The following is a 72089-nucleotide window of genomic DNA, read 5'->3' as shown; positions in this document are numbered from 1 at the left end:
TTGATAGCAATGACTTTCGTATTTTGGGATTTGTTTTTCTTAATCAAAAGGCACTATTATTACCCCGGTCACTAGATCAGTGTGCACAAAACAATCATTCTCATCTCCCTGGGGAGTATTTAACCCAAGCTGCCTTTTGGGTGCTAGAAGGTTAACAAAACCACATTACCATCTCATCCTATCGGGTACCCATTCACTGCTGGGTGAACAGAGGCACATTTCAAACAAAGTCACATGCCCAAGGAGACATCACGTGTGTTACACGTGTTTCAGTGTGGGGCAGGATGAAACCCTAGAATCTCTCAGGAGGCAGGATGCTGAAATGCGGTCACCCATCCAAGGTTTCTCTACGACCAGTGATGCTTAATTTCACCTGATTGGTTACCTGTGCGCTTTGCACGGTGCACAGGACCACATGTCACCACTTTGCACTTCTATCAGTGCCCATCCAGGAGGTCGGCAGCTGTGCATACACTGTTTGTTTTATTACTCCTGGGCGTGTCTCTGAACATGTCATGGACTGAAGGTGTGTTCTTGTTGTATACTGGATCAACATTTCACACCTGTTTCCTTGTCCAGAAATACCAGTCATTGTTATTCCGTTGCAGTTGTTGAGTGTTTTCATGGTCAGAAAGTGGTAAAGGTATTTGTGAGGACCTTGGTTATACTGTCGCTGTGACCTCTGTGTTGAGGATCGTTAGGGGGCATGTACTGTAGTACACTGCCGGCCTACCCTCCGTAGTCAACTGAGCCATTGCACTGGTGTATTTGTAGCTCTTGCCATGGTGAATTTACAGCTGTTGCCATGGTGTATTTACAGCTCGTGCCATGGTGTATTTGTAGTTCTTGCCATGGTGTATTTGTAGCTGTTGCCATGGTGTATTTACAGCTCTTGCCATGGTGTATTTGTAGCTGTTGCCATGGTGTATTTACAGCTCTTGCCATGGTGTATTTGTAGCTGTTGCCATGGTGTATTTACAGCTCTTGCCATGGTGTATTTGTAGCTGTTGCCATGATGTATTTACAGTTCTTCCCATGGTGTATTTGTAGCTGTTGCCATGGTGTATTTACAGCTCTTGCCATGGTGTATTTGTAGCTGTTGAAATGGTGTATTTACAGCTCTTGCCAAGGTGTATTTGTAGCTGTTGCCTTGAGGTATTTACAGCTCTTCCCATGGTGTATTTACAGCTCTTGTCATGGTGAATTTACAGCTCTTGCCATGGTGTATTTGCAGCTCTTGCCATGGTATATGCATGCAGCACTTACCATGGTGTATTTGCAGCTGTTGCGTTAGTGTATTTGCAACTCTTGCCATGATGTATTTGCAGCTCTTACCATGGCATATTTGCAGCTGTTGCCATGGTATATATGCATCTGTTGCCATGGTATATATGCAGCTATTGCAGTGGTGTATTTACAGCTCTACATAACATGTAGTAGGGGTACATAATTGCATAGTATGAACTATTATCAATTTCTTTTAGTCTTTTTCTCTCCTCCTCAACAGCATATTAAATTCCCAAGCATCCAAGAAGTCCTTTGTCAATTTACTAAGCAACTGGGCACTCGTGGTAAATAGGGTTAATGCAATATTATAATAAAATATGAAAATACCTTTAGAATATCAAAAATGGTTTCCAAATTTGGAATCCTTGCCCCTGTGAAGATTTCGGGTATAGATTGATCTCAGCAACCTGTGCTTGTTGTGAGAGGCGACTAACGGGATTGGGTGGTCAGGCTTGCCGACTTGGTTAATGCATGTCATCGTATCCCATGCTCATGAAGTCAATCACTGGATTGTCTTGTCCAAACATCATACAGTGGATTATTGCTGAGTGCAGCGTTAAACAACAAGCGAACACACAAAAGTTAAATCGTATAGTCCAGCACTCCGTTCACTTGAATGATGGATGGTTGTCTGTTCCAGGTCAGGGGAAGCTGCCCCGGGAGTGGGAGTACACACAGTTTGGGCAGGAGCACCAGAGGTGTCGATATGCAGGGCTGGAGTTCTCCGTCATGTCCTACAACGTCCTGGCACAGAGGCTTCTGGAGGATCATGGGTATTTGTACCAGGGGGCCGAGGCTCAGGCCTTGCAATGGAAATATCGGCGGGAACGTCTTCTGGAGGAAATAACTTCTCACTCTCCAGATGTAGGTAGTTTGTTTTGGTGTGGGTATAGAATAAATATAGAACTGCTTTCACTTGTCAGATACAATAACTATTCACACTTTTTATAAGGTTGGTATTACTGGAGCTCGTTTAGTGTTTTGTTGATTACTTGCCGTTTATAGCTTTTTAATAATTTCACTGTCGTATGTGAAACGGCAGACATCTATGCGATCCACAGTATAATCCAACTGAAGAGCTTACAGCCGTAGAAACTTAACATTTTTAGTCCACTAGTCCATATAATGATAACATATAGCAAAACCCTAAAAAAGTGCAAATTTCTACTCGTCCTTATGATACCTTAACTATTGGGCCGTTTGGCAAGGACTACAGGACTAATGCTGGCTTAGAGCCATAAGGGCCAACGTTGAGTCCGTTTTGACGAAAGGAATGAAAACCAGAACCATATGCATGCCAATGAACATTTTTTCTTCACCGATAAATTCCTAAACTTTAAAACATTCTGACAGCAGAGATATAAATGTTGTTATAAAAAACATTCAAAAAAGGAAATAAACTTACGTTTTTAATTTGTGTAAGGTGGAAAGGGCCAATGTCTGTATTTTGGCCCTTTATACCTCTAGCATTTGCATGGGAATTAACATGTGAGATTGGTAAAACTACTGCCGAAAGAATAAACACATACTATTGAAGCTCTTTAAAATGTTTTTTTAACTTTGTTGAAATAGTTGAAACATAATAATAATGTTTCCAAACATTCAAATTCTCTTGAACAACCAGTCTCAACCACACATGGAAATGAGAGCTGAAATGTCCAAAATCTAGCAAAGTGACTTTGGCCCTTTTGGAACTTGACTTTGGCCCTTTTACAGAAGTTTAAGTAGCAATATTTCAAAAACTTATCAATGAAAACATACAATAATTTTTCTACAACTAGAAAAGAACACATAGATGTTATTTATGCAATGCCATGCCTAGCAACCAGGGTTGCTGAGGTCATTGAGTGTGTGGGAGCACAGGTGGCCAGTCGTCCAAGGCGCTGTGATTCACTGTGCAGAGTTGCGTCCCTTGGGCACAGCAGATTGTGGGTTCAAATCCCAGTTTGCCCGATTATGTTTCTAGGTTTGTCAGCACCATACCCATGCTTATGGGTTTCACCGAAGTGGTAAACACCTGAGACCTGCATCACTTCGGGCTTTCCTCCCACATTAAGCTCACACGCCGTGATATAACTGTTATACTGTTTAAAGCGGCGTTAAACCCAACTCACTCACTCACTCTTTCAGCAATATAACAGCAATGTCACAGCAATATTACAGCATTTTATCTGTTGCAGCTCTATTGGGTATTCTGCAACATCCCTATTCTTGTAGATACAGAAACTGAATGTGTTGTCTTTGTTCCTCTTCTTTATGAACAATTTACAATTCCTCAACCCCTGCCCTGCACACCTACCATTGCACTCATTATACTATATGTCTCACATCGACTCAAATGTTTGAAAATGCACCTTTTTGAATCAGATGACTAAATGACCTTCACCTTGGTGTGTCTTCTGTCCTCAGGTGATGTGTCTGCAGGAGGTTCAGGAGGACCACTACCAGGACTTCTTCAAACCACAGTTGGAAAACCTCGGTAGGTCAAGTTACAACCCATCATAAGGAATGAGTCGTGGGTGCTTATGTAGGTGTAAGAATTTCATAACTTTCATCTGGAAAGCTATCTGAAATTTAACGGGAGGCAGTCCCTGGTTTTCTGAGGGTGTGTTTTCTGGTCAAACTAGCTACTAGGGCTGGGACGGGTAACTCGGGTACCCAGGTCGGGTGGGTACTGAGTAGGACCCGGGTACCAACAGGACTACCCGGACCTGTGGTTAGTCACGTGATATATTGTTTTATAACAGAAATTCACAATATAAGTACATGGTTACACAACAATTTTAAGTCTCTAATGTTTGCATTTCTTCATGACTGAACACATTCCTTCTGACTTAAATATGTTTGAACAAAGTTAAAACTTCAGTCAACTTCAGTGTATGCATGACCATGTCATTTTATACGTGTATCTAAAAACATTGTGCCAGGGCTACTGTCAAACTAATCCCAATCGGACATTTTGTACCTACCTCTTGACCCAAACAGCAGGTACCTGGGTAGGGTCGGGTAATAGGGGTGTGGGTACCCGGGTAATTAATTTGGACTTGTCCCAGCCAAACCAACCAACCAACATTAAGCAGCAAAGCTGTGATCATGATGATATAACTGGAATAATGTTCAAAGTGGTATTAAACCCAACTCACTCACTCTCTCATTAGTGTCATCAAATTGTTGCAAATCAGGTTGTCATCTTCAGATATATATATAGTAGATCCATGCAACACATAAGTATATGGTTTTTATAAAATATAGATAATGTGACAAACTTCAAATTTTCAATAACCAGACAGTCCTGGCATATTAAAAGGCAGCACAAAATTAGCTGAACTAGGTAATTTATGTATGTCAGAGTCTACTGATCCTGGTTTGAATCTGTGTTAAAGTGGGCTTTTTCCTGCCACATTTAGCATAAATGCAGAGATATAGCTGAAAAACTGTTCAGAGTGAAATGTGTTTTCCAGGCTACAGAGGAGTGTATATGAAGAGGACAGGAGACAAGTGTGATGGCTGTGCCACGTTCTACAAGCAGGACAGGTTCTCTCTGGGTAACACAACTCCAGTGGAGTACTGCAGAGGCGGGCTGTTGGACCGGGACAACATTGCCTTGATCCTGGAGCTGGTCCCTCGGACGAATGTCTACCAGGGCAGAGTGGGTAAGCTGTGTGTTGCTAACACACATCTCCTGTTCAACCCACGGCGTGGCGATGTCAAATTGGGTCAGCTCATGGTCCTCATGGCCGAGTTAGACAAATGTGCGTTTAATAGTTCCAGTGACCGGACATCGCGCGTCAGTTACAGCCCTGTGTTGCTGTGTGGTGACTTCAACTCAGAGCCTCATAGTGATCTGTACAAGTTTATTGCCCGCGGCTATCTTCAGTACCAGGGTCTTATAGCTCGGTTCCTTTCAGGACAGAAAGATGGACGTTATGGACGTGATGTTCGTCTCAAACAGGATTTCTTTTGTCCCTCATTTGGAATCACAGACCAGTGCCAGTACCGAAATGTTATTGATACACGTGCATCTGAGATGGCGTCATTAACGGGAAAGAAGGACTCTAGCCCGTCACTTAGTTCCAGTACCGGAGAAAGCGATCCCTCCCATCTCCCAGACAACATCCGCCCAGCTCCGTCCGCCCCAACTGAGGTCCTACAAGACATTCGAGGTCGGCCTAGCGGAGTTCATCTTAGTCCAATGGGGAACTCCTATGGGTTCTCGTCCAGCCCTTCTGACTTTTCGTACTTTTCAATGGGTTCCGGACAGCTGTGGCATAGACTAAACTTTGTGTCCTCTTACCATCATACCATAGCTCGGTTAAATCATCAGTGGAATGAGGTGACGACGCAGCACAGTGCAGGATCATGTACTGTTGACTTCATCTTCTATAATGTACTCCACAAAGAGGTGAAGACTCGAAACAACAAGATATACACACGCCACATCAATGAGGGACCGTTGAAGCTGTTGCGGAGGTATGGACTGATGTCACAACGGGAGATATCTAGTCTAGGGGGGCTGCCTAACCCCTCGTGTCCCTCCGACCATGTCCCCCTCATCTCAACGTTCCTTCTCACAAAGTGATGTGGCTGCAGCTACCATTAAACCACTGGACGATTTTAGCCAGAGATTATGATTGGCATTCGTTTAGCCTCAAGGACTGGTTAAGTGAAAAATACTTCGTACACTCTCATTATTCCATACCTCATCTGATTTTGTTGTGTTTCTATGAAAACTATTTATTTATTAGTGTTGAGTTGAGATAATTTCTTTATCACTGGACATATGCGGAGGCAAGAGTGACATTTAGTGACTACGTATAACTACATCCAACTGCTTCCTAGATCTCAGGCACAGCTAAATTTGAAAAAGCACCCTGTACAACTTTATAAAAAAAATTCACAAAGAATGAAAATTTTATGTTCTGGGTTGCCCCGAGTTTTGGATATGAAGCAAGGGCGTCATCCACACGCACCAAGTTTCAACAACCTTTGTATTGCCTGAGAACCACATGTTTTGTTAAGATTCTGGTGAACCGGACCTTAGGTTCGCCTCTTGTACAAGTAAATGGAATAGTGTTGAGTGCTATATTGAAGAACTGCATGTAGTTTGGTGAATGTCATTATGTCAACCATCTTTGAGAATTCCCATTATCATGAAACAATCACACAGTACAGTGTATTTGCATATAGACAGTTTTACAGAAGCCAAAAATCAGACAATATATTTTACATTGCATGGATATTGATTTCAACTTTTGCTGTCCAATCAGTTTATGATATGCAACATATCTGTTTGATTTATATGTGGAAGTCATTTAATTTTTGTTGATAAACCGTGAAGTTTATGTACCATGTTGTCTTTTGTTTTGTTTTCTTACAAAGATGGCTATTGGTGTGTCTTCATTATGCAGTAAATGTATTATCTGGAATTGAGTAAGGGAAATCACTTTACAAATTTTGCCTTAATCATGTTTAATGTTTCATAATGAAATGCTCTGTGCAGAAAGTATGTGGTTTTCCAATTAACATATGGTTTGTTTTTTTGCATATTTTGTCCTAACTATGACCTTTAACTTTCACATCCCCGATTTTTCAAGTGTTTTTGGCATCACCTCTGAAACTACAAGAAACTTTGCAAGATTGAACATTGCTATTTTGTTTCCTAAAAGAACTGCTCACTTGATTTTGATATGATGTTATACATGGCCACCATAATTAGAAACCCATTGGCTATTAACATGATTAATCTCCCTTCATTTCTCAAAATGTTTTGAACCTTGGCATAGGTATAGTTATCAGTGGGGCCTAACACATGTGGTGCATGTGATATAAGATTTGACCTTGATTCAACCTTTACATTATAATATTTGGTGTTACCAAAGCGAAAATTCTGTTGTAGGCAATAAAATTCAAAGTACATGTAGGTGCAATATTGGGACATCATATCTTAGACTGCACATTAGCCTGCCATCAAATTATCTGCATAAATTTGGATTTTTGTGCATTGTCCTGGTTGTCATGGAAACAAAACTTGATTTTGAAAAGAATTTGCTTAGGCAACATTAGGAGGGGCTGTCTGTAGAAAGGTCCAGGCAAAGTTTCTCTATCCCACATCTTTTAATGTCGGAGAAAACATCAAAAGAAGTTCAAGCAAGTCCAAACTGTTCACGCCGTTTAGGGTACCAGATACGTTTCTGTGTTCTAATTTTGGCTAGGGTACATACCTGTATACAGAAACGTACCTGGGGTATGTTTCTCTAGTACCTGTGCCGACAACTACCCCTTCAGCATCAGTTACCCGTTGGCTGGTCAAAAACACAACGGCCATTGCTTTGCATTCTTTACATAGTGAACAGTCAAATTTCAAACTTATTCAGTTCCTTCGTGAGACCAACAGGTTCAATATCACTGTGTCAGTGTGGGTCTGAAGCCATGGGTGACGTTGTACAAAACAACCTTAGCGCTATGACTGTGGTAATTCTGTGTTAAGGTATGGGAATTACGATCATCTTAGTGCTAAGATCGCTTTTTATAACGGCCCCCTTCAGTCACCCACCCACCCACCTACCTATGCTTTGTTGCTGGCATTGTGCAACTTCATCTGATGGCTGACCTGTGCACTATGCGCAGGACAATGTGCCGCCTCATGCAAACATTTATACAGTAGCAGGGAAATAATATCTAAAACATATTTCCATGCCATTCTTTCTGCAAGTTAGGTTACATGTTCATCTATTTCATGATTTCTTTTGGTTCTTTAACTGGACCAAACTGGACCGGTCTGCGTGAATAACTTTCCTTTTATATCTATCTGTAATTATATAATGCGTCTAATATCCAATCACATCATTTTGCACATTATTAGCCCGGTCAATGGATCAGTGTACACTTAAATTTTAAACTCAGATCCCTAGGGTTTAAACTCAGATCTCTAGGGATTATACAAATCAGGCTGGCTGTGATGTGCTAGAAAATTACCAGTGACATTACCTTTTCATCCTATCGGGTACCCATTCACTGCTGAGTGAACAGAGGCATATTCGAACAAAGTCACTTGGCTGAGGAGACACCATGTAATATGTGCATCAGTGTGGGGTAGGACTGAAGCCCTAGAAAGTCTCAGGAGTCACGCTGCAAAACACAGTCACCTATCAATCTACACATGTTGTACCGCCTCTGTGGTCTAGTGGTGGAGCAGCCGCCTGGATTGCAGAAGGTCAAGGGTCAGATCCCCGGCTGCGTCATACCAAACAACGTTAAAAGTTGGTTCACAGTGAGTCAGTATACTGTGTCTGAGTGAGGTATTCATGTTAAACCGTGGCATGGAATCTCTGCGGGCATAAATCAGCATCAGTCCAGACTAGTACAAGCCCCCCCACCCACACACACACAATATATATATATATATAAGTGACGCGATGTTAAACCCCATTTCACAACATGTTGCATTACTCTACACTGGACAATAGTACACAAAAGATTCAACACTTTCAAGATTGTCAAAAGAAGATTTATGAAACAATAACAACACTATTAGTATTGATATAGTATATCAGTGGGATATGGGTATAGCGCTCTCACTGGTACTTGCATTATATATGTGTTGATCTGACAAAGTTATGGTATTATTAAATTATGTTTTATGGTCAGTAAACTGATATCTCAAGTAAATGTATACCAGAAATCCATGTATATACATTTCAAATACATTTAATTACATTGTATAATCTGGTTCAGATTCCTTGGAGTCTTGCCAAAAGTTCATCAGAACTGAAACAAGTATGTCATGGATCGTGGCAGCTTGAAGCGGAGTGATTCATGTGCTGGAACTGATAATGACAGCACAGCCAAATACTATGCTTTGCTTCAAATGAACGTATAGTTACTTGGTGCCAACCCCAACTCCCCTGAAAACCATCTAATCCTTCACTCAGAGTCTCCTTTCCTCACCCCTGATTCTCGATTACTAATAAAAAACAAATTAAAATGCACGTCAGAATTTACTCTACAAGGGCAGAGTGTCATTTTATAGACAAAAACTTTCCCATAAACACATCCTAAAGGTCATAAAAGATTGTGATTTGAGGTTAAATTACTGAAAAAATACATTTTAAAAATAATATAGTCAAAGGAATTTTTTAAATCCATCATATTTTTAAAATGTTGAATCTGCATTATAAATACATATATATCTGCGTCCGCATATCCCACTGGTGAGTCCCGCGTACCAAAATGGGGCTGGCATCCTCAGTTACACCACGGTCGTATGAAATACATGTATACTGATTGCTGAATTTTCAATGAGATATGAATAAATTAGAGAAAATTTATTAGTCCATGATTGGTATGATAAAGAGAACAAGATCATGTCTACATTTACTGTCATGAAGGAGTAACTATAGGCATTTAAACACAGACCTACCCCAAGGCTAAATTTTAATTGACTTAGTTTTCTCAGCTTCATCAGTTATATGAAAATCTACAAAAGATTATCCCATGATTTCATGTACAAGTGAAAGGATAAAATACGACAAATTGATATGTGTACACATGTAATTTGATGATTATGATCATCAATAAAAATAGTCACAGCCATCAATAAAAATAGTCACAGCCATCAATGAAAATAGTCACAGCCTTGGAATGTGTATCTCCATGATAAAAAGAAGTCAGCAATAGCAATGAATTCCTCAGATCTGCCTTCTGCTTGTGCTACAGTCTGTCTATATCCTGATCTGATAGTCTGCTCCTCGACTGCTGCCAGACTTGACGGACGCCGGTTCTTCACGTGACTTTGTCACAACCGAGTGTCTGCAACATCCATACTTCATCAGCAAATTCGTCAACATATACAGCAGCATTCTGACCATAGCATTGTAAGCAATGTTCTAACATCTTGATATTTACTGACCATCATGTTAGACTTTCTGTTGGAAATGAATGGCAGACAGTCGGTCAACGGCCCAGGATTGTGATATTTTGTGGCATTTAGATGCTATCTAAAGGGAGATAACACCTCACTCATAAATAAAGTTGAATGTTGACAAGTTAATATGAGCGAATGGAATGATTGTAAGTGATTCTTGAAGCAGATATGGTAAATCTTCATGATGTTCATGAAGAAGTTTATGAGTAACGGGTTCTAGTTAGTTTTATTTGTAGTGTAGCCCTTCAATAGAGTAAGAGCTGACATTGTTAGTCAATCAACCAATGCTGTCACAATATGGTCATTTATCAAGTTAATACACATACAAGTGACACTTCACCATTTTGGTAACCTAATCCTTGTTTCGATTTCCAGTTTTAAGACCAATTCTAACATGAAACTGTACATTAGGGTTTCAAAGAGTTGGGGAATCTTACGATCGTGTCATCTTGACTGTTGGAGAGGACTTGCTAGTGCCAGGCATGTCCCGCCCTGCATCTATGAAGGTGGCCATTTTCTTGGGTAGATTGGGTGGGGTGCTCCACGACTTGGCCTGGCAAGACACAACCAACACATTACCAGCTTGCACAAATTACATTTTGAGAATTTTTAAAACAACCTTACTCTTAGACCCACAGCAACTGTGTGTGTTTGTTGTTTATCCCCGCACTCAGCAATATTCCAGCAATATGACGGCGGTCTGTAAATAATGAAGTCTGGACCAGACAATCCAGTTATTCATATTCTCAGCCATGATTCCCATCGTCAGGGTACTGTGACGCGCCATCAACCAAATCACCACCCGATTCATTAAGTCGCCTCTTATGACCAGGAAGCTTGCTAGGCTCCAACTTGGAATGCCAACAGGGACCATCACAACAGACTAGACTGAGGGTTCTGGCTAGTAGTGTGATGTGGAGGTGATCAGACATATGAGGAACATGACAAAGGGAAACATTTTCACCTTTGCTCGTATTAATTTGGAGTGCTGCTCTAACTCTCGGGTCATTTCCTTCCTTGATAGTTTTGACACATTCAGAGTCAGCGTCTGAAAATGAGAATGTAACAATTGAAGGAACTACTGTTACAGACTTAAGGAGCATTTCTTCCAGTTGACAGTTGATGTTTTGGTTTTTTGCTTGTTTGTTGTTTAATGCCGAACTCAGCAATATTCCAGCTGTATGACGTCTGTCTATAAATAATGGAGTCTACGCATTTGGGATACGATGACATGCATCCAACAAGGCAGAGAGCCAGACCAACTGATCACGTTAGTCACCTCTTACAACAAGCATATTTGCTTTTTATGGCAAGCATAGGTAGCTGAAGACCTATTCTAACCCGGATCTTCACGGGTCAGTTGATATATTCAACCACATACTGACAGATTGTTTTGCACAGAATATTAAAAAACAACCAACCTTCCACTGGACTGTCTCGTAGCTGTGAGGGTCGTGTGGACTTGGTAGACCGACCTTGACCTTCCTTACTTCATGCCAGTCTGGAACACAATTATATACATACTACATCCGTCGGAGTAATATTTTGGTGAAGTTCAAATGATATACAGGGGTTTAATTGGACGAGAGGCCAGTCACATGACGCAAAAACCAACATTCATATTAAAGCAACACATTTTATTTTCTGTTTACAGATATTTTTAAAAGATTAAAAACCCCAAACAGTTTTCTTTTTATAAAGTATTTTCTAACACACAAGGATACTAAAAGGGCATTAAAAGAGAATTTTGTCTTTTTTATTCCCAACAGCAGTTTCTGCTATAATGATAAGCAATATTCATAAACCTAAAACTTAAAAGTGTCACATTAGCATACAAACAACACATTTCCTATGTTTTTCTCCAGACTGTATCCTAGAACAATGGTAATTTAATGGAAAGTATGAATGGATTGAGGAAAGTAACAATGTTTTGCCAGTTTGGTGAAACCTATACCATGTATACAGCGTTCGAAATTGGCACTAGTCCTGTAGTCAATGCCAAACTGCCTATTAGTTAAGTATCATAAGGACTAGTAGAAATTTGCCATTTTTAAGGGTTTTGCTATATGTCATCATTATAAGGACTAGTGGACTAAAGATTCTGCAGCTGCTATTTTCTTAACTACAACATCACATCAGTGATTAACTTTCATCTCATTGAAATAATAGTTTGTGGCAGTAACAGATTTCACATAGTTCTTGTATTTTGCAGTGTTAAGTATATCAGGGTTGGCTTTTTCAAGAATTGCAATCGCATTCATTCATTCATTAGAACACTCATAATTCAAGCAATCTTCATGTAAACAAGGCATGCAAAGTTTAAATTACTCGTTTTCATGCAGCATTATTGCATATGTTCAAGGATATTCACAAGCGTTTTTGTATTTCGTCTATACATAGTTTAAAAAAGGTTGATGTGTAGTTAGGGTTCAATTTTCAAGGTCTTTCCAAGGCAAATGCTGATTTTAGGCCTTTGCTAGACAAACTCTAAATTTAAGGTGTTTTCAAGCCCTGCGCGCACCCTGTATAAGATTATTTTAGTTTAGTATTAGACTGTTAAAACACTTCTCACATTTTGTGTAGGCCTTCTCGAAGTCGAACACCAGGTCGGATAGACTCTGAAAGAGAGGGACAACATTACTTTTGAGACTAGTCCATGGTTTCCAGGAAAAGGTGCAATATCAGATTAACATTTCCTTCTGTGACATATATGTGTTAATTAATGGTGTACTCTCACAAAGCGAGTAATGGTTTCGTCACCAGTCAGTAACCAGACAAATCCAAATTTTAGTTGAATCTTACGGTGTACCCATATTTACCTGATTGGTTATTTTGGGGGTCCAGGGTCCTTTAATCATTTAAATCTATTGGTGCCAGGTTAATAAATGAGGGTCTAAGGCTAAAAATACAGTACTGTACCACACAGAACGTAAGATTGCACACACTCAGAGGCTGTTAGTTGAAAATAGATATGGAGTGTGACAACTGAAAGAAATCAATGTGTTGAAACCTTTTATATGATTATGTAAAGAAAACATCTTAAGTTGTACCACATTATGAAGTAGCAGCATCTGAATTTTTATGCATTTGGGATGAAGGATTTTGAGTCTTGTAAATCCCGGGGAATATTGGAATACAACTGAATATAGCGTTAACGAAAAGTGAGTAACTTCTCAGAGATGTATGCCACTGATAGCAACATTGATGTGTGTGTGTTGATGGATGTCCTGCTATGTACAGAAATATCTCCTTCCCTACAGAGCAACGAATCATTGAATGTGTCACATGATGCAGCATAGAGATGGGGTGCTGTTGATTCTAATGAATCTATTTCAAACTCAAGACCACATTGGAATTTCCCTTTTGTTCAAATTCTGATTACAGCAAACTAGGATATAATGAACAAAGGGACCACTAAATTTAGTTCATAATAACCGCAGTTCGTCATAATCATATATACAGCATGTAAACAGCAAATGGACAGTACCCGAAAGCAGTTTGTAATATCTATCAGTTCGTTATAAGCGTGTTTTTTATAAATGTAGTTCAGTTCAGGGTAAAATTTGTAAAAAAAAAAGGGGGGGGGGGGGGAGAGAGGAGGTGATAAACTCTAAAAATTGGAACAAAGATCTGGTGCCTCAAACATATTTAGCGAAAACCCTAGTATTAAAAAGTATAGCATAGTATAAAATATAAATTTAAATAAATAAAAGTGATTCCACGGCATTTGAATGATTGACCAAGCTATTCTTTTTCATATATGCTCACTAACAGACTACGGCTTCCTGATTGGCTGATAACAGAATATATTTACATATCTGTGAACTTATTATTGTTGACATATTTATTTATATTATTTGGCTTCAATGTTTTGGCTTTGCGGATTAACACAGTATGCACACTGATTTTTATGTTTATTCCACCACAAACACAAAAACATATTAAAGTAAATTCTTTAAAAAACCCATCATAACTTACCTTAAAGACAAGAGGCTTATACATGAGATCCTCCCTCCGGCTCATACCAATAGCACCGTATCGACCACCATGAGAAATTCCCAGCACCACATGCCGATGAACACTGCCCTGAAATGTACTCTTGAAACTGATTGGATAACGCTCAACACCCATCATGCCATTGGTCAGGTATCTTCTTGTGGTCAAGGGTGTATATGCAGGGTGTCTATGCATAATTCACACTCTGCATGCTGTGTCCCATAAACATGATATGCATTATGCATGTGTAATTATTATGTTAATAATCTGGACAGGTACCCCATCCTTGTTTAATGAGTTAGTGAGTTTAACATTAACATCACATCAGCATTGCTTCAACTATATAGTGAGGTAAATTGCAATCTCATTAAAATCAGATGTTCTCGCTGCCGCTAAACAAAGATCTGAGGACATCCCATTACGGGTCACGTCAGACCGACCTTTCGCAAACTCTGACCGACCAATGGAATTACTGACAAGAAGTTGACATTAGCCAATCAGGAGGCAGCTTTCTCATGCTTTACAACACTAATTTCAAATTGGCGACTACGCTTCGAAACATAGTTTGACATATTCTCGCTTAATAATTTGAAACCTGAACAAAAGAACGTTCTAGAATTGCTAATAAATGGTCTAGATTGTATAGATTCAGTCGTTAAGCCTGTAACTATCGTTCCGAATACCCCATTTTAACGTTTTCGAGGCTGCATGATCAGAAATCACATTCCGACTGTCACTTTCATGATCTGGTAAGCAATGGGATGTCCTCAGATCTTTGTTCAGCAGTAGCGAGAACTAAGATATGGTTTTAATGAGATTGTGTTAAATGGGGTTTAACATTGTAATCAAGATTATTGCACTTATATAGCGACATACATGTGTTGCTGCTTGTATTAGTCCGGACTAGTGCCTATCCACTGAAATACCATGCAACACTTTAACATGAATACCCCACTCAGACACAGTGTACTGACTCCAAGCCGACCAATCCTTGTTTTAGCCCCTTCATGTAAAGCACCAGGGCCCCGTTCCACAAAACGATCTTAGCGCTAAGATGATCATAACTCCCATACTTTAACATAGGCTTACGACAATCACAGCACAAAGATCGCTTTGTGGAACAGGCCCCAGGTAGGGAAACAATTACCATCTTTTGATATCTTTTGTTATGACGTAACAAAGATTGAACCACCAACCTTTCGCTCTCAGGACAGAAGCCCTATCCATTGGACCAAGAAACGTCTGTATAGTAACTAGGGCTGGGACGGGTAACTCGGGTGGGTACGGAGTAGGACCTCGGTACCCACAGACTACCTGAACCGTGGTTAATCACATGATATATTGTTTTTAATGAAAAGAATTATCTAAAACTCTATGGTTACACATCAAGTCACTTATGCTCGCATTTCTTTCTGACTATGCAGCCATTCCTTCTGACTTTCATATGTTTAAAAAAAGATAAGGCTTCGGGCAGCTTCAGTGTATGCATGACCAGATCGCTTTATACGTGTATGTAAATATATTTTGCCAGGGCTACTGTCAAACTTTTTCCAATCAGACAATTTTTACGTATCTCTTAAGATCCACAGTAGGTACCTGGGTAGGGTTGGGAAATATTAGGGTGGGTATCCGGGAAGTAAGTCTGGACTTGTCCCAGCCCTCCTAGAAACCCTATGTTTGTCATCAGGGAAACTATAACAGAACCAGCAAGATAAATCAAAAGCTTTGATCTCCCTGGCCTGGCATCACCATGATCACAAATATGATTACATTAGAATGATGTTCTTTCAAGGATACATCCCTAGTATAACAGCCTCCAGACATTTGATGGGAAGAGACTCGCGGATCATTTCCTTGGCGCATTCCATGAGTCTGAGAGGAGACAAAAAACATGTGAAAGCATCTGAAAGCATGTGAAACATTATCCATGTTGTAAGACAAGGATGGATGAAATGATATTTGGCAACTGTTTGGTTTGTTATTATAACTGTTTCAACCACATTATATTTGAAACTTGACAACACTCCATCCTCACTTTTTCATCTATAACTTGTGATGCTTAACTTGTGTTTCATAATGAAATTATGAAAATATTCTCGACACTTTTCACAGTAATATATCTGTCCATTCTCTCCATGGCCACATAATGAAAAAAATATGTATTACAGTGGAACCCTGTTAATCTGGACAGTATCATCCTAAATGTAATCTTCTGGATTAACAAACTTCAGAATTCATGGGTACATAGAAACATCTCTCTAATCATATGTTCCCAACCGTAATTGTCCAGGTTCCAAAAGGTCTAACAACTCATGCTTATCGTAAGCCGCAACAAATGGGATTGGGTGGTCACACTCAATGACTTGGCTGATGCATGTCATCGTATCCCAATTGTGTAGATCGAAGCTCATGATGTCAGTCACTGGATTGTCTGGTCCAGATTTGATTATTTACAGACCACCGTCACAGAGCTCGAATATTGCTGAGTGCGGTGTTAAACAACACACACACGAAGTAACTGCCCAGAAAAGATTATTCCTGTATTAAGGAGGTTTGAACTAGAGAGGTTCTACCATGCCTACTCACCCTGATATTGGTCTGTTTTTCCTGATTTCAAAAAACTGTGTGCCTGTGTGATTATATCTTCCTGTGTTAAGAAAGCTTCTCAATTTCTATATATCAGTCAGATCATGTTTGAAAATTAAGACTCAATGATGAGGCAAGAACTGAATAGCTATCTGTGGCAACTGCATTGTAGATGGACATGTTTATTTCTGGGATTCTTCAAACTGTAAAATTTTGAAAAAGAATAAATGAATTACACCATTGTTTCAGTTTCAAACACATATATCCTATCTGCTAAAAAAATATATTTTGAAAGTCACAGAAAAATCTTCCTGTACAAATAATTCGGCATTCTGTCCATCAAACACAAATAGAATGTCAAAGAGTCACTTTTAGACTAACACAATCATAGTCAATGAAAACATTTCATTGAAATAATCCAAAAAAAAAAATTTTCTGCTGTGGAATCACGCAAACTAGACTTGGTCAGTTTGATCAAGACTTGCCTAGGCTTTTATCCCCAAAAAAACAACCTAAAAAATATAAATTCCACAGTCATGGTGCAGGACTAAGTGACTTTAAGGGAACCCTTTTGATATTTTATTTCATTATTAACTTTAAAAGAAAATAATTTTATAAATTTAAAAATAATTTAATGTGTCCTTGAAATATGAAGGATACTGGAGTTCTGTCATGTAGTTCTGAATCTTCTCAACCCGATCTCCAATCGGAACTGTGGGTGAGAAACTAAGTGGAGCCTGTGGTGCCGGGATCTGGTGATACAAATCATAATCATAATCAGCATCATCATTTACATAACAATACAGCATAAATGTTTCTGTATCAGCTCTTCGTTTACATTTCAATAGAATTTCAGGAAATAGAATCCCTTTAATGCTTCTAAACCTGGTCAAGGGGAGATAATTCCTTCTGGAGTGTTTTAGTGTAACCTGAAGCTCCTCACAGCAATAGCCCGTTCACGGAACTCTCTATACTATCGTTGCCACCTGTCAAATCTCCCCACTGTGATAGTAGGCCACGACCATGCTTGGAGTTGAACTTGCAGCTGAATGACCGTTAGGTTTACAAACAAGTGACGTCTGCCATGACGCCTAATACACTTACTGCTGCATTATTATTTTATTTTATTGCCAATTTGAATTTCTGTTTCATTAAAACTATCATGTAATTGATATAGTAAGAATATAAGGGGGGAGTTGGTTGAGTTTCCGTTAGTCTGCAATCTCAAACCAATTTGATTTTACAAACAACAAAGTAAATTCATCTGGAAAACATGGTCAGTCGTGAAATGAAATATGATGGCATTTCCAAAGACATTAACAAAAGAATAAACATTACTACATTTGGGGTTAGAGGGCAAACTTCAAGATTCTTGTAATGGCCGCGCCCACACTGGTGGCAGCGATGTTACCGAGAGTGTAACGAAGGTGTCACGTGCTGGTTAGGAGCTTGGTGTTATCTATAATAAGTGAAGGTAACTCTGGTGGACTAGTTCATCGGTTTGTGCATGCTACAAGGGACACTGTCATTTTTATTTTTGTTGTAGGTGGCATGTTGATAACCATGTTTTGCAGTTGTGAGTGAGTGAGTGAGTTGGGTCTAATGCCGCTTTTAACAGTATTCCAGTTATATCATGGCGTGTCACCTTAAGGTGGGAGGAAAGCCCGAAGTGATGCAGGTCTCAGACGTTTACCACTTTGGTGAAACCAATGAGCATGCGTATGGTGCTGACAAACCTAAAAACATAATCGAGCTGAACAGAGACTAAAACCCACAATCACAGGTTTCTGGCGTGCCCAAGGGACACATCTCTGCACAGTGAAATGGCGCGCCTTAGACGACTCCCGCCTTAGGCCACCCGTACCCATAATTGCAGTCATGAAGGCTACTGAATGTGCTTCAATTAGTTTTTTATCCATCCATTTTCCTGGGGATTATTACTTATTCGTTGTATGTCCCACTCAGACACGGTACACTGATTCCAAGCTGAATATTCCTTTGTTTAATGCCCTTGATGCCGAGCGCCAGACTGGGTAACAACAAGTACCATCGTTTAACGTCATCTGTATAACGCAGGTCCAGGATGCATCCACTAACCTGCTGTCTGGGGAGATGCTCTATCGAGGGAAGCAGTCAGATGCTAATGTGAAACATGAAGGTTCGGCCACACGACAGAGTGACATGTCAAACTTATACTTCTTAGACATTAAAAATCATAGACTCATTGTAAAAAATCATTGTATCTCAGTGGGCTAGCACTATAAAACCGACATTAGTGCAGACTAGTATAAGCTCACATGCATGTACACATGCACTCACACACATACACGCACACTGCAATAATCTTGAACAAGTACCAAGTGTTGCAGCAAGTACCAAGAGCAGTGCATCAAGTATCAATTAGCTCAACAGTATTGCCACTTATCGACTTCTCTTTAGCTATGTATGTGATATCATACTATTTCATAAAAGGGTAAATGAAATAGTATTCAAAGCGGGATAGAAACTGAGCTCCCTCGCACTGCATGACTCATTCCTCATTCTATATCACAGCCATATCATGTGTAAGTATCATTCTTGAAATACAATTGTAGAAACTGTTTTTATTACCGTAACTAACTCTTTGCTCTGTCTCACTCCCTGCACCATTTTGTGTCCTTCAGGGTGGATTTTGGCAACATGATCCCACATTCTCTGCCAAGTTCTATCTTCAATTGGAAAACCACTTTTGTTGACCCAAAACAAAACACCGTTTTCTTCCTGAACCTCATCTCCATCAGGTAAAGATTGAGAGCGTTTCAGTTTTTCTGATTTCGACTTCATTCGTATTTTGATCAAATCACCCTCTTCTCCTAAATTTCCTGATTCCGGCTCAGGAAATCGAATTAATGATCCGAATGTTTGAAGACCTTGTTTCGATTTAAATGACATACGCCAGTCATAAGATCTGGCGATCGTGACATTGTGTTATTTCATGCATGTTGATCAGCAAAGAATGCGATACACCACACAATTAGGGCTACAAATGTTACACTGCATATAGATCTAATTCAGTATTTACGATTCGGAAGCCTGTCAGCGCCTACACCTACAGTTTGTTGTTTATGCGTTGTTAACGTATTCCGTCACCTTTCCGATTTAACGACATTTCCCAAACTGCATTTAAGCTTCATGTAGAAACCTTTACACCTCACCGTATAGTTCATTACTATGATTAATCGTTCCCTTAGGGAGAAAATAGATTTTGTGTTTTCAAAGATGTTATGGTAAATATTAAACGTCGTAATATTCAAAACCGCCAATGCATTTCCGGTCTCAAGCAGACAGCCCGAAGATGGCACCAAGAAACGCAGCGAGAAAAACTTCGAGATATATGAAATATTTGAGTATTTGGATTGGATTTGTATCATTAATGGCATTTGGGAATACGATACAGTGTTTCGTTGACCATAGCTTTCTATATTCTCGACTCTACACTGTTTCTGAATCGAACGGTAAGGCAACAAACACGGGTGGAAGTTGTAACTATCACGCCACACACGATGTCAGCAGGTCACGGCAGGCCGACTTGGACCATATCAGCTGATCGCTGTTGACACAAAAGTTTCTGTGTAGATTCTGATATTTCAAAACTATAGCATGTTTTGGTGTATTTCACGTGATTCAAAAAATGCTTATCATTTCTATTTCAAATGTTACCAGATCTAAATTTAAGTAGCTTTTTAGAAGTTGTAGCAGAGATGACTTTTGGTTTTAGAATTCTATCTTCTATCAATGTCAGGTTTCTGTAGAGATGCTAGTACCTTTTTTAGATCTACCAGCATCTGTACTGAAACGTTGCCCAGATGGAATAAAGAAACTGAAAGTCCATTAGTGATCTCTGTCTTCATATGACTTGTATTTTGTAGTCTAAAATGGAATCATCCGAATGTGAATCAGATTTTGCTTTGTGAGTTGTTTTGCTTTGTGAGGTTCAGCGGGTCCTTATGAAAATGCCAGAGCAACAGCACAATCATTAGTGAAAACGACTGCTGAAATATTGCTAAGAATGACACATTCCAGACTGAAAATTGTCACTAAGATTACCAAGTATAGGGCTAACCTGTTTTAATACATTACTTGGTTGTAAGTTTGTTTTAAGAAAATGTGTCCTACACCAAACATGGAAGACTGACATTTTATGAGTTTTATCATATTAAAAACATATATATTTGCAAATTACAAAAAAATAAAATCCAAAGGGAGCCCAGAACAACACCATATATCCTAGAGCTGAGGCAATCTAGACTTTCCATATCATTCTAGACTTGAAAATGACTCCTTTTCAATTCTATTCTTCAGGGTCTGTGAGAGAGACCACAAACATGCCAAAGAAGCAGTTACCTACCATTGGTTAGCTCGTTATGTTATGTTATGTTATGTTATGTTATGTTATATTTTGTTGATAAGAATTATTTCAATTTATTTGACTTCAGACTATTTCTTCAGACTATGATTTTTTTTATCCCATTCTGTAACCTGAGTTGCAAATGAAGATTACTATTACTGGTACATGCTTAAGTTAAAAAAAACCCCAGAAAGGTTTATATTGTCAGTATAAACACACAAAACAATTGGTAGATCTGTCACACAAGTGTTTAGTCAGTTTTTACAATTTGGCCTGAAACATAACTTTGACCCCCTCTCTTCATATTTCGAGACATGGGCGGGGCGAAAATTGGTCACATGTCACTGTGACAAGTAAACATTTTTTACATAAATCTGTCAATACTTTAGAAATTATTTTAAAGTTTTATTTTGTTCATATTTCAGTGAATGGACTGGTTGCTCGACTGTTCGGTATATGGACTCTTATTTCAGCTGCTTTAAGGCTCAGCTGTGCTTTTGACATCTACAACAAAGCGTGAGTCTTATGTATGACAGTCTGTGAAGATCTGGAGTGGAATAGGTCTTCACGAACCCATGCTTGCCCTAAATGGCGACTATGCTTGTCGTAAGAGTCGACTAATGGGATCAGGTGGTCAGGCTCACTGACTTGGTTGATGCATGTCATCAATCTCAATTGCGTGGATCAATGTTCATTTTGTCAATCACTGGATTGTCTGGTCCAGACTCGATTACTTACAGACCGCTGTCATATAGCTGGAATATTGCTGAGTGTGGCATGTAGCAACAAACAAACAAATTGTATGATACATGATACTTTATTGCATGAAGCGTCCTTGATTATTATTTTATCCTCTGTTAAATATGGATAGTAGTGAGTGATGCATAACTCACATGCATTAGAGGAATGAGAAATGTGTAACAGAGGACCTTCATAGAGAAACTGAAGCGAACCATGTAAGATACAGTTCTGCAACAAACTTCTTTGTTATGACATCACACTTTTCGGTATTTGTATGATATCACAGTCTAAGATAGAGACATGCCAAGTTTCAAGCTCTTGGGTCGCTAAACATTGTTATTATTTCTTCAGGTCGATTTTCATACCACTTCCTGTCCAAAATTGACTGACACATACTTTAATTTTTCAAAGAACTTCATCTCAGCATTTTATAACGAACATTTGCTAATATCATGGTTTAGACATGTTGAACTGTCTGTTGATAATTATTAAGAAAGAAGTACTTTTGATAAATATTGGTTTACACATGTGGTCATTTTGTCATCAAATGATACAGGTGATTTGATGATAGAGGTCGTTATTGTGATTTGAAACCTCTGAATGACCAAAAGGAGTACAATGTTTTTCAAAGTCATTGTAGTATTTTTTATGGCAGTGTATTGTCTTAAAGATAAAAGTTAAATGCAATGGAAAAAGTTACCATGATCATGTCTGTTCTGTTTCAGTGTGTACAACCTGACACTGTTTTCATTCCTGGTTGTGTTTGTACATTATGTGGCCGAGATCCTTATCTACAACACTGTGGAGTTGTGTGTTGGTGTCACAGCCCCATTCATTGTGTCCTGTAAGTGAACATTAGTTTGTTTCGTGTTTATTACTGGGTTGGGACTTACAAGGTTACTTCACTCTTGGCAGATAATGTACTACCGGTATTCCTCACAGCTCACAGCATGTTTTATTGCCTAATCTGGTGGAATATGCACTCACACCCGATATTTTGTTACATGCATAAAGAATACTGTTCATAGATCAATAAATAGATTGAATGTGATTCTGTGGCATTTGATAGGCTAATCAAGCAATTTGTTTTTTGTCGTTTATGTTTCCATGAAGCCCCAAAATTTCAGCATAAGGCCTCATCCACTAACAGACCACTGTTTCCGGACTGCCTGACAATAGACCTCATTCAAAGATCTGGTGCCTTTAGCATGTTTATGGGAAAACCTTTACAAGTGTACAATGTGCATACACTATAATCTCTAATAAACAGACTAATAAACAGATTGCAAGTGGTTCTGTGACATTTGATCGGCTAACAAAACAAGTTTTCTAGTCAATGCCCACTAACAGACGGCTGTTTTCTGTTTGGCTGACAATAGAGTGGGTGGGGTTTGTTGCATTATTGCACTGAATATCATTGATTCGTATTGTTGTCTACAGTCTTTTGTGTGTTTATGATTCAATAAGCAGACTGTGAGTTATTATTGTTGACATATTTACTTAAACAAATTAATTTCAAAACCATGTTGTCTGTTAGTGGATGTGGCCTAATGCTGAAGTTTGGGGGTTTGATGGAAACGTAAACGCCAAAAACAAATTGCTTGATTAGCTAATCAAATGCCACAGAATCACATTCAATTTATTTATTGATACCAAGTAAAAAATGGCGTGAACACTTTGCATAAATATGCTACATGGATTTACACAATATGCACACCAGCTTTTACGTTTATACCTGAAAATACTGAAGTCATTTCCTTAAAGAATGTGTGACACCAGTCCCAGTATGTGATGTGTCATTTTACATATTATGATACATTTAAAGGTCCAGACCTCATGTATCTTATATAGACACATCTTACCTACAGGTCTTCCTGATCACCAGCATTGTCAGTGTAAACCTGTTCTGTAGATCATCTCTGTTGGGTGTATGTTAGTGGTTGGACGATACACCGATGCATTGATGATGCATGATTTTTTACTTCTCGATACAAGTATCGATCTCAGTCACACACTAAGTAAAAAATATCAATTCTGACGTTAAATGTTTGCTTTAATAACTGTTCCACTAAATACTAATCAGTAGTTCAAGTTTTTAGTGAAAACATAAATATTTTCATTTGTTGTGCCATACTTGACACCAGGGGTCCGGAAACCGTCATATGCGCCGGACATGTCCGATTGGGAATCTCAAATGTCCGGTCTAAAATATTGCTTACCGGACATTTAAATTTTTCCGTCCGGACATTTTAAAAAGTATTGTCCGGACATTCTTAAATTTTGACCGGACATGATCAACAGTTAGGACTGAGCAATTTCTGTCTGCAGTTGTAACACAATGAAGATTATCTACACTGACAAGCTTTGTTTGTTTTGATTGCTGTAAATACATCGTACCTAGAATGATAGTCCAATCGGTCAATCACTGTAATAGGCAATAAACTGAGTTGACACTGATTAATCGAGGATTTATTACTGAGAACATCTTGTTAATTTGAGTAAAATGTGTTTACAACTGTACATAAATACCTTGCATCATCGATGCATTATCCTCACAATGCTACGATACGTAACCTCAGTCAAGAAGCGAAAGCATGACGACAGCCAGTCGACCGAATCTGCCAAACCCTCAAAGTCTGAATGATCATTTTGTAAGTCGTGGCTAACGACTTTCACTTGGTTGACATACAACGAGGATTTGCAGATTTTATTGTTTTCAGTAGCTAGTCGTATATTGAATCTTGATTGACCGCCATTTTGCTTTCTGTGACGATCGATATCAAATTTTTTATGGTCAATAATTAAGTACAGATGAAAAAGTATTCAAATAACTACTGCTATCAACAATAGTTTAGGATTTAGGATTATATTATCTGTGTTGTTTTTAAATAATCTTTAGTATAAAAAAAACAACTTTTCCCGTGAGGTCACGTGATAACCAAATATGGGATAATAGTCTCGATCCAAATGTTACAACGCGTACACTTAAGCAGACTCATGAATATTAATTAGACCGTTCACAACGTTGACAGATCGTTATTATAACAGAAACAAACGTATGTTTTCCATATATATCTAAAATGATATTATTTGTTATTAATTGTCCGGTGAATTAAACAATTTAAATTGAAACAATTCATAATTCATCATATTATGAATACGTAACAACTTGTAATTTGTGTGTAAAAAGTCGTACTAAAAACACGCTGTTTGAAGGGGGCGTGGCATAAATGTAAATGTCCGATTGGGATTTTAAATTTTCCGGACCCCTGCTTGACACTGCCAACTGTAAATTGTCAGTGTGCCAGGTGTTTGGCCATCCTATCTATGACAAAGATGGCTTACACACCACAGATAAGAGGACATGCAAGTATCGTGATACATATCGGATTGTGAGTAAGGTATCGTGATACGTATTGGATCTCACAGTTGGTGTCTCGTCCCAGCCCTAGTGTATGTAATGTTGTATTTATGATGAGTTCCATAGAGTACCTTGTGATGGAAATTTGTAAATCAAATTATTATTATTATTATTATTATTATTATTATCTTTCAGTTATCTCCATTGCCTTCATGATTCATGGCTACCAGTATCTGAGCCCTGCCAGGGTCCCCCAGAACAATGAAAATGAAGAAATCAGTAGCAAGTTTAAGAAGAAATATGGATAACTGAACAAATACCAAAATCTAGTAGCTCTAGTCCACATGTTATAGTTGTATACTAAACTCAATATTAATGTACTTGTGAAGATATTTGCTTGTCAAGTCACAATTAGTCTTTTCCCTTGATATATCACCAAATTTTAACATAATTATGTATTTTACATGATTGTTTAATTGAAGGATACAGGTTATCTTTGCAATCATGAATTAAATTCTCCTGTCAAGTGACCCATGACACTTTAAGAATATTTCACTCTGCATCCTCAGGACAGGAAATGTGATTTTATTGTTGGAATGATATTTTGTTCTTGTTAACTATTGTTAATCAGAAACCTATTGTTTGGTATGGTGATATGATGCCAGTGTGCGATGTCATGTTTTATTATGCAATGCCTCCATGTGAAACTTGCTTGTTACAGTTTCAAGTTGTTTCCCAGGCAGTCTTGGACAATATTTACTTGATTCTAGTCTATCAGAGTAAGAGTGAGAATAATTCATTGATTGTGATTCCCTTGATCTCAGTGCCAAGTCACAGTGACTCACAATTGTTTGTCAAGTGTACATGGGATTTATCTTGGCCTGCTCAGAGGCCTATTGGAGTGACATCTTGTCACTGAAATGAAGATATTTTACAGAAAAAGTGGTTAAAATATCTTATTAAAATATAATAAAAAGGAACCAAGAGACTTTCATTTTCAGAAACTGCAGTAGTATAGACTTGCCACATATTGTAGACTTGAATGGGCTATATCGTATAGTCTGCAGCAAATGTCAGTAAAAATTCCAAAATTGGAATTAAAATATTCCAAATTCATCTTAATAGAGTTATAACTATAAATTGGTTTGTTTTGTTTGTTGTTTCTAGCTACATGACGGCGGTCTGTAAGTCATGGAGCCTGCATCAAACAATATAGTGATTGACATCATGAGCATCGATCCATGCAAATGGGATATGATGACACGCAGCAACCAAGTCAGCCGAGTCTGACCACCCGATCCCGTTAGTTGCCTCTTACAACAAGCATAGTTCAGAGTCCTAGATAAATCCTTGTGTACAAGGTTGTACATTTTCATGATTGAGCCAGTTTCATGATGGACATACACATCAATATTAGCAAATGTTATTGTACATTCCTGTGTTTTATATTTTGCATTCATAAATTGTGTTTTTACAAAATGTGTTTGAGATTAGTATTATTTTTGAAATTATCTTATTAAAATGATTTAGTTCCAATGCCTAAGCCAGTAAAAGGTCCTATCCTTGAGGTGACAATTGCTAAATAGGATTTCACTCGACAAAACACAGGATCAGTTTATGGCAGTCTAGTCCAAATTATGAATTGGTGACTATCAGTATTAGAAATCACTGGGTCCTTTACCATTTAACTGATCATGCTAAATGGATTACATAAAATCAGTTGAACTAAAATTTTACCAAGTTAGCAGATTGCATCACACATTTAAGGAGGATGGGGGAGGGGCAGGGGTGTTTGCAAAAATAGCTCATCCCAGTATCTTTGGATATCAAATATATCAACACGAGTGGATAAAAGTTGAAGAGTCCAGTGTTGATATATTTGATCAAATCGATGTAAAAAACAAGGGTGAGATTCTATTTATCATGTAATGGGTAGGTTCCTCGGCAGGATAAAGCAAACGGATAAAAACGATATCCGTTGGGGTCATATGCGGATAGAGATGCAAATATCAAAGGTCAAGTAGGGACTTCTTTCACTGTTTATAAACAATCATGGCGTCGCCTTCGTCATTCGGCGATCGAGTCAGAATTAACCATCGGGAATCTGGATAAACTACAGGGATAATTGCTATCATTATCTAAAAAACAGTCTTATATACTGAAAATCAGTGTCTAACTGTGATGTAGCTAAGGCATTTTATAAGGTTTGGCAACTTTGGCGGTATAAATTTCGAAACAATTTTGCGAGGGCACGAGGCCTAGCCAAATGGGATCAATAGCCATATCTGTGCTTGTAGACCTCTGCGGCTTGAAACCTCCACAAATTAAAATAGTTTGATTTGGCCGAAATATGTTTGAATTGTACCTTGTTTCGTTTTGTCGCTGTGTGTACATCTGACTACACTTCTTAATGTTAGGACAGGACAGACCGACTGTCAACAACGTCTGACTGTGGCCGTGGCGTCTCATAGACTAGGGTTAGAGTAGCTTCCCTTTGACAAAGGGCAGTTACTTTAGCAGACAACTAGATGGATTGCCACGATAGGCAAATAACAATTGTTGTTTTGAATATATGCTGCTTCGCCACTGTATAAGCAACAGATTTCAGTTCGAACTATATCGGCTACTGTCACTGTCCTACTGACACATCACTTACCCTGTGACGTAATAAATATTAATGCGCGCATTCCAGGAAAACTCGCAACCGTTTCGGTAATGTATGTGAGAGAGGGAAATCGATTTTGAAGCACAGAATTAATGAATGACATTATATGATAAAGAGGTTATCACGCTTGTGTGTTTAGGGATGGTAAATATCCTGTATTAGGAATAAACACAATGTATTTAGCTCGCCAAGGCTCGCTAAATACAATGTTTATTCCTAATGCAGGACATTTACCATCCCCAAACACACTCGCGTGATAACCTCTATTCATCATCCAAACTCATTCTTCCAACATTTCAGTTTGTAAAATGTAATCAGCAGTGTCTTGAGAGCAAAATGTACAACTAACCAGCAACTAAGCAGGGATTAGTGATGTCATTTGATTGTGATGTCATGGTAACCGACAAGGTCACAATGGAGATATCACTTGTTCTTACCAAAACGATATATCCTGTGGTAGCCAGTTTTGGATTATAAATCCTTATCACAGCATTAAGACACAAAGTTGTTCAAGCATTTTGTAAATGGCCTGTTAGGGACTGTGATTGTCAACAATGCCATCCTCTTAACACATTTTCATCCTACTGACTCATCGCACCTATTGCAGAATAATCAAAGATGTTATCAATTTATGTGACCAGTCACTTAAAACTGTCTCCCATGACTGCATTAATGATGATTATGTTTACATGTTTGTGACAAGAAATGTTGATCTTAGAATGGATAGTTTATTATTATGATGTCTCCTCTTTCGGGGTTGGTTGTAAACAAATACAAGAAATCAAAGATGTAATAAACCATTTATTTATGACAATACATGAGTTATACACTAAACATAAAAGTGAAATAAATAGATAATAACAAGAATGTCCTCCAGTCGAGTTAAGTAATTATACGAACTACTTAACTACACAAGAAATATGGAGGCCTACAGATGCATCTAATTCACTGCTCCAAGTAAGTCATTAAATGGTCCTCCAAATATCCTCTTCTTCTGTTTGTCATTGTGCAGTATTGGATGTACCATGTAAAAGACCACTACATCTCCAGGGCTTGTATGTCAGTAAACCAACACAAATCCCAGGATCCATGTCCGTGGTTCTCGCGATCTCAAATTACCCGCCCTTGAATTTCATTTGCAACTTTGATTTGCCACGCTGTTCAGTCTAACGAACCAATCAGAATGCAAGTTACAAACAAACCTCATTTTTGGGTTGGCAATATTTCAAGAACATGGAACATCCCTTTAATGACAAGAGTTTGCAAGAAATTCAACTCTGAAAAACTGACTGACATGCCCTCAAAAATCTTTCCGATGGAAAGGATGTAGTCATGTCCATTACAACTGGCGGTTTCAAGTTCTCCCTTATCCATTTCCTTTTTTCTTATCTAATGTTTGATTGGTTGGTAAAAAGTTCATGAAAATCAAGGGCAGGTAATTTGAGATCGTGAGAACCACCCGAATAGTTCCAGGGGTTAATGTAGGTTTTCCGAAAGACAAAGACTAAGTTCAAGTGTAATATGGAATGAATAACATGCTCATTGTATTGTGGAGCAACATCGTAAAACTAAATTATATTTGAACTGAATGCAGTTAAAACCACACATTTGAAAACCTTATAGCTGCATAAATGTTTGTACAACTTTACGACTCCCAACCCACAGATAATGTATGGGTAACCTTTCATCCTAACAAACCCCAGACCATTTCTTATTTACAAGATATTCATGTAGTGCATGCATTGGAACCAGTTGGAATCTTTCATGGGATGCTTCTGTTTAGTGATCAGAGAGGCTAGATCAAAAAGAAGACTTTGCCTCAGTGGTAAGAACATCCCTTTCTTGTGGCAACTTGTAGTGAAACATTTTAATGTCAACTTTTTGAGCCACATATTTGATGTTGGTCAAAGATTACCCTTTTTTATCCAGATGTAGGTGTGAAGATAGTAAAAGAACATATTCAGGATGAATTAATCAACTGCCACACTGTGTTCTGTTGTGTTTGGGATTGTGAACTTTTATTGTGAGATATTATGATTTACTGGTCACATTCTGACTGGGAATGTTCAACTATTCCCTTGCTCTTTGAGTTTTTGGCACAGACGTGGTTCGACAAATATACACAAGGATCCTATTTTACAAGACATCTAAATAATATGTACAGTTACTACAGTTTTAAGTACAATAAGAAAATTCTAGACATAATATGTCCTGATAAAGGTCATAAGTAAATAACATTCTCATCACTAGACTATTACTGTATTTTAGGCAAAGAATTTAAGATTTGTTTCTTTTCTCCACCCCTTGTAACCTACATATATTATAAGATTTTATCAGTGGTGACCTGCATATGCAAAAAAAGTGAAACTTAATATTCATTCTGTTCATGATACTTGGGGTTAGAAGTTTGAAAAAAGGGTGGTTCTGGAGTCCTTGAGGCTTACTACAGTGATATTTCGATCAATGGATCCCCTGAATGGTTTTCATTTGGGTTATGACAAGGATGCCTTTACTTTCATCTTGAACACTGATACTGAGGATAATACTAATGATGCATCAGTGCAATGGGTTTCCAAAAAAATGATATAATAATCTGATGGAGATGTTGTTAAACAGAAAATCTCACCTAGTGTTTTTTAATTGCCAATATATCAACACAAGTTGATAACAGTTTAAAACTCTGAGGCTTGTCAGGGATGATGACAATGGCCTACAAAGCATTGTGATGCCATTTCATTGCAGTGATATCGAAGCCAGTTTTGGATGATATGAAACAATCAACCTTACTCATGTTTTCAAACTGAAGTCAACAAAACACTTCTGAAATTGTTCATGAACATGAAAAGCAGATTATGATACCAGTGATAATCTAACTGCTGACTTCCATAGAAATCCTGGGATTAATTCCACACAAGAACTGAAGTGCTTTCAGAGTAGGCAAATGGTAGTAGTAGTGCTAAAAAAAAACACAGCTGGGTGTTAACATGCATATACAACATAATACAGAGTCAGTCTGTGCTAAAAGCCTCGGAGTCTACTAACTTGATGGTTTTTAGGAACATTTTCAGTAGAATTTACTAGACTCAGACTTTTGTCTAGTGGCTGAAGTCGCAGGCTGCTGAGTAATAAGTCTAGAGCAATGACAACATCAGCATATAGACTTATTTTTAGCTGAACTTAGGCCAAACAGAATTTATTAAACTCAGGCTTTTGACAATAGGCCAAAGTCACAGACTGCTGTGTATTAAGACTAGAGGAACAATCATATCCGAAAATCACATTCTGTGATCTTCTATCAGAAATAATTCTGTTGAGCGAGGCATTGATATACATTCAAAATTGTGGCCTTGAATGAGCAAGTCCTTATCAAATTTAATCAAAACAAGAGAATGTTACATATGAACTTTCACCACGGAAACATCATCGTTTTTAAGACCTTATGTCACAAGACATTCCCGGTTGTGTTTGAGACGGCACACAATACAAATGAACTATTGCCACCTTTCAGTTTCAGCATCATAATATTTGACTCAAATCTATGTTGGCAATTGTGCTCAGGGTATTTATTAATATACAATGGATATATGAAACATGGTGATAATTGAAAATGGGATGCACCCAGCAAATTCCAAGATCACTCACATCTGTTCTGAACACCTAACAATCCATTCAGACTTTTCCACTAAACTGATATTACATGAGGTTGGTTGACAAGATATATCAGATTGACACAGTCCTCTGTTTATTATGTACTTTATGTAAAATAATATTATCATGTACTTGTTATTTTACTTGATGCTAAGTATGATGTTTATTATTATTACAATTATGTATGTACTTTGTATATAATATTTTTGCATTTGACTATACAGTATATGAAAAAGTAAATCATGTCATCACATGTCTGACATTCATTCTTTTCTTGACTCGTCTTCGATTCCGTTTGTTTTCCATGGATCCCTATCACGTTGATTTTTAATGTATTATTTGCCCTGGAAAAGAAGCAATAATAAATATGAGTAAACAATATACTTTAGCATGTTTAGTATGTCTGATATACTGAATTTTCTTCAGTATAGTGCACAATGCGCACCCCCTCTGGGGAAAGCAATATTTTGGTATATACTGGAAATCATGAATTTAATTTAAACACCACTGGTGAAGTCTCACTATTGTTTTGTACAGGGCTTTCTCCTTGAAGTATGTAAGACTCAATCAAGTTGAAAGACAAGAGCCACTTTGAAAATAAAAGTAGTGAGGTATTACTTTCCCAGTACGACCTTCTTGAAGGCTTACTTTTGAACTACAGTAAACTACGTTTACAACGAACACGCTTATAATGAACTGAGAGATATAACAAACTTAATTTTAGTCCCGGTCAATTGTTGTATATATACCATATATGTGCTTATAACGCACGAGGGTTATAATGAACTAAAATTAGTGGTCCCTTTGAGTTCGTTATAACCGTAGTTTACCGTACATCGATTAATTTGCATCTTTACTGCATGGTCTAAAAGTAAAGTTTTGGACCTTGATGTTTGACCTATCCCCCTCCTCAGAAGGAGGTGACTGAAACTGTTAGTTTTTACCCTGAGCAATATGATGTCAGTCTGTAAAAAAACTGAACCTGGACCAGACAGTCCAGTGATTGACATCATCGATCCACACATTTGGTATACGATGACATGCATCGACCTAGTCAGCGAGCCTGACCACCTTATCCTGTTAGTCGCCTCTTACAGCAAGCATGGGTTGCTGAAGACCAGTTCGAACCCGGATCTTCACTGCATGAATTAAGTCATGGATTAATAAAGTATTATCAGAACATACTGGAGCTAATTGTTTCTTCAAGTTCAATGCTCAAATTTTGATTACACACAATTCAAGCAGTTATGACAGATGTCAACTGTGTACGTTGGCATCTTTAATCTTGACACTGTCACAACCCAATCTCAATAAAATCAGATCTTATTTCTCGCTACCGCTAAACAAAGATCTGGAACATCCCATTACGGGTCACGTCAGACCGACCTTGCGCGAACTTTGACAGACCAATGGAATGACCAATCAGAAGGCATCTTTCTCGTGTTTTACGGCACTAATTTCAAATTGGCGACTACGCTTCGTAACATATTTTGACAAATTCTCAATTACAAATTTGAAAACTGAACAAAAGAACATTCTTGGGTGGCTAATAGATGGTTTAGATTGTATGGATTCAGTTGTTAAACTGGTAACTATCGTTCGGAGTTAAAGTTTTTCGAGGTTGCATGATTAGACATCACATTCCGACTGTCACTTTCACAATCTGGTAAGCGATGCTCTGATTGTTCGGATGAAAGGTCGTTCTGACGTGACCCTTAATCGGATGTCCTCAGATCTTTGTTTAGCGTTAGCGAGAACTGAGGTCTGATTTTAATGAGATTGTGTCACAACCTTGTCAAATAATCATATATAAGTTAGAATGATGATAAAACACTGCTTACGGATGTCGTGCCATTTTCCTTTATGGTAACAACATGATGATTTGAAGAATTATACAAGACTACTTTACCATTTACACTAAATCAAATCATGTCAATTCTTGTAACAACATCATTCTTTGGACACTTTATATAGTCTGCAAGAAAAGGGCACTACAATGCGAGGCATATGTAAACAAACGTCAGTGAAATGGGCTGCCACCTACCTTTTTAACATATTTTGCTACAAGCTTGTTCAAATCACGAATCCCCTTCATCTTTTTGTTGATGTTCAGCATGCCTATATGACAAAAAACACAGAAAATGAATCTGATCAAAGCAGTAAGACGCTTTGCATGATGCTTATTTTAGATGATATTCAATACAAAGGAGCCTACAGCACTGTTAAACAGTCAAGTTTTCATATATGTGAGGGGCGGTTGGGTAGCCAAGTGGTTAAAGCATTCATCACGCCAAAGACCCGGGTTCCCGACATGAGTACAATGTGTGAAGCCCATTTCTGGTGTCCCCTGCAGTGATATTGCTGGAATATTACTATAAGCGGCGTAAGACCATACTCACTCACTCACATATATTGAACAGCATTGAAAACGCACCAGCAATAAATCTTGAAATTTTACAAAAACAACTTGAGCAATGACCGATTTTGATTAGAACAGACATTGACAGATTATTAAGAAAGACGACAAAGGAAACAGGAATACCACACATTAATTACAATTACGTCATCAGTGTAAGGCAGACACATAGTGTTAAAATGAAAAGTCAATATCTGGTATGTCCGCCATTGACAGCAACACAGGCCATGCAATGTCTTCTCATTGATCGAATAAGTCTGCGAATAGTGTTCTGGGGCATTCCACTCTTGACGTAGTGTATCTTCAAGTTCTCTCAGGTTCTGTACTTGCGGATGACGTGAGAGGCGTTGACCCAGGTAATCCCATAGATGTTCAATTGGCGATAGATCGGGTGACAGGGCTGGCCATGGAAGCAGAGGCACATTATTGTTCATTAGGTACTGTGTTGAAACTTGTGTTGTGTGTGCTCTTGTATTATCTTGCTGGAAGGTGTGCATAACCTGGTGCTGATGAAAGAATGGGATGACGTGATTTGCCAATATGTTATTCCAGTAGTAAAGGGCAGTAACTCTTCCACGACAAACATGGAGCTTTGTTCGATGGTTATGACTGATGCCCCCCTCCCCCCCCCCCCCAATATCGATCTGTCTGTACAACGCAGTCATTGTGGTAACGTTCTCCACGTTGATGCCACACTCGCAGTCAACCGTCAGCATTCCGTAAATGAAAACAGGACTCATCAGAGAACAGCACACCATGCCACTGCCGCAATCTCCAATGACGATGCCTTTTGGCCCAACGCAGACGTTCATTTCGATGTCGATCAGTGAGTATGGGTCCAACATTTGGACGTCGAGCACGTAGCCCTGCTGAGCGGAGACGTTGACATACGGTGTCAGCACTGTTCAATTCCGTCGGCCTTGTACGGTTGCTGCAGTCCTGGTAGCCGAAAGTGTACGATCACGAAGATGCCGAGGAACAATATGGCGATCCTGACGTGGTGTAGTTACACGACGTTGACCCGGACGTGGTCGATCTCTGGTGGTTCTTGTCTGCTGGTATTTGCTCAGTAGCCTGAGGACTGTTGAATGATGGCATTGAAACCGTTGTGCAACGACTCTACTTGACGTACCAACTTAAAGCATGCCCAAGGCACGTTCACGTTCCTCTGCTGTTAATCTTGGCATTTCTTGTGTCAGTACCCTTTACGTCTGCAGCAACAAGTGATGTGGCTTTTAAAAGTCTGTCTTTTACAGCCCTATTCTGCATGCTTACCGTGAAACAAAACACGTTTTCCATGATGTGCACGCAATTTGTTGCGTTTTGGCGATTTTGCTCACAAAACATTTAGGAATGTGTTTTGACGAGCTGTTCTTCATGCTTCGTCCAGAACGTTGTATATTACTCATTCACTTATATTTTTTCATATGACTTAAGCTAGGATAAAAATACATCCTTTTCCATGGAGGTGCGTTTTCAGTGCTGTTCAGTATATATGTGACTTCCTTGTTCAAGCAGAATCCCTCTTTTTGTATCCTTTAGCGAAAAGTGAGTGAGTGAGTGAGTATGGTTTTACAACGCTTTTAGAAATATCCATGCGATTTCACAGCGTGGGTCACCAGAAACAGGCTTCACACATTGTGTGGCACCCAGGTGGGGAATCCAGGGATTAACTTAACACCAGCTAGTACAAATTCATTTCCCCATTGTCTTAACATTACTTACAAGGGCAGTTTGTCTTGACCCAGGCTAGTAAAACTTTTGAGTTAAGTTGTTACCCTGTGTATTGAACCCTGGTAACATCACAAAGTAAGAGAAAGGATACAGAAACTTGAAACCTCTACACATGGTCTTTACAGATTTCTAAATCAGTGCGGGGGCGGTCGGGTAGCCTAGTGGTTAAAGCGTTCACTCGTCACGCAAAAGACCTGGGTTCGATTCCTGACAAGGGTACAACGTGTGAAGCCCATTTCTGGTGTCCCCCGCCGTGATATTGCTAAAAGCGGCGTAAAACCATACTCACTCACTCGCTCGAAATCAGTGTGGCATCTGAGAAGTATGTCCTATTCAATCATTTTTAAATTTGTTGTGTTTCCACCTTAGAGACAACTTTTTATCTACTGATTATTCAAAAACCCTGACAAACCCACTTTGGTGCCTCATATCAGCTGGTCATTAATCTTAGACCCTTCCACTTGGGTCTGTCAAAAATATATATTTGGATTCAAATCAAAGTGTACAGTTTAAAGACAAACAAATGTCTTTTTGGTTGTTTGCTGTTTTATGTCACACTCGGCAATATTCCAGCTAAATGATGGCAGCCTGTAAATAATCAATTTTGGTCCAGACAAACCAGTGACTGAGCATCAATTGTGCAGCTAGGTTATGATGACATGCATCAACCAAGTCAGAGAGCCTGACCACCAGATCCTGATCATCGCCTCTTACGACAAGCATCGGTTGCTAGGGATCTTCAATAAGATTTCAGCATACCTTTTTTCTTGCGTTTTTTCTTTTTACGGCGCCCTCGCTTGCGTCCCTTTTTAGATTTTTTGCGAGGTCCTGCCTTCTTTTTCATTTTGTCTAACTCTTTGCGTAATTTCAACACCTGCTTGTAGATGAACTTCTGGGATTTTAAGAGTTGTGACAAGTTTCCCAAGTCTTTTGACGTCTGATGTTTTTGAAATGTAAAAAAAGTAAATACATCCTAATGAAATTAATAACTGGTAGCATTTGAATTTCCAGTGCTCTCACAATTTATCAAAGTATTTGGTATGAAGGACAAACCATTTCAGTCTGTGTTCTTATCAAACCTCATCTACTGATACAGGTAGATTTGACTGCAAGTTCAGATTGCCGAGGAAGCAATGGAGTCCTAAGCTGAATTACTACCTGTAAGGCAACGTTTCCACCTGGGTAAGAATCTTTGTTGCAATCTTTCAAGTTGAGTGGTCCATGTTGGTTGGTGCTTGATTCAGATTAGTAAATGTGTGGAGGGTTGAAGACCCTATAAAATGTACTCACTTCTGTCATAGCATGCAGTAGGGTTGTGTACTGGCAGCAAATTAAACAATACAAAATTAAAATGTTATATATTCTTTACCCAAAATAGCAGAACACAGAAGTAATATTGCAATATATATCGTTTGAAAAGCTTTCGCAGTATATCAGTATACTGGTGATATCATCATGGTGCAGCCCCAGCATGCGCTGTTCGAAGAAAAGCCATGCTATGTTTTGCAATAACCCAGAATGAAAACTATTTGGGCTAGTGTAACTTACAGCCTATCATGAAACAAACTGCTAAAACTGATTGCAAAAAGCTATTAGGACAACCCTTAATGAACCAGTCCTTGCCAAACTGCCAAATAGTTTTGCCATGTTATCGCTATAAGGACTAATGGACTAAATCAGTTTCTATCGCTGCATATGTTAAAGCTCTCAATGCTACTGTCGAACCAGTTCGACAGAGTTTGTCACTACCAGTGTTGCTACTGTCGAACCAGTTCGACAGGCGAATAGCATAAGGACACCCACAAAAAAAACTCGCCATATCTATTTACCAAGAAGGCTTTGCGTTACATTTAAATTACGTATGGCATGCATAAATGCTCAGCTTGCTCAATATCAAAACTTTCAGTAGTGTATTTACCTCAAAAAGAAAATATCGCGAGTTTAGAAAGTTTCAGCCAAACTTCGCGGCACACAACTACCACAAACGGCCATTGTTGACTTTTGGCACTTCACGCTGATCGGCATGCAGTCCGATATTTTCTTTATAATGTTATGATTTTTCACAATCGATCATAATTTATTGTTTGCCGACGAAAGGAACACACTCAAGTTCCTTAATTTCTAAAAATTAGCAATTTTCGAAGTAATTAATTATAAACAAAAACAATCTGAATCGTAACATCATCGATTGGATGAAACTTGTGCGATCATGGCAACGGCGGTAAACAAACAACTCCACATGCATAATGATCCCGTAAGACTATTATAATAATTTTGTTACATCTAACTTCATTTTCTAGAATTATTGACACGAATGTATAAATCTGTGTAAAAAAATATCATTTTTATAGAGTTTTCAAATGATTTCGTTTGATAAACTTTCGGACACATCAACAAGCCGACAAACGTCGGTGATACGTTTGGGCGTGGCCTAACTCGCGATTTGTGTAGTTGAATAAAGTCAACAAACACTGCAAATAATGACAAATATTGGATGATACGCAAAATCTGAACTGTTATACATTCTAGGTAAATCATGCAATAGCAATATAATGCAGTTTACGGAAAATAATCGAAATACTTGCAATTTTTCCTATCATTTCTGAAACCGGAAGCACGTACCGCATGACACATCGAAGCAAAATATGCAAAAGTTGGTAAGCGATCATAAAACAAATTCCGAAATAGATTCAAATTCAAAAGAAAATACATAGTTTACTTTTTTCGACATTTGTTTACTATTTATTGATCTGGATAGCAGTCTTCACTCCTATTTGTTTCATATTTATACGTGATTGCCGCCGATGCGTAACATCAAATTTGTAAGTCTAAATCCGAAACCGTAAAGGATTCCGCGCTCGATGATTTTAAAATTATTTTCTGAAAACGACGACAGCGGAGAGCGATTTAACATATTAATATGCCATAATAATAACAACAGAAGATTGTTATTGGTCTGTCATTGCAAGAAGGACAATTTAGAATAAAAGGATTGTTTTTAGAACGTTTACTCCCCCTCCCCAATCTTCAGAACGGATGGAAGTAGGTACTCACGTCGACTGGATAAATGTAGGGCCTATGTGATTTTGTACCCAAAACAAAATTGTACCCAAAGCACTTGATGATTTTGTACCCACTAAACTAAATCCTTTTGATCATATTTATTTTTTCATGTTTATTGCAAACAATGAGCTGAACATTATGGTAAAACATTTCATCAATAATATGACTAACCTAAATGTACGTGGTCCTTGAGTGTAGTCAGTCCACATTGGCACAACTCAAATTGACTGATTGTGATAGGAAAGTAATAAATTCTTGTCACTAGAGAAGAGGCCAGTAAATTGGTAAACCGTAAGGTAATTGTAGATCTAGCGTTTTGACAGAAAAGTGATAATAAATTAACTTTTTTCATATAAAAAGCAATGTGTAAGTTTGAAACAACAAAACTGTAATACAAAAATATTTTGGGCACAAAAGCACATACCTGTTTGGGTACAAGCTCTCAAGACATTTTACGTACAAAAAAGCACATTTCAAATGGATTTCATAGAACAATGAGATAAAAAAAACATATCTAATCACATTTAAACAAGTATTTGTTTACGTAACCAAGCTCAGGTAGACGGCTCATGTTTTGTCCTAAAAGTAGAAAAAAAATATGGACACCTCAGAAATGAGGGCTTTTAAAGTAATAATTCAGTCTAACTTGTCAGATGGTTTGATATTGGTCCATCAAAGAAAAATCCTTAGGAAATTTAATAATTAATTTATGACACAAAAAATTTGAAGCACTAATCCTAAGATTATTCAAGAAAGGACAAATGTGGGTTTTTTGTTATTGCAAATGCTTTTGTTTTCGGCATTTCTTGTTTCATGATGGCAAGGGCACTTTTATACACACCAACTGAGGAACCTGTGACACACCAGCTGATTAAGTTTGATACTGTGATTGCATATACAAGTGAAAAACAGGTTTGCAGCAGTACATGTATGCGAAAATTAACCACATAAGGTGAAATAAAGTCAGGGGGTGTGGCTGACAGGACAAAATACATCTGACAAAGGTAATCATGTATACAGGGACATTTCTTTTCATTCCACCCAGAAGGCTGAGAGACACAAAGAACATAAGGACCTATACTGACTGTATATTCAGAAACCCATCAAAATGATTAAGGATGTCAGATCCAAAGCTGGTGATGATCTGCATTTATTTAGAATTTTTGTACATTATATTGACTGAAGACGAAAACCTGTTGATCACATTTCACAATGGTTCATGTTCCTTCAGGGGACATGCATGAGTGTCACTGTCAAGCACACGAGAGCATACTGCAACAAACCTGGAAAGTCCTGCCACATTAATTACACATTATTTCATTGGTGAGAACCCTGAAAAAATACATAAGGTAGGATATTTCAATGTACATTTCTCCAACCGAACAGAACTGCAAGAATTGTCAATGTATGTATATGTGCCCTATTCCTTTTTCAAAAGATAACATTCTCTTATAAATATATGGCTAACTCACCAGCTAAGTGCCACCCTGGTTCTTGTGATTAAACAAACAAAAATATCATGTTCTGTTACAAGAAATTAATGTATCGTATTCATATTACAATTATATTTAAGAATTAGTTTTTTGGAAACAAACAACTTCATACACATGAGTTGTGTATGTATAGGTTCATATAAGGATCTTATCTATTTCTATATTATTTTATGAAATATTAAACTTAAATAATGACATCAAATGGTTACTTATTCACATAATTTATGTTCAGGTGAAAGATGACAATTGTTGAATAAAATATGTTTAAACTAAAGATAATAATTAAAGTCTGATCAGTTACACTGTGCTGATGCATTGACCTGTTGACCAATATTTAGTATCCATACACATAATCATTGTGGAAAAAATAGATACTAAATATATCTTAATATTTTAGAAGCTGTGAACAGATGTATATAATTAAACATTAACAAATCTATCATCAATACGCAATCATGGCGGTCTCTATATTGATGGAATAAATTTTAAGATGATCCATGAATTGTTGTAAAATCATGCTAGATCTAGAATCGATAAATGTATTAAATTATAAAAGGAAAAAATATTTAAATATCCCACATTTAATTAGAAACTAACACTGAAAATATGTATATCGTATTTTTTAATATATATATTTACATCACCCACCTGCGTATATCCTACCATATTCGGCATCGCATGAATGCTATTTTGAAACACGTTTTGTCACGCCTATTATCGCGCACCTGTTGTGGGGTGTGATCGTTGCCGATCGACGATTTCTATGGACTTATTGCTTCAAACACATAATTATTATAGTGAAAACAAAGTCATCAACATGTACATCGCAGATACATGAATCATATCACTTTATATTCAACGTAACATGGAATGGTGATCCTTATGTATCAACAAAAGTTCAAATAAAAGATACCGAGAAACTTGCATGTGGCGTGTTTCCGGGTCACGGGAGCATGCAAGGTCCAACGGATTAAAAAGTACGTCAATTATATCGTGAAAATCACTTTGTAATTTCATGTTAGTGGCGATTACTGATAGTATGTAGTGATTTGTGTTTATTCTTTATAATACAGGCGAAATATTTCAAAATTGACTGTAATTGTTTTGTTTCGAAAGATTATCAGCAGACTACCCCTGTCTGTGACATCACATCCGGTGACCTTTGCGCAAACTGAAATATTGCTGTCAGAATTTACGATCTTTATTTTCATTTTTCTCTCGTCATATTAAACGGAAAATGACAAATGAAACAATCTTCGATTAAGAAGATAGTCAACTTTCGCCAAGTTATAAACATGAAGACAGTGTAAACTTTGTTGATATTAAAATAGCAATAAGTTACGACGAGGTCGGGCGAAGCGCGCCATGTTTGATGTTCGAACGTCTGCTAGCATCATGACATGGTATTTGTGTTTTCGTATATCGTAAATATTCAACCAAAACACTTGAAATAAGGATTGGTGAATATTCATGAGTCATTTATTGTTTCCTGCAAATTTGATAACGTGACATGTTAGATTAACTCGAATGTTCGTATTTCTGCAACTGACATGGTGACCTCGAAAATTTAGTTTTTTTCTGTTTAACGTTTTGATAATAAATTTACAGAAATGGTTCATAATTTACCACCGCGCTGTTACTTACCAATAAAAAACATCGAATTTATACTCAGTTAAAATTAAGATATCGGTGATCTGATTATTGAAATCAATTAGCACAAATTTAACGATTTAGAAAGGTTCCTAACATGAAACGTAAACCACCTTCAATATCGTAATTCAGGCAAGATTACGAAAATTTACAAATTTTGTGTTCGTTTTGGTCTTAACCTTGGTATGATTGAAAACATCAGGATTTTTTTACATAGTAATGTGTATTTTTCTGTCAGGAATAAATGTGCAATATATTTCTTCAATTGGCCCTTGTATAATGAAGCACCAGCTGTTTGAAATCACCCACCCTCTTTACATCGCCTTATGCTAAAATTAATCCAGCAGGCAGGGCCAAGAAGTCTGAAAACAATTCAGCAGGCTAAAGGTTAAAGGGAAGGGGAGTAATGAAAAATTCGGTGGAATGAAAAAAATAAAAATGTTACATACAACGGGGCGAAGGGGATTGGTATACAAAATTTATCACAACTATGGGATGCAGGGACCCATGTATAAATGACCTATTTTCTCGAACAAGGTTCATCCAGATATGGAACACTAAAATTCAAGGCCTTTTGAAGGCTTTTCAACTGTCATTTTCAAGGCTTTTGGAGTTGGGTTATTGCCTCAGTCTGTCAATATTTTTAAAAATCCTGCATACAATATATTAGACGTAGGACCATACAATATATTACTTGTAGGACTTAAAAAAGCAGTACATGTATTAACATCACAAATTTTCAAACAAGATTGATTTTCACAACCAATAAGCTGGTTGAAGGAAAATAAACAAATATGACACAGTCCTAACACCATGTCTATCCCTGCTTTAGTCCATGTCATAATATATATAAATACTCAAAAACAAATGGGATCCCTGATTGTCTACCTCAAGATACTTCAGCGTTCTAAAAATTAAGGGTTTCCTGGGTTCTTTAATGCCTTCTGAAGTTCTCCCATGTTCCTGGAATCTTTTTGTTTTTGTCCACTAGTCCTTATAATGATAACATATAGCAAAACCCTTAGAATGGGTCAATTTCTACTGGTCCTTAGGATACCTTTACTATTGGGCAGTTTGGTAAGGCCTACAGGACTAGTGCCAATTTCTAACGCTGACCCCTATGTTAAATTTTAATTTTGAAACACTGCACTTGAAGCTATAGTGAGCAAAAGTACTGATTATATGGACATTATAATTCAAATTAACTTTATTGTATGAAATATTGACTAAATTTTGGCTTTTGATTAGCTGTTACTGTCTGCCAATGCTGCATGGCATTGTTCCTATAACCTACCTGCTGCCCCTTCTTGAAGCCTTTCCCAGTTCCTTTCATCGCTCCTAAAAAATTTGCATTTAGCTTTTTAATAGATTCTTCATAGTGTCCAATTCTATGCATGACATTTATCTCTCTGATTTCCAGGTTGTGGAGAGTTGTCAGCAGACTGCGGTACACAGAAGCTAATGTCTGAATCTTCCTCATCATTTGATCCTGAAAACAAAGACATACACAAGTATGTTGGCATATTGGGAACTAATATGGATCATTCTCTAAAAAGGTAACATTTTGGCCTATGAAAAATTCAACAAATCAGAATTCATTTTTGAAATGTTTTTGTTGAGCAGATAAACAACATAGCAATTACTGAATATGAGTGTAAAGTGTGCAGGCTGAACATGTCTTATTTTCTTTTTTGCAGAAAACTATTTTTGGCATCTCTGTACTAAATGTCTGTGCTGTTATCGTGCATAAAATTCAGTTTTTGTCACCGAACATAAATTTAAAATGAATTAAATGTATGATATGGTTGTCGCATTTTGGCATAGTTCAAATACCAACAGCTATAAAATTTCATTTATTGGCTTTACTAAATTATTAGACTGTAAATATATGCATACAATGGAATCATTTACAAAAAGATGTACGATAAACTTGTCTACTGCTTACACTGAAATGGAACTACCATTATTCTATAAAATAATAATAGTTATTACACTCATTTTATGAATTATATATATTTTTGTCAGCAGAGTTGAACCAATTATAACTTTTGAGATGGCAGAAACCTGGTGACAGGAAAGACATTCATGGTAACAGGACAGACAACATGGTAACAGGAAAGACAAAATATTTTGTAACTGCCAAAACTATAATAACTATTTCTGTGTTCTGTGTTTCAGAAGCAAAGGTAGTCACAAAAAAGGAAACTCAATGAATGTGCATATCAAAGTGTTTGGTGTATTTTGTATGAGACATTAATTAGATAAAAGGTTTGGTAACAGCACAGACAAGCAAAATTCATAAACAGATCTTATGTGGAATTGCTCATCTCAAAAATAGAACTTGATCAGAAACTCTACCAACAACCTTAATGGCTCTTTTTAAGGTTATTGTTGCTTATTCCAAGCAAAAGGCTGTAAGGAAATGACAAAAGTCAACTTTCAAAACTTCAACAGTAACAGCACAGACAAAATCTGATAACATATTTGCACTTTTACTAAATGATAGCATTATATGAAAACATTCAGTAAATCATTCTTGTCCTCATTCATGTGCACATATAAACATACGTTATTGTTTGCCATGAATTGTTTCCAACATATCTTCCCCCAAAGAAGACTTAACACAATAGTCAGAGGACAGTGATATTTTGGAAGGCTCTGATATTTAATGTGTTTTCTCAAATACCACTTTTATCTAATCGAGTGAAGTGGGGAGAGTCTAATATTTTCGTCACGAGTGAAAATATTAGACTCTCCCCACTTCACGAGATGAGATAAAAGTGAATTTTCTATTTATTATATACATGTTTTATTTTTATTACTTGCAATTTATATATTTTTTCGAAAACAGTGTCTGATAAATTACTAAGTTCTCCCTGTCGCCCCTTAACCACCGCCGTATAAAGGGGTTTGCGAAAAGAATATAGTTCATGAATAAAACTAGCCCTGTTAATATATGTTATGCGAAATATATTATTTCATATCGAGTGTGGACATTTTTGTTTGTCATAATTAAACATTCCTGTTTAAAATGAAAACAGAAATCATTTTCAAACAGCGATTATTTTATTGGCGTAGGAATACATAAACAGTTAGTGTAATGGTCAAAATGTTTAATTCTATTTTCTATCAATTATGATAGCTTAATTGGTTAAGGAGGTATCAAATCTGGTTTCTAGAATTTCCACAAATTATGTATTACATATAACAGCAATATACAATATTAAATAATTGTTATGGTTAGGATGCTTATTTAATTTCCTGGGTTTGAATGTTATGTTTCATTTTTTTGGTCATGTGCCAATTTTACATCAACCTTATTAAGAAGGGAGATAAGCACAGATTGGTGTGGTCATGTCACCATGTGCTTTAAGCACCATGCATGAGGAAGTCGTGCTAGGAGCCAGTGAAGTCTAAAGTAATGGTAAGGCACATTTAGTCACTCATTTGAAAATTCATAAATATTCTCATGGCCTAAAGTTATAAAAGGTATATGAAATATTAAGCTTCCTGTTTATTTAGTGCAGTTAAGGCATTGTTTCTGTACATTTTATTGGACTATTATGTACTTCTGTTGTGCAATTTCCAGGTTTGTGTTGTACACCTTATTGTTAAATGTTCATGCCTTTGTAAAGTAAACAAGCCCAACCTAGTATAATACTGCATGAATTTAATGTGTAAATTTAGGAAATTCAAAAGCCATATACTCAATGAAATCCTTTCTATTTGTTACAGTTAATCTAATGTTTGTACATGAGAGTTGAGACACAAGAATAAGAAAGAATAAAGAATCAAGATTGTTTGGAACTTCATGTTGTAATCAACAGTTAGTACTGTGACCATGGCGAACGATCAGCTGAGCGCTCTCCAGGCTTACAAAATCCGCCAAATTTGATCAAATTTTCTCACAGATAAGTATGAAAGTTGACATAAACACATTTATAGAACCCCAAACATTTTAACTGAAACATTGTTGCTTGCTGTCATGAATTAAATTAGGAAAGTTCAATTCTCGGAAAATTCAAGCGGGCGCTTCTCGCCTCGGTGGTACGTCTCGCTGTCGCCAGTTGTGCCTAATGTCTGGCGAAGCATGTCCGGCGCAAGAGTGATATTAACATTGCCATAGATGTTATTTCAGATTCGTCAAAAAGTTCCTGTGGTCAGTTAAAGAGAAACTATGCACCTGCGGTTGAGACGGCATCTGACGTAAACGTAATGTTTTGATTCAGGAGAAAGTAGTTCCGGCACCTTGTTTATATCAGTCACTAGTGTAACTGATATAACTTTTTTATATCAGTCACTAGTGACTGATAACTTGATCTATCGTCACTGATAAATTCTAGTATTTCATTCATATGTATATAATAAAAAGCTAACTATGTCCTCAAATTGGTACCACCATTTGTCTTTAAGTTTGCGTGGTCAGAAGAAACAATTTGCGTTCCTGTGCTTTCCAACTTTATGCATACATTCCACAAAAACTTCACCTAGCTCTATATCTTCAACATAGCCAGGATATGTTATACATAACGACAAAGAATTTCCCCAGGCATTCATTTGTATCAACTGGCTGGTGTATTTCCTTTTGTCTTTCCATCTTATAATCGTCTGAACTTTGTACCATTTCCTTACTTGTCTTTCGGTGAATCTCATCATTATTCAGACTCTCCATTCTGTCAGCACACACCTCCACTTCTCTCTTTCCCCCACTCATACAATAAATTCTGTCAGCACACACCTCCACTTCTCTCATTCCCCCACCCATACACTCCATTCTGTCAGCACACACCTCCACTTCTCTCTTTCCCCCACTCATACACTCCATTCTGTCAGCACACACCTCCACTTCTCTCTTTCCCCCACTCACACAATCCATTCTGTCAGCACACACCTCCACTTCTCTCATTCCCCCACCCATACACTCCATTCTGTCAGCACACACCTCCACTTCTCTCTTTCCCCCACTCATACAATCCATTCTGTCAGCACACACCTCCACTTCTCTCTTTCCCCCACTCAGACTCTCCATTCTGTCAGCACACACCTCCACTTCTCTCATTCCCCCACCCATACACTCCATTCTGTCAGCACACACCTCCACTTCTCTCTTTCCCCCACTCAGACTCTCCATTCTGTCAACACACACCTCCACTTCTCTTTCCCGACTCATACACTCCAATCTGTCAGCACACACCTCCACTTCTCTCATTCCCCCACCCATACACTCCATTCTGTCAGCACACACCTCCACTTCTCTCTTTCCCCCACTCATACACTCCATTCTGTCAGCACACACCTCCACTTCTCTTTCCCCCACTCATGAATAATTGTTCATTATTTGTGTCAACATAATAAAAAAGTTCCTAAAATGTCTTTGCTGTCACTGAAATGCGTCTGTGCTGTCACTATTAAAAGTCTGTGCTGTTACCAAAGATCTACTGTGCAGTGTAATCAGTGTTTATTGACCCAAATGTTAATAATATTCAGATTTTCATGCAACAAGCAAACATACAAAATACATTACCATTCATGTTTTCTTTGTCTTTTAATATATATATATGTTGGAACATTTATTGAACACTATATGTCTGTGCTGTCACCTAAATATGTCTGTCCTGTCACTTTTTTTAAGGTGACAGTGACAGGAGAGACAAACTATGACATAATGCCAGCTTAGGGCAATGACTTCTCTCTTGCACTAAAAAAGCACACTGGTTGAGTTCCTTTCTGACAGTCAAATATACTCATTATATTTGATTTTTTTTAATAACAATTTCGGAATCCAAAATGCATGGTGACAGCACAGACACCTACAAAAAGTACACATCAAAAGACAACATTTACCAGTTATTTTGAAGACACTGCACCAATATAAATTGCTTGAGCATATGGTGCCATGATAGTACTGGAAAGGAAGAGACCTGCAAAGACCTTAGCCTTCTGGCTTACCAAAGGTGCAATTATTATTTGTATTTGTACTATCTGGTGACAGGACAGACACTATCACTCTGGACAAGATCACTGTTGCCAAAAATAATGAATCAAAGTGGAAAACCAACAGGTTTTCTGCTGTTATTAGCCTTTCATGATTTCAGGCTACATAAATCACCAGGGCTTTGGAAAGTATTTGTTCCCAGGGACTTTAGATAATTTGAAAAAGTTTGATTATTTATTTGTGGACAACAAATTTCTGCACATTTAAGGTATTTTACTGGCTAACATAAGGTTATAGCAGTAATTTGATCAGAATATTGCATACATCTAATAAATATCTTCATTGTCAAGTAATCTCAAAACAGAATTATGAGTTGTTTTCAAGAAATTTCATTTGGACAGGAAATGTTACTTTTTTAGAGAATGACCCATATACATATATTATTTTTTCGGTTCATTAATTTTGATTATTATGCACAAGAATGCAGTTTATCAGGAATATTATATTGGCGCTGAACACATTCAAATGTCGCCAGTATAAGGGTAGGTTACCCTGAACTCTATCCTTAGCCCTTGGATCCCCTTTACGATCAATCACCCCTTTACGATCATTAGGGTTAGGTACCCGTTCAGTGGCCATTCTAGATACTTTAACAGCTCCTAATATTCTTCACACAAAAACATCAAGTGAAAAGAATGAAATGGTTTTGTGTCGAATATTTTGGCTACTGGAAACTGTCCTGGCGCATTCACACCAGCCACTTTCGCCGGCTACATTATTCAGTACTGATTCAAAAGTGAACCTCACTGTTGTGTCGTCACTAGTCATGCTCATGCCTCCCCCATCCTTACAATTATCCACATCATCCTTAGTGTTCCCTACCACACCTTTCTCTCACAAAAATCACCTGATGAATTATTAAATACCATATATATCATTCATGCGTACTCGCGAGTTCGAAGTCTGTCTGATGCATGAAGCCGTTTTACATTCGCGCCATATCGGCTCATTTCTCACCAATCGGTATCTTGTATATTACGGAATGGGATGAGTGTGCCAAATGGCATCGGAATCATTTGTATCTGTCTCCGTAGACTAAAGTCACGAAACACCATGCCTACCCGTAACCTTCGTATGTGTCTGTCACCTTTTCATTCAGTTCTGTAAAGTCATAGGCATGACTGGTAGATTTGCACTTAGTTTCACAGTGTGGATGTAGCCCAGTCGGTTAGCTGTTGGGCTAACAATCCGAAGGTCGCATGTTCGCATCCGACGGATTCTCACAAAAACTGGTTGCTTGTCTTTGAGACATGTGAGCTACAGCAGAGATCGTCCTCACGAGAAGTTGTGATACTCTATTCTAAAGGTGCTCCATTTTGACAATACTGTCAAATAATGTTTCTTTCATCAAGTGACCTGACAAAGTTATATTTTCACAAATGGCACATCCACTTGGGTAAATGTCAACTTTTTCAGGGTGATAATTTTTCAAAAATGTTTCATTTGAATTCATTTTTCGCAAATTCTGATTAAAATATACGTGCATCTGGTGTAAAGTCATAAAGTTCATTGTCTAATTCCTGTTATTAAATGCCATAATTATCAATATTCAACCTATATGACAGCAGGCCTGTAAAAAATCAGGTCTGGTCAAAATAATCCAGTATGATGAGCACCAAACAGTGCCACTGGATATGATTATACACTTTGCCAAGTCACCAACCCTGACCACCTGATTCACTAGCTGTGTTGACTTTTTACTACTAGGGATGGGACGATACACCAATTGCACGATCTGTTACGCATCACGATACCTTTAATACTCATGATCTAATATGTATCACGATACTTGCATGTGCTCATATCTATGCTGCATAAGCCATCTTTTTCATAGAGAGGATGGCCAAATACCTGGCACACTGATGATTTACAGTTGGCAGTGTCTATTAGCTTGAATATTGCTCTAAGCATCATTTCAGAATTTAGTGTGATCATATGGTCTATATTTAGCAGAGCTTACTAGACCGAACAGAATTTTACTAGACTCGGGCGTTGGACTAGTGGTTAAAGTCACAGACTGCATGTCATAAGAAATAGTGGAACTACTCCCCAAAACCTACCTGATCAGCTTTCAGAATCTCGTAGTTCTGTTTGGTGTGGAGATTTTCCTGTGCAATTGCTTCAATGTTTAAGACGCTCTTCTGGTGAGCCATCTGGATGCCTACAAGATCTTTCACCAGATTGTTCAGCTCTGTCCGTGTTTGGGTCATATCATGGACCACTCTCTTATTGGATTTTGACATTATACCAAGCTGAGACCGAACTGCTTTCATGGCGTTTGTCTTCTCAATATTATAAGTTGACTACAATTAAAAGAAATTCAACATCAACAGATTTAAAGATCTGAAAACAAATTTATATCTATTTAATAAATATGTCATGTAATGATCCAACAGGAGACATAATACAACTAAGCGTCAAGTCACATGACATTATTAAATTTCAAAATACAAATATATAGGATCAACAGCCTCAACTAAGAAGGATTGCTGACATCAATATTTTCAATACTTACCGTATTCGACGTAATAAGCGCCCAGGGTGCTCTCAAAATTAGAAATAGGGGATCCTATTAGAATATCATTTTGGTGGAAAAATAGAGAGTTGAAAGATAATTTTGTGGTTAATGCTGACAGCCTGAACTGTTTACATACAACAGATATATTTTTCCAGAATTTAGTTGCCCATAATTAAGGGGGAATATAACACACGAGTGCGTATTATACATGAATAAATAAGTCATGTGTACATTGATGAATCGAAAGGGGTGCTAATTGGGATTGTTCACTTGCCAATATATTAGCAAATATCGCCGTGGGCGCTTGTTACGTCGAATAAGGTTAATGGTTATGGAAATGCATAGACGGGCACATCATAACACTTAACCACTAAAACATAATTGAATGGGCAACAGAATGGAAACAATCATTAAAGTGTTGCCATAATCTACATGATTTGTCTTGTGGTCTAGTGGTAGAGCGTCCGCCCAGAGAGCGGAAGGTCCAGGGCCTGTCTGAACACCAGCCATGTCATACCAAAAGACTTTAAAGGGTTGGCTTGAAGTCCGTATACTGTGTCTGAGTGGCCTCATGGTGCCTCGGTGGGCTAGCATTAGCGCGTGCACACATACACACACACTCAGGCTATGAGATATTTGTTTGTTTGTTTGTTTGTCCTCTTTGTGTACCTATTGTGGAGGTAACGTCACCCTAAGTTATTTATAAATGTAGTCCGTCAATTTGCAATCTCTATGACGGACAATGTGGGTCAACATTTAGAAATTGATTATCAGCACTAATTAAGCTCAGCTATATACAAATATGGTTAACTATATATTATGGGGAAAATGTGCAGCCACATTTTAGAAAATTGTTCTCAATAAATGGAGTTTTGTGATCTAAATTTGTGGTCCCTCCTATTGCAATCACCAGCAATAGAAATTGGCACCAGTCCCATTGTCCTTGCCAAACTGCCCAACAGTTAAGGTATCATAAGGACTAGTACCAATTTACCAATATTTATATGTTATCATTACAAGGACCAGTGGACTAAAACTGTTAGTCTCTATTGCTGAATCACTATGAAAACAGTCGGCCCACCTGCAGCCATCTCTATTCAGAAAATAAAGTGTACCCACATTTGGAGAAACCTAATATTCATGAGTTATTAATTTCATTGACGAGAACTGTTTTTTTAATTATCTGATAAAAGAAAAATATAAAAAATAATCAAACTTTTTTTATTAAGAATACTGTTTACGTTAGGGATCAGACAGTCAATTAATAGTTTGACAACAACATGCAGTGTGACTAATGCCATTTTTCGCAAATACAAAAAAAACCCGAAGATAGCACCAGATTGTGATTAGAGTTCCCAAAATAGACCACTGATAGAGCGGTTTTGCCCTGTCTTAAGTCACATCAGGCATGGTGTTGAAGAACATGTTTTCTCCCACTTACAGCAACTACTCTCCTACTCTATAGGCAGCGTTAGAAATTGACACTAGTCCTATAGTCCTTACCAACCTGCCCAATAGTAAAGGTATCCTAAGGATTAGTAGAAATTGGCCCATTTTAAGGGTTTTGCTATATGTTATCATTATAAGGACTAGTGGACAAAAACTGTTAGTTTCTAACCCTGTATAGGTTAAGTACTAATCAGGGCTAATTTCATTCAGTGTCTATGAGATGAAAGGGATGTTTTATTTGACACTATTTTCTCTATAAAAAATTCAATTAAGGCCCTTTACAGCGATAGAAACAAACAGTTTTAGTCAACTAGTCCTAATCATAACATATAGCACAACCCTAAAAAAGGGCAAATTTCTACTCGTCCTTATGACACTTTAACTATACGGCAGTTTGGAAAGGACTACAGGACTAGTGCCAATTTCTAATGCTGCTTTAGTCTCATCACAGTACACAGTATAAGTGATGAATTAGCTGGTTCAGTTTGTGTTAGATCCTAAAGAGAGTCCAGGGTTCTCAAGACTCATAGTTTAATCTGGGGACAACTTTAATCTATATTCTATAAGAATTACAAGAACCACTTGGCGTTCATCCTCAATTTCAAACACTAGCCATATCAAACTCTGCATGAGTAACTACTGCAACATACAAGAAAATATTTCTCAAAACGAGCACCTTACCTCAGGATTGATAATTTTCTTGATGTTTACTCTCAGGTTCTTCACAGCTTTTGTTAGTACCTGCAGAGCATCATTGATAGTTTTTCTATGAAGCTCTTCTTTTCTCTGTCGACCTCTCATCTCATCAGTTCTCTCATCAATGTGTCTAAGTTTACTCTGAAAAACTGTCAATTCTCTGTCAATGGACTCGAGTGCCTCTGCTAATATCCTTTGATTCTTCGTAATTTTGAAGACAGTTGGATTCATCTGAAAATATATGTTGGCCCATCTTAAGACATAAATAATGGCTTTATCCAAAAGTCTGAAGCCCAATTCTAAAATTTGATATCAGCTTAGCAATCTGTGTCATTTTTGCCCAAACTTGTCTACTGGCTACATATGTAATGGCTTTTATGTTAATATATAAACCTTTAGGAACTGAACGCATGAATTTTCCATCCCTTGGGAGGAAAAAAGCCCTTTTTGGACAACTTGAAATATCAAATTATATTATGGAAATGATAACATTTATAATTTTTCCTCCATCAATTACCTCAAAGTTGGATACGATTATGTTCATCCCCCCAAATTTAGCATTAGACAACATAAGAAAAGACTCTTTTACAAAACTTTTGTGTATGGATTTATCAAAGACTCTCTGCAGTCAATTGTTTTTCCTAGTAGTTTTTTTTTTACGATACACAAACACAAATCAGGGCCAGACATGGCCATAAGTAAGTTAATCTTAGACTAGTGAAAATCTAGAGGAACTAGCTATTTTCTCAAAACATCTGGTTATGTTACATAAACCTCCAACCACGGACATATATATACGTCTTTGCTCCAACTATGAAGATCCAGGTAGAGAATATGCCTTCACCAACCAATGCTTGCTGTAAGTGGCAACTAATGGGATCAGGTGGTCATGCTTGCTGGCTTTGTTGATGCATATTATTGTATTCCAATTGTGTAGATTGATGCTCATGATTTGACACTGGATTGTCTGGTTTTGAATCAGTTGGTTGTAGATTGCTGTCATATAGCTGGACTATTGCTGAGTGTGGCGTTAAACAACAAACAAACATAAACTTGTCAAAAATGATCTGCCAAAAAATTGTATTATGACTACTGGTGTCTTCCCTTGTTGCTGTAATCCAAACTCAACCACCCTTTTTCCTCAAATAGTATCATACAATCTATACTGAGTCAAATTAAAAACTTCACATTTTTAAAAGTGTGGCCGATGTAGTTTTTGTATATATGTTTTGAGTTCATTTTAGGGTTTTACGTATATTTATTATATGTAACTAGTTGTCTGTTTCAGTCAGCTATAACAAAGTGTATCTGACCTGTCTTACCTACTAACTGCCCCATGGCCAGAAGCTTCATTTGCTGATTGGCCAAGCTAACACCTGTTGTTAAACTGCATGCTTTGATTACACTGCATACTCTCTCAGCATATAAACTGACAGAACTGCTCAGACCAGCAAAGGATAAAGAGATAATATTAAATCAGGTGAGTTAAATGGTTATAATCTCTATCCTGTGTTGTATTGAAATAATACAGTATGTTTAAAGTGTTATATGAAGTAAACTAAATGCATGTAATCTAACATAAATGTTGATTATGTCTAAATATTTAAATCTGCATAAGATAAGCTAAACACCCATACTTTATCACCAAAATGTATTCTATCACTTCAGTGAAATATGTGTGAAAGTGTTTTACTTCAAGAGTGTTTTAAAAAGCTTTGTAATGTACAGATTCAGATGTGATACATGCAAATCATTGTAAATAAAATGTGTGTATTACTTTGTTCAATATATTTAATGTTAAATAGTGTTTTAGTCTATGTTTATTCAGATAATCTATGGTGTTGCCATACGTGTGGCATTTGGGATCCACACCCTTGTATCACCCACAGAGTATGCATTGTGTTATTTATACAGTATGAGTCATAATTATTGAGAATTGAAAAATCTTATGGTAATGGTAAATATGAAAATTTCATCCCAAAAAATAAAACATTCTAAGTGAGGACAAACCTTCTTTAATCACATCACAGTAGCATCAATATTTTATCAGACCACCATTTGCTTCCAAACACAGTTTTATACGATTGGGCATACTTCCTATGAGAGAGGTTAGAGTCTCGTGGGTGAGAGAGTCCCAATATCGCACCATCTCGCGCTTCATGTCATCAACTTTTGTCAATCTCTTGGTTCACCGACTCCTTCATGAGTCCCCACATATTTTCTATAGGATTTAAGTCCGGGCTGTAGCTAGGCCAGTCCAAAACGGTCACATTGTTGTCCTCAAACCACTGCCGCGCATGTCTTGCGGTGTGTTTGGGGTCATTATCCTGTCGCAAAATCCAAGTATTTCCATAAAAAACATCTGCATTTGGGATCAGGTGAGCTTCCAAAATGTCTGTATACCTTTCACTGGTTAAATTACCCTCAAAAACACACATGGGCGTAGTTCCATGTGAAGATATCCCTCCCCAAACATGAAACTTCGGACTGTACTTTGGTCTCTGGTACAATGGAACGGAATGACATTTTGTCCACATTTTAACATTGTTAGGATACACCCATACAGAGCTCTCATATGTAAAAATAACACTGTTCCAGTCAAAGTTTTCATGCGCCAAACACCACTCTACACGTCTATCCTTGTGTTCTTGTTTCAAGAGCTGAGAGGCAATTCCTTTCTTTTTTTCCCATCCAAGTTCAGTCAAATTTCTTCTTACTGCAGATTTGGATACATTTACAGTCCCTCTATTTACCATTTCATGTTTGATATTTGAAATACTCGCCCTTCTGTTTTTAGAAGCCAAAATACCCAGTCTCACACGATCACCAAACACCAGTTTTCGAGGTCTCCCCACTCCTTTTCTGTGCTCAATTCCTGAACCATTCTCAATATTCTTCTTAACTCTATACACTGTAGAAAGAGGAGTATCTGTGCTCTTTGCTAATGTAGCAGCATCAGTGATGCCTTCATCATGGAGCTGTAGAATCAACCTTCTTTTCTCCTCTGCACTCATTTCTGACATATATCAGGAAAAGTCGTCTGCTCCATGATCAAGGGAGATAACTCTAATTTGCAACTTCTAAAATAGAAGAAGAGTTGCTTTATATTTTATGTATGCTTCCTTGAATACGACATTAAAATTCCCAATAATTTTGAACCAGACTATATTTGTCTAAGACTTACAATGTAATCTAATTTTGATGACCACATTTAATGTAAGATCATATCATTAATTTCTGTCTTAAAGTATTGTTTATGTTTATGCAGAATGTGTAAGCGTTATGTATATATATTGTGTATATATTGTAGTCAAAAGAAAGTCAAGGAGTTATCTCACTTGAATGTCGGTATTGTGGATCATGTATAGTACTGTATATGTTCTAGTATAATCGTTTAAGGTTCAGTCTATCTTGTGTTTAATGGATGACTGATATATGTTAATACTTAATATGTAATAAGCTTATGCTATGTATGTAGCATTAATGATAATGTTTTACTTATTATTTATTGTGTAATTATGTGTTTCAGGGTGTATGATATCTACCGGTAGATCCTTGATCACACTCATGGCATCGCAATAAAGACCTCAACCCTGTAGTATGTGTTTGTTGACTCGTAAAAGACATTCATTAAACTGCTACAAAAGTAATCCCATATATGATATACAACAGACAAATGTATCAGAGAAGGTAATTTTTAATCATTAATGTCCAAAGAAGGATTTTAATTAACGGTGGTAATCATAATTTGTTCCAAGCACCTATGGTATTCGGTAATAACATCAACAGTTTAAATCATAAGTCCCCAGCACGAGAATCTGATGGCACACAAGTTCAGTAGCCTGTATGGCCACAATGTGCGTTGACAACTGCCACACAACCCCTCCGCATGGACCTTGTGATGCTTGTGAACACGATTGGAAAGACGCCGCCATTGTTCAAGGTTAGAAACTAACAGTTTCCGTCCACTAGTCCTTATAATGACAACGTATAGCAAAACCCTTAAAAATGGCAAATTTCTACTAGTCCTAATGATACCTATACCATTGGGCAGTTTGGCAAGGACTAGTGCCAATTTCTAACGCTGATTGTTGCTGCAAAATGGTGCCAAGATCTTGCAAATTCTGTGGTTGGTTCTGGAGAGTGCGCAGACTTCTGCCAAGAGCATCCCAGACGTGTTTGATGGGATTGAGGTCCTTGAGACTTTGACGGCCAGTCCATGACATTGACTCCCGCATTCTGAAGGAAATTCCTTGTCAAAATTGCTGTGTGGGGTCTGTCATTGTCGTGTTGGAAGATTAAACCGGGTCCATGTGCTGCCATAAAAGGCAGAAGTTCTGGTGCCAGTACCTGGTCGCGGTAAGCAGAAGCGTTAAGGTTGCCACAGATGACAAGAAGTCTGGAACATGCATTGCCACAGAAAGCACCCCACACCACGACACTTCCGCCTCAAAATCTGTCAACTTCCTGTACACAACACTGGGCGTAACGTTCATGACGGCGCCTCCACACCCTCGCCCTACCATCAGCAAATCGAAGATTAAATCGGGATTCATCACTGAAGACGACTTGATTCCAATTCCTCTGAGTTCATCGTGTGTCGCTGTGCCCACAACTGACGTTGAAGTCTGTGTAATTGAGTCAGAATCGGCCTGCAGTATGGCCGTCGTGCTTTAAGGTGAGCAGTTCCCAGACGGTTTCGAACAGTTTGCGCACTCAGTCTACCCCTAAACAGTTCATTTCTGGTTGATGTAGCCGTCAAAAATCGGTTACGCAGGTGACATAGGACAATCTGACGATCCTCTGCATGTGACGTAACACGTGGTCGACCTTGCCGAGGGCAATCAGCGGTGGTACCCGTTTGTTGTAGACGCGTCTGTAAATCATAAACAGTCCATCGACTACAACCCATTTTCCTTGCGACTCCAGCTACGGACGTTCCTGTCTGCAACATGCCAATGGCAAGTTCACGTTGCACATTTGAAAGGCGTGGCATGACAAATGGCCGTAAAGACTTTTGTTTTCTTGTGTTTTTCTTTTTTGTTAATGACTGCTAACAAGTATGGCTGAAAACACATGCGGTATTATGGCCACGTGACCAGTTGCATGTGAAAAAACACTTTTGCCACTATAGTGCTGTGCACATGATTTTGATCGATTCACCTGCACAAAAAGGGGTGTTATCTGAAGACAAAACGTGGCCATTACTGTTTAAATACACAATAAGGGCCCACAATGATAACTGGTCATTATGTTAAAATTTAGGATTGTGAAGTTTTTAATTTTGACCAGTATATTATTCAATACATACAATGAGCACTTTACCTCTGTTCTTGTTTTGAGTTCTGCCACATCACTCACTAGACGTGCCAACTTCCTATCCACAATCGGGGATTTGGAATCAGAACTGGACAGCTCTCTGGTCAGTTCATCATTTGCCATCTTGACTGCTGCCACATCTGTGGTTACTTTGTTCAGTTTGGATGTCAGTTCTATAATAACTTTTCCCATCCTCCCCTCGCCCTTTAGAATCTTCTTAATTCTGTCACTCATCTTCTTTGCATCTGCCCGAATCTTCTTCATGTTCCCATATTTACCTTCACCAATCCTTTGCAAAGTTTTTGTAATCTCATTTAGCTCCTTGTCATGATCTTTCTGATTCTTTCTAAGCTTTTGAAGTTCCTTGTCGGTTTTTTTCTCTTTCTTATGGGGGGCTTTCTTTCTGCCTGTAAACAGTGTTTGAAATTAAAATAATTGCCAGTTAGGCTGCCATCATGACCTACAGAATTTAGAAGCTGCTGGCTCTGACTAATCTCTTCAGGCCCTTGTTACAAAAACTGTAGCTTATTGTGAGAAATTAATCGTCACAAAAATTTATCGCAGGCCAAGGACCCATACAAATTTGAAAATATGGTCCCTGACTCAAGCTCTACCTACCACGGGCTTACAGGCAGGCGCCTTTTTCTAACAGTGGCTGTAAATAAAATCAATATTTTGCCAACAATATCAATCGTCAAATCAGTTGTAACAAAGTAACCAATCAGTGATGACATGTCCATTCTAAAGCCTTAAAAGAAATATTTCATGTCATGATTGATGATAGGACAGTTTACTATTCAGATATATTGACTGAAAATATTACAATTAGCATCATCGTTACATTTGATACCATGCTTCTTAGCTCCCCTAACTGAAAGTCAAGAGAAGAATCCGATATGTTAAATATCACGATTGAAATTAACATATTGCTGGTCCAAGATCAGTAAAATTTAGGGACTTGTGACCTTACCTTTTCCTGTATCTTTAACCACTTTCGATGTCAAGAGCAAGCAAGACTTTCTACGTTCCATCAATCTGTAGAAGTTACATTTTAAGAGGACCTCCTTTTGGCATGCTTTCTTGCAGTCACCCAACTTTTTGCCGGGTCGGATCACCAGTTGGATTTTAGGCATTTTCATCAACCTCCCTGTTTTAGCTACCACTACAGACCTAGGCAGGTCCTTATCTTTTCCAGGGTAATGCTGAACATTTTTTTTCAATTTCTTTCCTCGTGCTGGAGCTGGAAACAGAGAATGGAACAGTAATTAGGGTCTCACGGTAAGCTTTCCTCACATCAAGACATATCGCTACTTAAGTCCTGATATACCAGGCATAGATTTAACAAATCTGTTGCTAGCCAGCAAGGCCTGGCCTTGTTCCTTTTAAAACTTCCTGGCCTTTCTTCAAACCAACTGGCCTACAACTAAATGGTTGAGGTCATTGAGGGGCTGCTAAGGCATGTAGCGGGGCTCTTAAAATGTTAGGACGCCTTACCCTTGAAATGCCTTTTTCTGCACTCTGAGATTAATCTTGGCTTCCATTTGCCTCAATTTATGGTGATTTATGAGCAAATAAGATGTGGTACATAACATTACAAAATGGCAACCATTCACAAAACCTAAATATTTTCTCATCAAAATGACATGATTCACGAGTAGTGTCCAATTAAAATATTACCTGACCATTCATAGGGGCAGAAATTGGACTAGCCAGATGGGCCATCTTCTTTATGCTTCAGCAAGCACTTTGTAATTTTAACTGGCCACAGGCCAATGGGCCAGCAGTTAAATCGACCCCTGATATATTGTATGATATTTGACAAGCTTTAGTTGCTGAAGACCAATTCAAACCCAGATCTTTACAATATAAAGGGGCAAGTTGAGGCCTATTTGAACACATATCTCTCTTATTGTTAATTAGACACGTGTATTGCTGTTTTGAGTTTATGGTTGGTTGGTTGATTGGTTGTTTAACGCCGCACTCAGCAATATTCCAGCTATATGACGGCGGTTTGTAAATAATCGAGTCTGGACCAGAATGGTGATTAATATCATGAGCATCGATCCACGCAATTGGGATTGATGACATGCATCAACCAAGTCAGCGAGCCTGACCACCTGATCGCCTTTGACGACAAGCATAGTCACCTTTTACGGTAAGCATGGGTTGCTGAAGACCTATTCTACCCCGGAATCTTCACAGGTTTGAGTTTATGTGACATGTTGCATACTTGGGGCAGCACATGAACAGATACAAATTAGAAGCCACCTGAAACAGCAGTTCACGCAGAATTAGTAAATAGCAACCAAGGCAGCAAAATACATGAAAACCTAAAGAAACCCATCAACATACAATGTGAATGATAACGTGAGTAAATATGCAATCGGTCAATGGCTGATATTATTATATGGAGCCCAGTCTTGAGCTTATGGTTATTTCAATAATTTGTGTTTACCAGCCAATGGCACAATTCATTATGTTCTCCGATGTAATCAACAATCCTCATACTACAAATGAACTCAGGATTGTAAAATTCTGTGATGCATTAATACAACTTTTGCGAAATTATCACAGTCATGGGGAATGGTGATGGGGGTAGGGTACGTGTCAGAGCTGTCTAATCCTTGCAACTATGCTTGTCGTAAGAGGCGACTAACGGGATTGGGTGGCCAAGCTCGCTGACTTGGTTGAAGCATGTCATCGTATCTCAATTGTGTGGATTGATGCTCAAGATGTCAATCACTGGATTGTCTGGTCCAGACTCGATTATTTTCAGATTGTCGTCATATAGCTAGAATATTGCTGAGTGCAGCGTTATACAACAAATAACCTAACCTAACCTATAGTCCTTGCCAATTTGCCAAATAATTAAGGTTTCATAAGGACTAGTAGAAATCTGCCATTTTTATTGGTTTTACTAAATGTTATCATTATAAGGATTAGTACTAAAAATGTTAGTTTCTACTGCTGCATTCAATTTTGTCATATTTTTCGATGACCCCTTCTATGTCCTTGTACATTTTACTTCATGACCCTCCTTGAAAAGATAAAGTGCAAAAGCGCTTTATGTTTTATTATGAAATGTCATTTTTTTCATGACTCTCCCCAAATATGTGTATAAGTTTTATGACTCTCCTAGAGACTGTCATCTTTTTGGTGACCTACGCCGCTGATTCCTTTGACTAACCCAATCCAATAATACATGTCCAATCCCTTAGGGTGATCATGGTGATGTTTATAAACTGAAATTGACTTCAATTAGTTGTATGTTAATTCTGATTTGCAATTAATGGGCACCATATGTTAATTTGTAATAATTCCCTTTATGATGACTTCTCAAGGATAATATTTCTTACATTTCACAATTTCTGAATAAACAAATCATTCATACTTCAGAGAATTTAAAGTACTGACACTATAGTACTAAATAGTAAGAGAGGTTCATGGACAAATGAATATAAAACTTGTTCATAAAGGTAACACGGAAATGTATCCTAGGTACCTATTCGGTATACAGTACACAATTAAAACCTTGCATTCAGGGGTAGAAACTAATATTTGTAGTCCACTAGTCCTTATAATGATAACAAGTAGCAAAAGCCTTATAAAGGGCAAATTTCTACAAGTCCTTATGATACCTTAACCATTGGGCAGTTTGGCAAGGACTAGTGCCAATTTCTAATGCTGTTGCATTGCAATAAACATACAGGGCTGTCTATTTACACCATGCTCCAAACCGTTTTTAGTTTGGCAAGTCTTATGGCCAATATGCACAATTGTGCTGTTTAATTTTTTTTTATGACAACAGTGCATAATATTATCATGCTGGGGAACAAAACATACAGAAAGGTACTCGGGGCTGGGTATAATTTCTGCAGTACCTTTGCTGACAACCCCCAAAACATAATAATTCTAGGGTGGCCTTGTGCTTTTAGTTCCTACATTTGAAAAAAGGCCAACATTCTTAAATACAATGGGGCATTTTCACACTGGCTGTATGGGCAAGTGTGGGTATATCTCTGGGATATTTGAAATTTTTACATAAAGGGTCCATGTTATTCCTAGAGTAAGCCCTGAACATAAAAATATAGGGTAGAATTACCCTTATTCAAAATACTGCATCAAATATTTTGCAATTATTCTTGTTTCTTAATTTTTTTCATAGATAATTTATATACTTTTACGTAGCATGCCTGTCATTTAAACGTACATGTAATCATTTTAAATGCGTGCATTAAAAATAATTTTCCGTACATCCTTAAAAGGGCCCCACTGCAATGCTCTGTGCATGTCACATATTGTTGTGTCCAGACAACTAATTACAGCAATACTTTTGCTTGCAGACCTCCGATGATACGTTAAATTTTTAGGTAATTTCACTTGCAAAATAAAACACATAAGATATTGTAGTGTACAAAAAACATTTTTAGTAATGTTTTCCTTACAACTATTAATAATAGCAAATTCTAGTATGAAGACTTGAAATGATTTTTTTTACTAAAGAGCACAAACACTTTTAAAAATATTTCTGGACATAACGTTTGAAAGCAGTTTCATATTATTCTTGTTGGTGAATAAAAGGGATTCTATTGGATTTACAAAAGTTTCATATATTGAAGTATTGTAATATTTTCAAAATTTTGAAATCTTTTAAATAGTCAGAGGTGTTTAGTTTAATGTTTTTGCCAAACAATGTACAAAGAAATATTTTTAATAAAGGATGTTTGATTATAAAAACCAAAAAAAATACTATTTCTATTTTATTCTATTTTTACTTTATGATCTGTATTGTTTGTTTCAGGAAAATTTAAACCTAAATGATGATATTATTACAGCTTGGGCAAGTGAGTCAGAAGATATCAACATCAGTCACTACAGATTGGAATCTTTATATTCTGTGCCAAAAGAATGCCAATTCATGGATCATCCATACTAGTATCGCAACCAAGATTGTATTCTTACAACCGCTTACTCCATGTTTTGAAGGAACGAGTGAATGTCCATGATGGTGATTATACCGGTATATGGCGAAGACTTGAAGGCTGTGACAGAGAGACTTTATCATCTCACAGTGCTGCCTGGCATCGGACTTGCTACTCCAATGCTACCAACAGTGATCAAATACAGCGAGCACGAGACAGGACACAGAAAGGAATACTTGATGATTCCACACCTTCAAAAAAGAGGCCGTAAAAGGAATGGAACAGATCTCCATGAGGAAACATCCGCACCATTTACACGGTCGTCTACAATGCCATTGGTCAAGGACTTGTGCTTCTTTTGCCAGGAAGAGGCCAGCCAACCACTATTTAATGTCAGGACCTTAAATGCTGGGGAAGATTTAAGATATGCAGTTGAAATTTCAAACAATCCTGCCTTAAAGACAAGACTTTATCTTAATCTCTCCAAGTGATGCCCATTCCATTGATGTAAGATACCACAAAAACTGCTGGACTAAAATGTATTTCATGTTTTGCACCAGGAAGCCTACAAAGAAAACAAGCGACCTGAATCTGGACATCAAAGTGCCTGTTTAACCGAACTTATTAATCTGGTATGTACACAAACAGACAACAAGGCCTATCTGTCAATGGGAGATATTGAAGTTACATATATCAACATGCTGGGAGGTATAGACTGCTTGTCTGACCATGGACCTACTTATGCCAGGCAGTGGCTGAGAGATAGGATACTGACAGAATTACCATCCGTCAGATCTGTTCTGCAAAAAGACCGAAGAAAACCGGCTGTTCTCTACTCACCTGAAGCGTGCGAGAAAGAGATGTTGTATGCTGCAATTGTAAACGACCAGGGCATGGACAACATGAAGGTTTAAATACAAGTCAGCACAGCGTGTACGCAAGAGTAAAGAAGTCTTTGACAGAGATGACAAAATCAACAATCCGTGATCTGTTACAAGTAACATTTATGACGAGCTGTGCTGTACACTCTGATACGCTGATGAAACAGGAAAGAAGCTCTATGAAGAGAATGTGTCTCAACTAATCAATGGGCCAGTGAGTCTTTGGGCACCAGTGAAGAGGGAAAACAACAAGATGTACATGTCAGGATGCCTAAAGCAAACGGTTCGTCTCTGAGACAAGAATGTGGATCTCAGAGAAACAAAAGATTTGTATGGAAGGCTGATGGTTCTTGCCAGATCAAGTAGAGACATTGACTTGAAACAGGCAATAGGTAACTTTGAGTTCACACTGACTCCAAGGTCACTGTTTTCACCAAGTGGATTGCTGTTACCATGCACTGACAAGTCCAAGTTGATCAGCAGTCATACAAAGTTTGTAAATGAAGAAGCAATGAACTATGAAGCAAGTCAGCCAGAGAACACAGTTGATGACAGTGACACAGAACAAAATCAAACCTTCAACAACATCCCAAGAAAAATTGCTGTCATTGATGAGATGGTTGTACTTCAGAAGATGACAAAGTTACCAAATACAGTGAAAACAGTTGAAGATCTCAGTGAGTGCTTCAATGACAGAGAGATGAACCTGGCAAGAGGGTTTGATGAGGTCATACTTCCTTTTGACACATACAAGCAAGATTCCCTCAAATCTGCAACAAGAGAAAAGAGACGCCAAGGAAGAGATCCTATTCAGTACCAAATTAGACATGACATCAGAATCAAGCACATCATGTTAAATCTGTCTCATGACCAAACAAAAGCTGATCTGAGAGACTACCTTGCAGAAAAGACACTGGAGTATAATGCTGATTCGTCTCAAATCTTTATTGCATCTGCATCCGGCTGTACCAGGAGCAACAGAGACTTGGAGTTTGAAGCTAACAATCATGAAGAAGCTGACACACTCATGATATATCTTCCTATATCAGCTTCACAGCACAATCCAAGGCACTCGCAGTTGACAATCTTCTCTCCTGACACTGATGTCCTTGTTTAGACCATTGCAAATTACAGCAGTCTCCTGGAAAACACCACACTCTCAATGACATCAAATGTTCTTCCAATAAAGCCTCTTTGGACAGCCCTGGGTGTGAAGAAATCATCAGCTTTGCCAGCCTTCCATGCCTTCACAGGAACTGACAATAGACAGATTTTCCCGAGTAGGAAAGGCAACATGGTTTCAGAAATACTTGAAAACAGATGATGATATTGTTAATGCTCTCCTTGTGCTGACTACAAGTGATGAACTCTGTGACCAAATAATTTCAACATTGGCCAGATTTGTATGCAGTGTTTACTGACCAAAAGGCCTCTCTGTGACAGATATTCAAGAGCTCAGATGGTATCTCTTCTGCAAACATATGGCAGAGAGTGACAAGCTACCACCAACACTGGGTGCTCTAAAGCAGCATATTATGAGGGTTCATATTCAAGCTTATGTGTGGGGTCAAGCCAATGTAGCCCATCAGATCCAATTAGATCCACTTCAACATGGACTCCATAAGGACAAAGATAACTGGATCAAACCAACAACAATGGATGTTCTCCCAGCCCCCAAAGCTATTATTGAGATGCTGAGGTGTCAGTGTAGGAAAGACTGTTTGACCCAAAGATGTACATGTCGATCAAACAACTTGTCATGTACAGAACTCTGCCTCTGCACCTCAGTGTGTGAGAACGACAATGACACAAATATGTCAACTAATGATGGTGATGACAGCAATGACATGTTTGATGACTCTCTGTGAATATGATATCAAGACACATATCAAGAATTGTGACTTTATTATTCAAGACTTCAAGGGACCTATTTTGGTGTAATGTGAATATGACAATTCTAAGTGACATTTTGAAAATTTAAATGCCACAGCATTGATACAGATGGCTCTTATGTGGCTGAGTTGCTGGAGAAACATATAACCATAGGTAATTATTGGATATGACAGTTTTAAGGGGTCATATGATAATTAAGGTACAATACATTCTTTATCAATTTTACTTTGTGATAGACAGTTGTAACGTATAGGATTCTATCCACGCTACTGATAATATTGCAAAATCCAACTAAGGTATTAGAAAAGTTGAGGTAGTTTTTTGTTAAGAATGTGAAATCATTACCTAAAGCATGTCTAAATTACATATGAGTAAGCTTAGTATCACATATAAGCAATTAAATGACAAAATAAACACCTCAGAAGCCATAGACTTTACAAATATGGGCAAAAATGGCCGCCATCTTGACATTCAAGATGGCCGCCAAATGAATGATGGGAAAATTTGGAAACATTGGTTTTCTTCATCTGTACATTGAAAGCTTTCAGAATATGTATAGTTTTGCTAATCTCCCATTTTAAACAAAAGTACATAAGGAGCTGGACAAAAAAGGCAATTTGCAGAGGATGAGTTCCCCAAATCCAAACTTAGGAGCCTTATGGCATTGCAAGTTTCCACACATGGACATATTTGATTCCGTCTAATATAATGAATACACCACTTCCACTGATGAATCTCTCAGGTTTTGTAACTATTCCTAGATGTTCCCAAATCCCAGACGCTTGATGTTGAATATGTACTGTGAGACAAAAGTCACGGCTGAAACCAACACGTATTGTAACGCTAGTGATGGAACATTGACGTCAGCTCCACACATTGCGCTTACAGGAAAAGTAACTCATGCGGCAAGATCTACGGCAATGTGTGGAGCTTTCGTTATAGCCACTCAAACTGTTTCTTGATGCTGCCTGTTATCTTTCCGCTACTTACCAGTGTATAGTACGTGCAGCAGGAGGAGGAAAACCAAGAGCCTTATGTTTGTCATTTGTGTTTACGGTTGCTATCAGTGTAATCGGAACATGGCTGTGTTATCATACGAACAAAGTTCGTACATTTTACCACCTCAAGCACAAACCGGAACTTCGAAACATATGACGTCACACTTTTCTATTACGTCATATTGTCACTGTTGTCATGGAGACACGTTAAAAGTGGCGCCGTTGGTAGTATTGTATTCAGTTACGTTTATGTCGTGGAAGTCTTTGTCATGAGGTTCTCACTTACGACTGTTCCAAGCTTTGGAAATGTGTCAGGGATTTCAGAACGTTTATGAATTCTATGATCTATCGAATTATTTTCCCTTCGAGGAAAAGTCCAATTTAAAACAACTGGAAAGTGTCTCCTAGTGCCTCCATAATTCAGTGAATATTCTGCCAGAAAAAGTATAAGATCTACTGGGGCGACAATTTCTTTTGAAAGAATTAGATACGTTTGTTTCACTAACACGAGCGGAGTTTCACCTTTGACAGAACGTGCACAAAAGTTAATTGAATTCATTTTCACCATACTTATCTACTAAAGTTGCATTTTAAAATGTTTTTTTTCAATATACTAGATCTAGATCAGATGTCTCTATATAAATGCGAAAGTCTCACGTCTTTAGCTCTGTGTTGCCTCATATCAATACATACGTGAACACTTGTTGAATGGGTAATACCCCGAGAGAGAAGCACCCCTGGGTCCCTCGTCTGACTGTCTCCTCACAAAATCAGTTCGTATGCAGAAGACATATGTCACAGAAAACATATTATACATTGTTTGAACTAAGTGATCGTTCCATAAGCAAATCACTCGAATGGAATGAAAACATTTCTTCTCGACAAACAGAATCGGCATACTCTGAGCCTTGTTAGATCAAAGGTTAAACGTTAATGTGCAACCTTCCAGCATCAGAGCAGTGATGTAAGCGCTCGTAAAATAGTCCATATTCCTCGTTGGCAGGATCGATAAAACATGGCATATTATCAAATCTTTCTAATCCATGTGAAAAACATTTCTTCTTTCATTGTTTTAATTTAATAAAGCAGGTCAGCTTGTTGAAAGGGAAACGCCCATGTAACGCACTGGAAAAGTCCCCACGGGGCTGAGACACTATAACTCCCCGCGTTGTGAGTAGGCAAGTGAAAACACATATACCGTATTTACTCAATTAGATGATGGTACCCAATACATGTCGGCCTCTAATTGACGCCATATGCTGCACAGCAAAGAAATAGAAGCCCGGCATCTATTAGACGCCGGGTATCCAATACGATTCATGAAAATGTACCTTTTACATGACAGTAAAATTTGGGATTCGGTGAGACTAAGTTGCTACTGAGCCAGGATTAAACAGTATAGACTTGCGTGAAGTTAATAGACGCCTGGGTGTATAATAGAGGAAATACGGTCTATAGTTCATTTTAAGTTCAGTAAGTAAGAGTCAGTTCTTAATTTAACCATTTTACACACCAAGATACTATATAGTGTTCCGCATTCCCCCGCTAATACTGACGTTGTAGGTATCTCTGATGTAGGTTGGTAGCCCAGACCCAGTTTGGCGTTGTAGTTGGTGAAGACAGAGTTTTTGATATTGCAGTTGATGTCTTCGGATCCATGACGCCTCCAAACGCAACACTGTTGTAATAATGCATTATATGGAAGATCTTTCCACAAGGGAAGGCAGAACTTTCCTCATACATTTTTTGTTTTGTTAAATATCACGGAATATATACATCACACAAAGACTCGATTTTCCACAGACCGCCGACATATAACTGGTTTATTGCCGATTGCTGCCTTAACCCTCTGGATGCCGAGTTTTTTTTCTGACGCACATTTTCCTAAGATCGGAAAAGTGAAGGTTGTGCGAGAATTGCGCTCACGCGGCACTAGATCTACCTCTGGCTATAAAATTACGCAGAGGTGGAGAATATTAAATTTCCCATTTGATGGTGTAAATTTAACTGTAAATATCAAACCGGTTTTAAAAACAGACACTCCTAAGTATTGTCCGAGAATTTATTCTGCGTTGAAAAACAGAAAATTTCTCCGCTTTTTATGGTACACCGATAAAAGTACTGTGCGACAATTTGTTTTTATTAAGAAGCTTTACGGGAACTGTGAGCGAACAAAATACTGCCTAATATCTGAACGACATAACTACATATCAAATGGAGTTATCTGCGTATGTATAACGACATACATTCAATTCCAAAAATAGCATGACGAAAACTGATTTTTCTCTATGACGTCAAAAGGTGACAGAGAGGTTACACACGTACAGAGAAAAGGGGGCATAACTCCGCTATGCTTAGCTCTAGTTTGTTGTAACTCAGGTCACTTGGTAAGAATTAGCTGTGGGTAAGAACAATATATTTTCGTGGTGTTTTGTTCAGGAGGAACCAAACTATTCCAACACAAATATCGATATCGAAACTGTACACGTTTAGTTATAAAATATACCCATAAGAAATGATGAAATCGTACTTCATAAATAGGAGGTAATAGAGAAATGGATGGCTTTATCTAACCTATAACTTAGTCCTTAGATTCCAACATTCTCCTGATTGTGTAAGTGTAATTTGACTAATGTTGCATCATTATTAATGGAGCACAAGCCTTATCATCAATGTAATGAAATGCCCTAAAAATAACACCATTCCTTTTGACGTCATTGCTGGTTTTATGTCTTTGATAACGTCGGGAAAAGACGACACTGGTATTTTGATTAATATATATCTCCCCTAATTTTTGTTCATGTTATGGAAAATCTCGATGTGTGGAGCGGAATTTGACGCTTTTTCGACACAACATAAAATGACTGCTCTCACCAAGTAAATAATGTCTTAAATATGTAAACAATTAGATAGTTTATCGTGTATCTTAATTGGACAAGACACGCACCTGTTTGGCATCAATTTACGTAATGAAATTGCCAAAAAAATATTTCAAAACAACCAAAATTATATTCAATATTGGACATATATTTGTTCATGATTATGTTATTTTTTCTTACACAATAAAAGATGCAAAGAAAGCTCTATTGGTATAGAATTATCAGGATAATCGTATACGTTTTAACCAACGGGGTACCTGGCATGGGTTTTATTTTTATACATTTTACAATTCCTGGAGAAATAAAGTAAACAGTTTACTATCCTGTGATCACAATATTGAAAACAGAATGAAACCATTGATTATATAATGACAAACGAGAGGAATAATTCGTAAATTGTTTGGGACTAACGCGCACCTGGCGAATCGTTAGATACCACTCTTCTCTGTATCCAACGACATAAAAGACAAATCCATGACCAAGACATTTCAGAAATGGGTGCATATATTTTACCGAAAAATATTATCCATTTTGTTAAAGTAATATATTCAGTTTTAGTTATAAAATAAAATGAAACGGCTATTCATGGACTTTGGTTATATGAACTTATAATATTGACTTATTACACATCCAAAGACATACGTATACACATGTACATGCTGCAGTTACATTTACACTTCATCTTGTAACACTTGTCCAAAGCAAAGAAATATCGTAGTCAGTCGACACTATAAACCCATCACATTGTTATGTAAACAATGTTCAAACAAACAGGAGATTATCAAAGGTTCGTTCATACACGTTGTGGCCTATATGTACGTATGATTTCATTTTGAACATTGACAAATATCCAAAGTGAAATTAATTGTGTGAAAAAATGTATAAAAGACATGCAAAATATACACCATAACTGAAACTGTAAATGGCATGATACAATGATCGTGTGCACTCTCATTCAAGGACCTTCACCTCAAAGAAATTACCAAATATGTACAACAATGTTGACGTATGACATCACTACCTGTGACCCACTTTTACAAAATGGCGTGTACACTTTCAACAGTACGCGGGATTGATTCAGGGATCGTATAAACATAAATGTGACATGTAAGTAATCAGAAACATTCTGATAATCTATGTACTGTTATTTGTTGTCATAATTTTCATTGAATCAAACGGAAATAGTCAGAAATTCCGATAAATACCGTTGTCGTTGTGCGTGATTTTGCGTCAGTCATGGCGTCAACCAGGACGGTAACTTTGACAACTTCTGTTGAAAATATCAAATCATTGCAATGTATCTATTTAAAATTCCCAAATTCTTCCTACGATTCTCTTCCCATGCATATTCTGAAAATGTTGAGCCAATATCTTGAACGAATAGACGAATGGATAGCTCAAAATAGGAGAATATGCTACACTGTGTAAAATCTGTATTTTGCTTTGTTTACATTTCAACCATGTCCAGTTTTTCGAGCACAGCGTTCGTTTTCACACCTTACTTATTTTGCTTGATTTCATCTACCCACTTCGTATTGGTGACAAAGACCACTGGTCATTTGATTCTAAAATGTATGAGGAATTCAAGGATGTAGGTATCGGAGATAAGTTTGAAATATACGTGATGTAACAGGCGTCTCATAACCGGTGTACCTGAAACGTGATTTTGTAAACACTATCCAATATGGCGGAAAGTTCACTTCGGCGTTTGTGTTTTCGTTTTTCCCAAAACATTCTAAACGATTCTAGGGTTATCGGAGACGTTTTGGAATGATCATTGGTGATTTCATAAAAGACAGATACCCGTGATCACTAATATGCTATTTTTGAAAATCATTTCTCCGAGTAAATATCCGAAATTTAGATTTCAAAACATGCTGTAAATAACGCCGTGAATGGTGATTTAGTAATGTGTAAAAAATGGCGACATTTACGATGTACCTAATTTTCAGAGGTCATGTTCAGTACTTTTGCTTGGCCTAAAATGCCAGTGGATGATATCACAGAACAGGGAATTTCCCACCTTATTCAAAACTGTAAAGTGTAGTTGAGTGGGTGATGTATTTTGAATTTTATTCGACTTCAAAGTGAGGGTTGTAGAGGAAGGACATATATGTCCCTCTGGCATCCAAGGGGGAAACAACAAACAAATCACATGCTGGTATCGAAAGCCGTGACATGGTGAAACGTACCGGTCTCTAATTTCGAACAATGCCGACTCGTATTCAGCTGAACGGCGGTATTTAGCTGGACTTCATGGGTAGTTCCGTTGACATTAAGGTTGTCAGAACACTCATTTCCACCAAAGATTGTCAGTAATGGAATATAATTTTGATCGGGACTGTCCTCTGGGTTTATACAATTTGCAAACAGCACTTAACCACGAAGAGCTATTTTGGCACCAACACTGATCTTTCAGAATAACCGAAGTAGGTCAAGGTCAGCCAGGTCGAAGTTCGGAGTGGACAGATATTCTGTGTTGTTTACGCCGCACCCAGCAATATTCCAATCATTAAGTTAATGTTAATGTGGCACTTTGGTAAAGATTCCGTAGATGAACCAACCGAATACGGTTGTCTTGTTGACGTG

The 72089-nt window shown here is 37.8% G+C and overlaps 4 protein-coding genes across 5 annotated transcripts in view; 2 read left to right on the top strand and 2 right to left on the bottom strand.

Annotated features, from left to right (window-relative positions):
* LOC139442380 (protein angel homolog 2-like) overlaps positions 1-6616 on the top strand; it is a 13373-nt gene extending 6757 nt beyond the window's left edge. For both annotated transcript variants that reach the window (XM_071223181.1, XM_071223180.1), the window contains 3 exons: positions 1928-2151; positions 3697-3766; positions 4749-6616. In XM_071223181.1, the coding sequence (XP_071079282.1) occupies positions 1928-2151; positions 3697-3766; positions 4749-5866 (1412 nt within the window). In that variant the 3' untranslated portion in view covers positions 5867-6616. The remainder of the gene's footprint in view (positions 1-1927; positions 2152-3696; positions 3767-4748) is intronic.
* A 2513-nt stretch (positions 6617-9129) lies between these two features.
* LOC139442717 (tubulinyl-Tyr carboxypeptidase 1-like) lies at positions 9130-19885 on the bottom strand. The gene is made up of 10 exons (XM_071223596.1): positions 19403-19885; positions 17453-17544; positions 16793-16849; positions 16004-16078; positions 14189-14360; positions 12783-12828; positions 11632-11711; positions 11175-11258; positions 10648-10763; positions 9130-10095 (listed from the first exon to the last, which is right to left on the bottom strand). The coding sequence occupies exons 1-10, from the start codon at positions 19721-19723 to the stop codon at positions 10008-10010; spliced, it is 1131 nt and encodes a 376-aa protein (XP_071079697.1). The 5' UTR covers positions 19724-19885; the 3' UTR covers positions 9130-10007.
* A 208-nt stretch (positions 19886-20093) lies between these two features.
* On the top strand, positions 20094-26780 carry LOC139443907 (ergosterol biosynthetic protein 28 homolog). Its single transcript, XM_071224798.1, has 4 exons — positions 20094-20286; positions 21605-21695; positions 22646-22764; positions 25477-26780. The coding sequence occupies exons 1-4, from the start codon at positions 20094-20096 to the stop codon at positions 25587-25589; spliced, it is 516 nt and encodes a 171-aa protein (XP_071080899.1). The 3' UTR covers positions 25590-26780.
* Positions 26781-31872: 5092 nt separating this feature from the next.
* LOC139444162 (kinetochore protein Nuf2-like) lies at positions 31873-66668 on the bottom strand. Its single transcript, XM_071225060.1, has 9 exons — positions 66614-66668; positions 58898-59167; positions 57934-58322; positions 52594-52839; positions 50006-50248; positions 43245-43439; positions 36504-36681; positions 33639-33712; positions 31873-31938 (listed from the first exon to the last, which is right to left on the bottom strand). The coding sequence occupies exons 1-9, from the start codon at positions 66666-66668 to the stop codon at positions 31930-31932; spliced, it is 1659 nt and encodes a 552-aa protein (XP_071081161.1). The 3' UTR covers positions 31873-31929.
* Between the last annotated feature and the right edge of the window lie 5421 nt (positions 66669-72089).

The sequence above is a fragment of the Haliotis cracherodii genome, unplaced genomic scaffold (assembly GCF_022045235.1).
Source record: "Haliotis cracherodii isolate W230 unplaced genomic scaffold, xgHalCrac1.p SCAF_5, whole genome shotgun sequence".
NCBI lineage: Eukaryota > Metazoa > Mollusca > Gastropoda > Lepetellida > Haliotidae > Haliotis > Haliotis cracherodii.
The sequence above is the reverse complement of the archived record's forward strand: the minus strand, read 5'-3'. Positions and strand labels throughout refer to the sequence as shown.

Coding starts and splice junctions, on each gene's coding strand:
- LOC139443907 (XM_071224798.1), top strand. CDS start 20,094: ATGCATTTCCGGTCTCAAGCAGACAGCCCGAAGATGGCACCAAGAAAC. Junction 21,696..22,645: donor TTTGACATCTACAACAAAGC/GTGAGTCTTATG, acceptor GTTCTGTTTCAG/TGTGTACAACCTGACACTGT. Junction 22,765..25,476: donor AGCCCCATTCATTGTGTCCT/GTAAGTGAACAT, acceptor ATTATCTTTCAG/TTATCTCCATTGCCTTCATG.
- LOC139442717 (XM_071223596.1), bottom strand. CDS start 19,723: ATGTCATTTAAATCGAAACAAGGTCTTCAAACATTCGGATCATTAATT. Junction 16,850..17,452: donor AACTACATGACAGAACTCCA/GTATCCTTCATA, acceptor TAACACAGGAAG/ATATAATCACACAGGCACAC. Junction 10,096..10,647: donor ACAGTCAAGATGACACGATC/GTAAGATTCCCC, acceptor TGGATGTTGCAG/ACACTCGGTTGTGACAAAGT.
- LOC139444162 (XM_071225060.1), bottom strand. CDS start 66,668: ATGACAAACATAAGGCTCTTGGTTTTCCTCCTCCTGCTGCACGTACTA. Junction 52,840..57,933: donor AACTCAAAACAAGAACAGAG/GTAAAGTGCTCA, acceptor ATATATTTTCAG/ATGAATCCAACTGTCTTCAA. Junction 36,682..43,244: donor GCTTCAAGAAGGGGCAGCAG/GTAGGTTATAGG, acceptor CAAAAACATCAG/ACGTCAAAAGACTTGGGAAA.